This window comes from Dermacentor variabilis, chromosome 7 (assembly GCF_050947875.1).
Source record: "Dermacentor variabilis isolate Ectoservices chromosome 7, ASM5094787v1, whole genome shotgun sequence".
Lineage (NCBI taxonomy): Eukaryota > Metazoa > Arthropoda > Arachnida > Ixodida > Ixodidae > Dermacentor > Dermacentor variabilis.
The window spans coordinates 48,107,746-48,178,648 of NC_134574.1; the positions used below are offsets into that span (position 1 = coordinate 48,107,746).

The window sequence follows — 70,903 nt, forward strand, 5'->3', positions numbered from 1 at the left end:
TACCTCGGTAATAAGCACGTAGAACAGCTAAATACGTGTTTCGCTCACGTCCGTGCTTATTTACTGCTTTGGCATGGAACATGGCTGTGCTGGCGCAGCCCGTGTAGATTGGTGTGCTCATCACTGCTGTAAAAGCCGACACGTCTGTTTCCATAACGTGGAATTGTTCTATAACAGCGAGAGAAGCGCATACCATGGGTGCCCCCGATCCCCGATATGATACTTTGACAATGCGCGCTTATTGTAAATATAAAGGAATGACAGAATTTGGAGTCACTACCTATCCACTAACTAATTGAATGAAATTGGTTCGTGTTGCAGCATTTCACAATTTTCGAAAGTTCCTAAATGGAAACCGCATTCCACAAAACTAACAGAAACGTTAACAAACCAGACCAGAGGAGCGCGACTCCTATCTGTATAGTAAGCTCCGCTAAGCGCTATGCAATTCCCCTGAAGTTTTCTTTCGCGAACGCGCACGGGGCGTGACCCTTATCGTACCGTTTGCTTTGTCACTTGAAGCAGTTTATTCTTGACGCTTCTTGTGGAGTCTACTTTATTCATACTGTTTAGCAGACCACTAACGAAAACTTTTAAGAAATCCGGCAGAGACATTTAAAACTGCTTGCGTGTGGGGATGCGAAATCATGATATCGTTTCTAGACCTCGGAACGTCAGCAACACGTTCATTCTATGCACTCAAGGCGTGGCGCCGCCTCGTCTTCATTGGCTGTATCGTGAGGTGCCCAATGAGACACGCACTAAGCCACACGTTTAGTCATCCAGACGGCTTCGACGGGAAGTTTGCGGTTACGCACGCACTAGACACACACATATAGTCAGTTAGAACTCTGGAGTCGCCGTGTCGTCGGGGAAACGTGCTCGTCTCGCACCACGGAGGACCGGGTTCAACACCTACCCCGACCGCAATGTGGCAAATTTACTTTTCAAGGTCACTGATTTACTTTGTTTACAGGTACCTCCGGGAGAAATTTGCCGTCAATTCGAACATTTATGGGCGTGTTTTTACCCTTTGTGCCTTCGCCCATTTTCGGTACTGTCTTTAGGTCACGCCGGTCGAAGAATTTTAGCTCAATGGGGCGTATAATTCCTAAGAATTAAAATGAAGAGCGCAAGTTGCAGTGTGTTAAATGATGTAGTGGTTCTGCGTACGTTTGTAGATATTTTCAGTCGCTGGTCCTTGGTGCGCAGTTATTTTTCGTGTGCATCCTTGAAATCAAGCTAAATGAGTGCTGAGTCATCCACTGGCGTGACCACTAAGATCTCCAGCACCACTCCGAGCACTGAATTCCCGGCTTCAGCTTTAATACTCCTCTTATGCCGCGCACTTAAACACAGTGACTGGAACTGGAGGGCGACGGCAAGAGTTTCATGCCCGTACGTGCATTACAAGGCACATTAGTACCACGCAGCAGTCTTTGCACGGGTGACATCGCTAGCAAGAGTTGAACAGCATCATAAGGACACCATGACTGGCTCTTGGTGTCTCAGGAGTTTCTGCAAGTGGTAGCGCATGATACTATAGCATGGAGTGAATCGAGCGGAACGGAGAGCAATAAACGCCATTTAAATGAAGAAAACGTATTCAATGTAACTACATTAATAAAAAACTTTGCCAAACTGAAAGGGGAGATATCAGGTGCAAGTACGTAGGCGCATAATCTACGTCATTTAACTACAAAAATGACAGCAAAGAGCGGATACCAGTTGTGTCTCGCCGAATAAAAGACAGCAGAAGCTTTTGTGCAGTAAATTCAAACCAAGCGTTACCAGGAATTGTTTCAGCTCTAAAATACAAAAGCTACATTGTTATGAATTAGAATAGGTGGAAGTTTCTCAGTCAGCGTCACTTGCCTGATGCTTGCAAAACGCTTACGGCTACTTTCTGGCTTCGCTGGCTAGAAGGTGAAGCCCTTGAGTCCCAAGTCCTATACAAGAAACGTTCGGAAAATAAACTGTATTCCTCTTGCCTGCATAAACTATCAACTGCCTGAATTCTTAAGAGGGAGTCATGACAGTTCCGCAGGAGCCAAGATATTATCGATCAAGAAGACGGAACTGTTAAATCTCCCCCACTGCACTCGAAAATACTTTCTTTTAGGTATGAACGCCGTTTGCAGGTAAGATTTACTTGGACTTTGCGGCCCATCGCGTAGACTGATGTTCTGTTCCGGCTTTACGCTGCTACAACTGCCAGAGTTTGTGACAAATAGCAAATAACTACTGTGCTGCACGTCGATGCAAAATTCGCTCTGATTATCATCATCATTCGGAGCGTAATTTTGTTCAACAATTCAACTTCTCGAACTTTAGTGCCAATGACACAGCTTCGTTTGCAGGGCGTCCGCCAAACAGAGCAGCCACGAAGATTCCCAAGTGTGAACTCTTTCAGAGCAGGCCACTTCGTCATACCACGCGATCCTTTAATCCGAAGACAGTACGTGCAGCATACAGCAAGCCGCCACCATCCTTAAATACGAACACACCACAGGCTTTGGGCGCGAATACATAACAATCGGTGTTTCAGGCGTCTCTCACCATATTTCGTGAAGGCAGTGAAAAAAAAGTGATGAAATACCAGTTTTCACAGAAATACTTTAGCTCTATACAGTCGACATGCTGTTGTGCCAACGCTCTACGTGCTTCATGAAAAAGTCCGGAGATTCTTACTGCGTAAATATTATAGGCACCTAAATTTGTAGACGTTTTTCCCGGAAAACACAATAGCAGCCCTTTTTGTTACCAAGGGACGCGCTAGGTATAAATAAACTCCTCAAGGAACAGTTCATGCCACAGTTTGATTCGTTTAATGAAGAACATGTTCTAGGTGTGTATTGGTGCACTTCTTGTATGATATCGCAATACATGCGAAGGAACTAGATTTTAGAATAAGGTGATAGTGGTGCCAAATATTGATGTTTAAATATGCGGTAACGCGTCAAATTGGTAACCAAAATGAAATATCATCTATATGTATTTATAAATCCAGACACCCGATATTATGTAACCACATAACGAGTTCAACCCTAGATTCACTTCGCTCTGGTAAAACCAGAAAGCCTGTTCGACGGATATTTGAAGTTCTAGGTGGTGTGGCGGAAAATAGCCACGACCGTATATCGCCATTTTTGCAAGCACGGATTGTGCTGCAGCAAGTGTTCGCAAGAAACCCGAAATCTGAACTCTGTGTTCGTGCTTCATTCTTTCTAAGGCACCCCTGTCTATTGCACTGATTTTAAAACAAACATGAATGAGTTCGCAGCGGTGAACGGGCGGTCATAGTCACAATAAAGTATTATCAATGTTCTAAATAATCATTCCAAAACAACGATTTGTCGCCAGCATTAGATATGCTATTAATATGCGCCCGTGGATGAGGTATTTCCAAACTCGAGCCTTGGTTAAGATGAAAGTGTTCAAAAGAAAAATGATATGGAGCCGTCAGAAACCTCTGCGATTCCAGCGAACAACCATTCAGAGAAGGGAAGTTTAGAGTAAGTCATATTTTGTTTGCGACCACTTTTTTCGTCTCTGTCGAACCGTGCATTTGTAAATGTTATAGGAAACAAAAAAAGATAGAGCATACCATGGTGTGATTGAACATAAGTTTACCAAAACTAATAGTCTTATTGCAAGACAGTCCAAAGAAAAATAAAAACCGAATGTGCAGCGGGGCGCAATAGTCAATGACGTTCTCGATGACGTTTTAAGGATCTTCACGACGCTCGCTTCTTTTGTACTAATATTCAAACCAACACGATAGTGCTGCTTAACACATAATACCCGGTCGTTCGCTAGCGGCACAGCTTGCGTGAAACTCAGGTGTTAGCTTTTTCCATGGCTACGGTTCGTATGTTGCGCATGTCTCATGAGGCTACAGCTGCCGTCCAATTGTTTCCAACGATTGTGCGTTATACAATACTGTGAGCACAACATGAAAAATGCTTAACGTTCAGCATGAGCGGATCGGAGAACAATTTCTTGAGCATATACAGCAAAGTAGCCTGTCACAGGACCACTGCGAAAGCTTTCAGTGCTCCATTATTCGGCCAACAAAATTCACTCTTTATGCGGAACAGAAAAAAATAATAAAACCCTTTAGTACTGCAGATGCTCCATAACTGAGCACGTGGCCCCTCAGTAGGTGAACTGCTCTGCTTCTTCGCGAAACATGAAGTCCTTTTTGACGTGCGTCCTAGTGATTTTAACAGCGACCGAGGGCTTTTCTTCCACAGATAACACCGGCTGGAGAATTCATGATCCCTTCAGTAATCCTAAGTTCATGCAGCTAGCGCATTACGCTTTGACTCGTCAGCCGAACGCAGGCGGTATTCCTGGCGTAGCAGTTCGACTACATCAAGTAGCGACAAAGGTAAGTTGCAGTCGTTTGGTGCAAATCATATCCATGGCGTTTGTTGTTTATCATGGTTGTTAGTTTTCACCGGCGTTTGTCCACGCAGTTATATGGCACGCCGAGTCGTTCTAACGAAATGCGGAACATTATAATTTCGACACCCGTCCAAGTATGCTTACTGTTCCTTGTACCACGTACTGCTCTATACAACGCAATTTTGAACCGTTAACGGGGTAAATGCCTTAAATAAGTTGGAGGTAATCGTCTCAGGGCTGCTTATTTCTGACACATGCACTATAGCCCATATATAAAACTCAGAACAATGTGCATGACGTCAAGAGCAACAGTAATACGCCTTAAGAACGATTGCCAAATCTTGAAAACATGAGACTTGACGTACTCAGCATAATAAAAAAAATCTTTATCTATTTTCTTCATCAGCTCTTTAGACAAGATACAATAGCTAAGCATGCGTATTCAACATGCGGTGCGGTACTTCAAGCAGGTTCATTTGGATAAATTGTACTAAAGTAATAAAACTCACAAGTTCTTGCTAGTAAGTGCAACTATTTCGTCTGAAGTGTAGCCATTTTTTTTTCTCAGTGCCTAAGGGTACAGTGGGTACGTTATTAAATGTACCATGTAATTGACAATAGAAAAGCGCGCGAATAACTACCGTCATCGTAACCGCAAATGAGTAGTTTCTAAAGGGAATTCCCCTTCTCCAACAGATCAGAAAGTTTAAATTAGTACTGTAAAATCGGCTTTTATCTCGACCTGAACAATTAATGCCTTATGCAATGTACAGTCTTCAGATCTACCTCTCAAAAACATTGCTGGAAAATATACCTGTTTCAAACTTCACTTCTTTAATACTACGGAGGGTAAAGAACCGGAGAAGGACGAATGGCAATTGTCGATGACAAGAATTTGTACCAGTGATAGGTATCCTTGTGCTGTATTAGAAACATTTCTTAAAGGCTCATCGGTGCAACAAATATTAAAAAAGATGTTTAAAATGCCCTTGCATGAACAGTTCTATACATCAGGTCTGGTGGACATGTTGTGATATCGATATAGAAACATGTTTTGATGTTTATCACGCTTCAAGAAAGAGTCTGCACGATCACACTACGGAATTTAACCAATAATCATTAATGCCACTTAATTTCATTGAGGTGAAAAATGCAAATCGTTATACTAACCGCAATCCGGCTCCAGAAAAAGCATCTTAACAACCCTACTATGAAGTGACAATGTCCTGACACCACCAGCTATAATGAAATTGCGTGACACGTGCCTTGCAATAGCATTTTAGGGCGTCACTGGTTGAAAGCTTAAAATCATCTTTGCCAACGTTCCATCTTTCCTTTTGCGCCATCGTGTTCATCGTACAACGTTTGCCGATAGTACTTTGTAAATGATCCTCAGATATAACCGACCCCTCGTAGCCCTGCCAGGTCCCGGTCGTGGGATTGGTTCTAGTTGTATGGGTATGCTATCAGTTGGGAGCGGTACCCTGCACCGCTGCTCTGTCGCCAATTTTTGTCGTTTTATTGCTTCTATGCGCTGTCCATCCTAATGCCACTCTGTTAAAGGAGCCGTCTCTGCATTTATTTTGAACGGAACTACACGCAGTGCTCTAACGGATGAGGGTAATGTTTCCTGTGTAACAGATAAGCTATCGAGAACGTCGTAGATTTCGCTGTAAAAGTCTAGTGCTGTCGAAGTAATTGATATCTGAGCTGCAGGAATTCTATAAATGTGCTAATTTTATTAACAATGACTATTAAGCACCTTCCGTATATACAGTTACTTTAAATTCTTTGACAAATGCTTGTCATTATGTTGAAAGTGCTGAAGATAGAAAGTCTGTGCGGCGTTTGTCAGGAAACAGATGCATTTCAGATTCGAGAACGTGGAAGATGCGAGCTTATGCTCTACTAACGAAGCCCTGATCGAATCGCGAAAGTGAAAAGGAACAATTGATGGAAACATACCAGCGGAGAGTACAATTCCAACCATGACAACTCTCGAATTGAAACTTGACGCACTTGGTCTGTCCGGGAGCGCGCCTCCTTGGCAGAATTTACAATGGGCTGTACTTGTGTGCGAAAAATAACGAGCCCTCTATCAGGAACAGCTACTGATTAAATAATATATTTGGCGGTAGCCTATAAGGCTCTGCGACAGAAACCCTGCTGCTGTGGGCGGCTCTTGCGGACACCTCTCAGTACATTATTCAATACCCTCAGTGGGCCCTGAGAGCCGCGTATTTATATTCACGATCATCTTCAACTACAGCAGCAGCAGCAACCTCTTTATGTCCACTACAGCACGGACGTCTCCTCCAGCGACCTCAAATGACCTATGTCGCGTGTCGCTGACAGCATATATATATATATATATATATATATATATATATATATATATATATATATATATGCTAGCAGAGCCGGATGCTCATAGTACCAGAGCCGCAAATTGTATCAAAACGCCTAAGAAGTGTCAGTAACGATTTCATTTTTCGATGTTTGTAGCGCAGCACGAACAAAATTGGGGAACCGCTTCGCATAACCTCCGAAAATTTTGCGCGGCCTGAGGCTTCCCGCCGCGCGGGGATCATTCTCGTAGACACCGTGCTGGGACTTATGTCATGGACTCCAACCGTAAGATATTCGCGTCATCTGCTTGGGTGCTATTATAATGCTGGCGAAAATAGACACAATGCCACCGGGCCTGTTTGCAAAGATAGTTTCAGTAGTAAGTACAGCGGATATATTAGTAATTTAACCAAAGGGATCAATGTAGCAAGCTTGGTGTCTTCTTCAGGAGAGTTTGACGACAGCGTAAGATTTGTTTATGATTTTACATTACGGGGCGTAGTTTATATCTATTCGCTGAGATGAAAGAAATATTTGCGTGATTTTGCTTGTGTAATTACAAGCTAGACACATTGGGGACGTAGGGTTCCGTTTGTTAGTCATAAGGCCGTATAATGTTTTCGGACAACAAGCTGTCACATGGACGTACATAAGTTGAGCTGCATGTAAAGTAATTATTCGCCTTGTCGACCTAACTGCTTAACCAGCTGTCATGGAATAGAAAAAGAACGTACCCAGCGTTCGTCTCAAAGAGCAATTACAAGCATGAACGCTTCAAAGTTCACGCCACTTTAATAAGGTTTACATGTCAACATCAACGCTCCGACTCATGCTGAATACGGCCTCCAATGTTTAAAATTGTGGCGCTGAAAATCTGTGATTCATGCCTACCTTACTACGAACAGAAATTTCGGATAAATCGGTTGAAGTCAATGTTAAAGGCTTCAATCACCTTGCTTATTCTACTAACGAAACCAATGAACCAGTCAAAGAAAGTGCTCCAATGCCGCCCTCCTGAGAGAAAGACAACATGTATCAGCGATCGACAACTTCCAAAGCGGGGTTGCACAATATTGGCATAAATATTGGGCACCTCACTCCTGTGCGATTGCTTGAGGCTGACTGTTAGGTTTTGATACCGTATGAAGGCGAAGCACTGAGCGCGTTAGCTTCTCTGTCAGCCTTGAAGCACAAAATGAAGTACTTTCTTTTATGTCATTGCTTCTTAAACTGAAAGCGATGAAACTTATCACATTGAGACTAAGTCAGCTGCGCAAATAATCTAAAGACTGTCCACCTAAAAATCGTGCCTTTCCACGGATATATAAGCAAGTGGGTTTGATTTTAGAGGCAGTTTGAGGTAATATTAGACAATAATCGGAAGCTAAGTGTCCGTGACAGGTTTTGATAATTGAGGAGGTACTTGCAAGCAGAAGCAGCATGAGCTTTTGATAATCTGTAGACAATCAAAGCATCTGACAAAAACGCGACTCAAATTCCGTAAAGCTGATTTTTGGATTGCTTTCGCATCGAGCAGCAGCCCCTTTACAGACTACGCTCTATACCAGCTGCTCAGTCCTCTGGAGACCTCTTTAGTTTGCCGCGCTTTTATGACGCCCTTCCGAGTTACATGATAGACCTAGAAGCTTTGAACGTTATAACGACCTCAAGCACGTCAATTGGGAAGCAGATATTGCTGTGTTCTGCTGATACTGGCGTTCCCTATCATCGCCAACAATTAAACGGGATCACAAGCACATCCACTGCCGATTAAGTATAGCAGCTGACACTATGCTCCAAACGTTCATGTACTTTATCCTTTTCATTTACGGATGCTAAGAAAGCATTCAGCTTACATTCAATAGAGAACAAAAGCATGTCGGTATGTCTGCTTTCTGTAGCCAACATGTACATTGTCGAGACCTAACATCAGCGGTCAAACTCTTTCGAAACATCGAACGTCAGCCTTTTCAATTCTGCTACATTCGTATAAAGTAAGATACCACACTTCTGAAGGATTATCAGATAAAGGATTCGTTGTAGCGAGGTCCCCTGACTTTGCTGCACTATTCATGGTTGGGAAATCGTTCAGTGGTATATCGTCGACGCCTCACTTGTCGTTCCTACGAAAAAGACATGCATATTCTGTTATTATTCAGGCAGCTACCGACGGGTCTTCGTCATCTTTCAACACCAAAAAGCGTAGTAGGCTGCTGTATTGGTGCCCCAGAAGGACAAGAGCGGACGACAAATGTAAAGCTGTCATTGGATGTCGATTTTGCGAACTGGAAGATATGTACATCCCTAATAATAAGATGAAACTTCTCGAAGAGCCCTCTGCTTGAAGATACCGAATCGTTTACTGCAAAGGTCATTGCTCGTTACAAAGTGACTGTTGCATGGAAACGAGATCGCAATGACTCCTTGGAGGACAACCACAGCGAATCCCTGTGCAAACATTATTCTTCATAGTGACGGCTTTTGAAGAAACCGAACTTTCTGCAGAGAAACAAGAAAACTATGCAGATCCCACGCACTGTAGGAATCGATGTAAGCGAAGCTTTTTGTTCTGGATGCTTTGATCGACGATAACTAGCGGTGATGTTGACAGCTAAAGCTTAATTTTTTTCAACATTTAGTCTAAAACGAGAGTGGTGAGTTGATGTGAAAAGTTACATTGCATGCACCACTGCTGTATGTAGTACACAGCGCACACAGTGTTTGCTTGAGACGTTGTTGTGCGCGATATTTCATAACCTCTGAGAAGGTTGATCATTGTAATTACCTCACGCGGCAGATGCTATCATGGCAAAAGTATTAAACTTAATTTGGATTATGGGGCTGCACGGGCCAAAACCATAACCGGACTATGAGGCCCGCCGTAATGGCGGATTGCGAATTACTTTTTACACCGTGATGTTCTTTATCGTGTCCCCAAATGTAAGTGAACGTGCGTATTTTATTTCGCCCGCGTCGCAATGCGGCTGCCGCGGTTGAGATCAAATTCGAGACCCCTATCAATGCCATAGCCGCAAAGCTACCGCGGCGGGTACAGAAATGTTGACTTGTTTGTCGACCGCTTCCGTAGTGTCGCCTGGACCCAACGGTGCGTTTTAATTAATGCGGCTCTGCTTCGGCACGCGCTACGTATTTTGTCCCCTTGACATATTTGCATGGCATTTATTTTTTAGGAATAGCAACAACATACTGTACCCTACCTTGAACTTCAGCTTATCCAGCTTCCCCGCACCCGCTGTCGTATAATAGCAGGATTTCCTTGCCTTATCACTTCACCTTTCCCCCGCACCCTTGTATGGGGACTCCCTCTTCTCCTCATTCCTCTCTACAGTTCTATCTATGCCCCCTCTGGACTCGCACGTTAGTAGGAAGGGAAGCGCTGCAAATTCTGCAGTGCTACTGAGGGGAGTCATGGATAAATCTGTCAAGAGGCTAATATGGCTACCCCAGGGAACTACAGAGAGCATGGTCATACGTGCCAACCTGAAGACTTGGAAATTCGTAAAACTATCGCGGCGGGGGAGGGGGGGATTGTGCGCGGCAGCACATTTTTTAAGAGATTTAACTTTTGCAACAAGCTTACTCCGTTTTCACAATCGCAAGTGAAATCCACGTCTTTCAGAGTAAAGAGCGAAAACTCCACTCGGACACAATTTGTTTGCTCAATGATTTTGCTGTTGTTGACTTTGCCTGCTCAAGAAACTTCTTCGTGTAGGTTTGCTCAAAGCAACTACCACTCTGCTGCCCCTTGACCATCATCAGATTTTCGAGTGTTTTCTCACACATAGATGAGCGAACCTCCGTTGGAGTTTCGTTCACAGTGCTGAATATTCTCTCACATTCACCATTGCTGTGGGGAATGGAGAGAATACCCAGCATAACTATTGAAATCCTTTTAAAATTGAGCGATCCGTTGACGCTTCGAACGCTTCCTAATTGCGACCACTGAACATGGCACTTTAGCCCCTTCAATATGTCGGCGAGAACCTGATATGCTTGCAAGTTGGCAAACTCGACTTGAAGTGCGTGTATTGCTTCTTTTGATTCGCCGCTCTGCTGGGGTAGGGTATCGGAACGTCATAATTAAATGGTGTACGCTGTTGAATTAAGCAGTTTCCAGAGCTTTTACTTGAGCAATTTTAGCCATCTTGAGAGAGAAGTCTTCTAGCGGGACCTTGTGGTGAGTGTAATCGCATGCTGCCGTTAAGTACGTGCGTACAGCAGAGAACTGCTCTCTCTCAATGCCGCTCAGTGTCTCAACCACAGAGTAGATTTTGCTGCCGATGACTATGTCTTCGTCACCTTTCTGGTTCTCTCCTCCTCAATAGCCAGGTTCCAGCAATGAATGACATGGCTTCACAACACATGGGCGCACAAATCTAATCAGGAGGTCCTCGAAAAGGCATTTCAAGAGGCCCCTCAGTACATATATCTCAGGAGCCTGTGCCTGAAGAAGGCAGTTTGCCTTCTCAAAAAGCGGTATAACATTTTGGAGAAAAAGAGCAAGCACTGTTTAGCTCCGATGACAATAAATGAAACCGGCGACCTTCAAGGGTCACGTGGCTGGCTTCCACAGAATCCTTGGTATGAAGTTTCAGTTTTTTTCATTGAAGTCCAGAATGAGCTCCTTTCCTCTTCAGCGAGAGTTCATCACCGTCTGTACTTTTTTCCCGAGGTCTGCTGCAATCTTGTGAAGATGTGTAGCAGACATTGGGGTCAGTGCAGGCTTCTTAGGGGTTCGTGAGGAAATCTTCGGAATTTTGTATGGGTCCAAAAACAAGCTATGCTTGTTGCACCGTTTTTTTTTTCAGATAAAAAAAGCTGAGTAGTTGTTGCCACTGGTCGAGCAGCCTCTTCAAACTCTTTCCCAACGACAACCAACATGTCGGCGAATGCTTTAGCATCTTTCTGACCTCGGCGTCATACATTTTTGGAACTCTCTAAGTCGATCTTTCCGTTTCGAGCTTTTCTCTAGGTAAAATAAAACGTCAACGAAAGCCTCATCAACCTTTACAGGACGACATGAAGCTCCTTTTTGGGCTGCCAAGTTGATTAGATAGCATCGGGAAGCAATCCTCATTAAACCTGGTTGAGCCTACCTTCCTACAGTAGACAAACTGCTTTTCTTGCCGATAATGACATTAGCATTATCTGAACACATAGCCAACAAGTTTCCTTCAGGAAAATTCCGAGATTTCAGCTTGTGCAGAACCAGATTTCCAATTTTGTGACCCGTCGCTTCCCTTTGGATTGTTCCGATGCAAAGAAGGTGACTTTCGACTGTACTCGTTTCTTTAACGAACTATATCGTAACAATAAGGTAAAGCTGCCTATCCCTATTGTTACTGCCATACACAGTGGTCGAAAATATTTGCTGTTTTTGGGCATCGGAAGGAGTCTCCGCATTGGCGGCCATTTCCCGAACTATTGACGTCGTCTTTGTTCGTCCACAGGCGAGCGTTTCGCTTCTTTGCTCTTGGGGAACATCTTCCGGAAAAGCGGTCCGGCATGATAGCTGACACTCAGCGGGATGTTGTGTTCCACTAAAAAGGCCCTGAAGAGGCATTCTGCATGCATCACACCGGGGTCGTTATCGCTGCATTCAAAACTTGCTAGGCTTGGCTGGCTGACCGTGGCTAACACGCATCCCTGATGCTTTTTCGAAGCGATGTGGATCTTGATGTCAGACTTGCCGCCATGCAAGATCTCCACATCACCTGCAGACGTGGTGCAGAATCCGAACTTCTCCCTCTTGTCTACGGCTCAAAGCACGGAAATCATGCCGAGTACGATTTCAAAAACACTTGGAATTATTGACTTCGGGCTCGTCATTGCACTGTTTGCCGCTACAGAGCGGAGTCGCACTGCATCCGACGCGGCACCTGGTAGCACAAAAGGCGAGGCCTACACTGCAGTGACTGAAGCTTACTGAAGTAAAAACCCGTGTGCCCGCGCGAAGGGCAGCAGCATGGCAATAGGTTTGCGGAGGCGCTAGAGGCGCTATCACCATTATCGAGCTTTGGATAGGGATTTGTGGCCCCCTGAGTAGACTGCAAGCTTGCAGCTGGAAATCATGATATCATGCATACGTATTGCCCTCTCGTGGCGGCGCAAGGTACCAGGGTGTAGTTTTACTACATTTTCACGTTTTATTTTGTAGATAAAATGTGTTCCGTAAAATTTCAAGCAAGTGTCGTCACATCGTAAGACTACTCTAAACTCGTACATTTTACGGAAAATTCGGAATAGTTGGCACGTACTGCATTGTGCACATTCGACGCGGTGGGGTCAAAACGAGTTTCTCGCCTCGTCTTTCCCCTCTGACTCGCCCCTATCATCTACACACTCTCTCAACGACCCCCCGACGCGGTGTGCCAGACAGCAGCAGCCACAGCAGCAGCAGTGGGAAAGTCAAGCAATCAATGAAGTTTTATTTTCGCCGCAGACAATACACTGTTACAGCGAAAATAGGGGGCCAGAGGAAAAAGTTGCGCCTGTGCAGCTTGACTAAGCTCTAGCTAACCGTAGAGCAGCAGTGACACGATGATTTGTTATATCGATTCAGTTATATAAGCATATCAGCAAATAAAGAAACGATCAGACAATCCCATCACAAATGGCAGTTACAAGAACAATTACACAGCATACAAACTTGAATGAACAATTAGACACATAAGCGATTCGAATCCAATCACACAAAGAGGTCAAATAAGCTTTTGTTAGTAGGGGCCAGAACGTCAGCATTTTTCTGGTCTAGCTCGTTTCGCGTAGAGTCCAGGGGGTAGTAAAATCATTCTTTCCCATAATGGGTGCTGGAGAAGCGAACGTATTATGGCGGTTGATACCTGAAAGGGTGGGAAATTGTACTTTCCTGAGATTTGATAATTCTTGGAATAGTACCACCCTACCTATGGTGGCGTTTTAATTCGTTCTTAATAATTTGTATTTGTACATATTGTGGATTTTCATAACTGTCTTTGTGCAAGAGTGGTTCATTGTGTTCTAAGAACAAGGAATTTTCTATTGATCGAAGTGTTTTTTTCTGAATTATGAACAGTTTCTGTAACTCGAAGGAAGAGGCAAAGAAAGCGACGCTTAAAACATCCTGATTCACCCGTAATCGAGGATAGATGTAAGAATGAAATGGATACCGGCAAAGCAAATTGGTTGGAGACTACGCTAGTCACTATCTCAAAATAGATGGCGTGCATGTTCACAACGGGACACCGTGCTACACCACACAGCACTGCACCGCACCACGCCATACTTTGCACTCGTCCATATGAACGCAAGAAATTCCTGTGGCAGACAGAACCTCATTGCAAGTCTCCAATCGGTCAAACAGCGATTCGTGGTGCCCCCGACGCGCCGCGGAACTCACGGACCGCTGGAGTTAAAAAGACCTCTTAGTGCCAAAAGATGACAATGAAGTGTATATTGCCGTTAATATGCCTTTTAAACGACGAAGCTGGAAGTGAGAAATAAAACTTCAGCGTACGTGAAGTTACAGAGTAAGGAATATGGTGAACAAGCATTAGGAAGAATTTAGAAGCAATAATTTTTGTAGCTTCCTTGGCAAGTAATTAGCGTATCTGACGCGGTATTCTCTGGTTGACCCGATGATCTATTTTTGTTCCCGCAACTTGCCCTTAAGTTCTCGTTAGAGCGCCCGGATGTTTTCTTTTGAGTGCCCGTATAACGGCTCGGGCTTTTTGCTCAAGGTCACTTGAAGGTCGCGGAACACGCGAGATAAAATCACTTCATGCTTAAAAGGCAATATATATAACTTGGACAAGCCTAAGTTGTTCCTGAGAATGAGAGACGGAGGCAGCCTAGCTATGTATACTGAAGAGGGATGTGATAACGACGGAACATTGAGTTATTAGCGCCTTCTTTTCTCTTTTCTGTTTTCATTGACTACAAGCACCAAGTGTCCCTGACAATGAAATGAAATAAATGACAATGACTTGAGGCGGCCCTGGCCTGAGCGAACTAAAGTTCATTGTTGCTGTCAGTAACTATTTATCATCCGAATAAAATATTCTCAGACGAACAGATGATCGCAATTAGTTGAAATTACTATTTATATGTGAATGCTTTGCGTTAGGCTCTAACTGCGAAGACCAAGCCTTGTACCATCAACTATCGAGCTAACACAATTATATCTCAGTCTGGATTGACTTAAAGGAAACAGTCGATGCCATTTGTTTCCCCGCAAGAATGTTTATTAAAGCAGAGAAATTGCTAGCAACCCTTCTGAACCAGCCTGGGGCCATATTCTGTAGCGGTTTGCTTTGGAACCGTTTCGGTCTGGCTGATGCCATTGGTCGGCGCTTCGTTGTCGTCATCCCTGGTGGGCAGGACGACAAATTTTGTTGATGTCACACAGGTTGTCAATCATCTGGAAAGGAACCGGTTCCCTGCTGCGAGAGCAACCGCGGAGAAGTGGTTCGCTCGAGGGTCGCACGCGGTGGTGAGCATGATGTCGAGGGTTGCTAGGGCAACCGTGGCTGCCGGCTAGTCTCGCGCCAGCTGACGAGCCGGCACCTAGACGAGACAGAGACGGCAACGGCGGCTCCTTTGCTTGTGCTGCTGGCGAGCGCCGAAAGACAACGACGCGAAGAGAGGCAACGGCGTGACCCGTTCGGCATGGCCAAAGAAGAGTTCCGAAAGCATTTTAGGCGCTTCAAAGACATAGTGGGACGTCTTTGCGATAAGCTGGAAGAACATGTCGGACCTCAAAGGTTTCGTGGCGTCGACACTACGATGACAGTGCTGTGCGCGCTGCGGTTATTTGCCACCGGGAGCTTTCAACAGTGCGTCGAAAATGAAGAAGCGATTGCACTGTCGCAGCCTTCGGTCAGCTGGATCATTACAACCGCCGCCAAGGCCATTGCGGTCGTGGGCAAAGAAAAAGGATGGGTTAGATTCCCATCCACGGCCCAACAGAAAGCCGCCGTCAGCTGCTGGCGCAACACATACGACACCTTTGCTAGGTAGGGGTGCTCCTCGGCAAATGAAACGAGTTTTTCACGCTGCCTCGCTGAAACATGAGGACCCAGTGGCCCGCCCTTGTGCGACGTCATCGTTTCGGTTTCGGTGCGCGAACAAGTCCCAAACGTAAACAAAGCGAGGCAAGTTGTTTGCATAACGTATGGCACATCACCTAGCGACTAAATAAGAAAATAACACAAATAAAATTACAACTCCCAGTAGCCGTCTGCGCCGCAAGCTCACATTTATTACTGAAAATTATATTAGCAAGTGTTCTATACAAACCAAAGTTTTTTTTATCAAACCAGCAACAGCCTTCAGTTGCTATACCGTCCCCCAAGTACAAACAAAAATTATGACGTGATCTTCCGACAGACAGCCGCTCGTTGATTGGTTCCCCTCACGCCGCCCCGTTCTACTCTTTCTCCGAGTGACGTAATCCAGACGTAACAGCCAGACCGAAATGGATCCAAAGCGAACCGCTACAGAATACGACCCAAGGATGCAATACCACTGCCTTAAAACCAGGAAGCATTTCGCATAGCACTAACCTAAGGAGAAATCTTCGGCGAGAATATTTATTCTGTGCCATGAGCTTTGAATAAACACGGATCGCTTCAGGAATTTATCCGTTGCAATGAAGAAATAAGACCCCATTGCCAATTGTTATTTTTTCCACGCTAAAAGAACATCTATTATCCTGTTGTATAAGCACTAAAAATTCTGCGATGGAGTTCATTTCCAAAGCTGCTCACAGGAAATTTCCAAAAAAACAGTGCACGAGAGGAACCAGTTTTAAGGGAAAGATTCTGGATCCTGAAGGCACCGCGATATGTGAAGAACAGGATCTTCTTCTCCGCAGTATGCCGAAGGTGCAAAGGCGTCATCTCATTTGACAGATAATGCACCATTTCGCACTGACAGGCTTTGGCAATCAAGCCCTTAATGTCATTGGTCTAGAATTCGCCGGATACTTATTACTCATGACAAACCAAAACTACGGATTTATTTTTAACCTGCGCTGCAATAAGAACTGTTTATCTCAGGCAAATTAGAAAGTGGACAGCTGACTAGTTAAGGCAGGCCCTCAAGTGGCTTATGGCAAAACCATGAGCGTCCAGCTCAGTCACGTACCCAGTTTTTATTTTTTAAGGGGGGGGGGTACCTTTACTGGTACCAATGTGAATAATGTTCACCATTCATCATAAAGATGCGTAAACCCGCGAATGATCAATGAAATCTAGCGTATATCACAGGTACGCTGTGAGATACACCACATACAGGAACCGCATCAAATGTACTTGAGTAGGAAGAACACTGCCAAGAAGAAGTAAACAAGCCAAAGGGCAAAACAAAGATTTCTAGTAGTCCGTTCTTAATTAGCTCTGGAAGAAGTATGGAGAAATATATATTTTTAGAACAATCACAACTTTTTTGTATCCCTCGTTTACTGCTCTGCCATTCAAGTGCCAATACCGACTAGTGCTGTTATTTGGTAAATTGTGTAATGATGCGTCGCCACCTGTCCCGTACAACCACGTAATCGCGGTACACTGCTGTTTTAGACGTACTGCACCCACCGCGGAAGGTTAGAAAATCACCCACATTTGCACAGCAGAGACGTGGCTACACCAGGCGGTTGGACTCATAAGTGTAGAAGCGTCATTCAAAACACAAGGAATTATTTTCCGCTTTCGGTGGCATTTTCTCTACTTCCTTTTTAAATAAAAAGATGTTGATCCATAAATATATTCCCGAACAAAAACAGTTCAATTGGTTACTTTTCGCTTTTCCTTCGTATTTGGCTGTTGCTTTGGCTCTCTTCCTTAGTAGATTGCTTAATTTCTCCACCTCCTTGGGACCCTGGTTCCTAGTTGCCAATTTCGCACAAAAAGTGCTGTACAATGAGAGAAAAACCGGACGAAGTAACGGGTGACATTCATATTGCTTATGGGTTTAAGGGTTACTGCAGGGTTTGACGACGGACGTTGTTTCGCATCATTTTATTTTCCACCTTATCTAGCCCATATCGCGTGTATAGGGGTCCGAGGATCTGCCAGCGTCGCGGAGAGCCGTCACTCAAGAAAATAATGAAGCAAAACGAAACGTTAAGCGCAATTGGCGTTTTCCTGGGCCGCAACTCGTTCCACGGGCATACAGAGCAGCTAAATGCGAACTGAATCCTTTTCCTGGTCCCTGGATCAGCCTAAACAAAGAAGGTCGAACTAACGAAGCAACAGCGATGCGCGTGACCGTTGAATAGATAGTGACAACTGAACGCATCTAGAGTTAATCGCGCGTGCACCGAATCGATGGGAAAGCTGGCCTTCCCATCCCAGGAGATGCCGAGAACTGCAACCATCCAAAAAGGAGTGAAAAAGGCAGCAAGATGTTAACCGCCGAATAGCTGTCAAGTCTAGAGACTAATTTGGTGCCACTTTCGGAATGTGTGTGAGTAGTGGTGGCGTGAGCGGGGAGAAGGTTTTTCCGCTTAATTAAGGAGGTGGGGGGCAGAAATGCTCGCCCTCTCCCCTGGGTACGTGCCGGTCCAGCATCATTTATTCGGCCAAAGTCTTACGTTCAAGCTCCCCCACAAAGAACTTTAGCTACTGCAAAAGCTTTGTTGTTTACATGAACAAAGGAACTTTTCTCCTGAGGATGGCCTCACCTGTGTGTTTAAGGTTCATGCGGTACTGTGGTGTTTCAGTGGAAGCTGGGGACTGTGTAAAAGAAGCCTTCGGTAGCACTTGAGGAAACGCGTCTGTAGCTTCACTGCAAGTCGATAAAGTACTGCGTGAAATCGAAGTCATAATTGCCTGGATGCCACTCACCCTCGTTCATAGCACATGTATCAATAAACCATTCGTAAACACAAGCCCACGTTTAATTCAACAGAAGGCTTACTACGATGTCCACCTGTAACATCAAGACTGCTGCTTCCTTGTCCGATGGGAACAACCAGTAATGGTAGTAGACAGCGACTTTACAAAATGCATTATGCGCCAGAAGAGAAGAAATTTGTCCTTCAGCTTACGTCATTTCGTGACATCACACCTAGAAAGACTGAACACCCGAAACGAGGGGACGTTCTGATCGTCGAAGGCAATACCAAGTAAGGAGGACTTTAGAGAAAAGCGGTTGCAAAAAAAAAAGTTTACTTCTGACCTTTGAACATTCTTCCCTGCCAAGTTCGATTACTTGACAAAACGTTATTCGCCTCCAGTGCAGAAAATTATCTATCTGGAAGTCATAAACTGTTCCGGGGGTAATGTCGTGGGAAAAAAAGAAGAGTAACCTAATGCTGATCTCGTCGATGAGCAATTAAGAGCAAGAAAGCTTATCGATTCCGGCTGCAGTTTGCCATGGCTGTGGTATCCTTTATATTATAAAGCGGCAAACTTATGCGTAAATGTATTCCCTAATTTGTAACACGAGACCTTCATTTCGCTCAATAGCTTGCTCTGGAAAACTCAATTATGTGGCGTAAACAAATACGTTCTTTTTTTTCAGGGGACTGCCCTGCAAGGCATCAGTTACCTTCTCAGCTTTGACCTTGTGCCGCTAACCTGCTCATCTCACCAGGTACGCCGATTCACGTAATCAAAAATCTCAAGTTTTTCCTGTTTGTACCTGCCCCTTAAAGCTAAAATAGGGAAGAAAGTTTTAACGTATTATATACAATGAGGATAAATACCGTTATGTTCGGTACCTTCCATGTTTCAGCAGTGAAGTCAAATCATTGGCTTCCTTGTTAAGCACAATCAGGCGGGAACAGCGTTAATGGCATGGACACACGGGAAGATACACAGAAAGTGCAATGCAACGCCAAAGTGCAGCATACTGTTTTCCATGTGCCTTCGCCCATCTCTGTGTGTTTCGCTCTGTGCCCGCCCTATTAGTTCACAGCTTAAATTTGCTCTGAGAACTGTGTTGAAATATAGCGTCTTCTCATGGACAAAAAAAACACTTGCGATGACTGCAGCTATAATTATCTGGACAAGAAACACCTCCGAGTGTTAATATCATCGTCAGTCAAAATTTAGACGACGCTGCGGAACAAGGCCTCTCTGAGGACACTATCGCCACCCGCTGCCCCATACATACACAATCAGCTCGCATCCATCGCCTCAATTAGAGGTTTGAAAGTTTTCACATCAACATTAACCTTAATTTTTATCATCCTTCAGTATGTAAGCTGAATGTTCGCAGCGGCTGTGCTAAAGCATATGGGTTGTAAAAATCCATACATAAGGATACTGCCTATGACATGACTTCCGGTACTCCACTTCTCTCGCTATCGCCCACCTATCGCCTATCACCTATCACCTATCGCCCACCTATCGTCCTTTATTAGCCGCATCCCACTATTTCAATGCTATACCTATCATTTTAGGTTCACCGGAACGTTCTTGAATACATTGCTTACATTGAGAACTGCTTGCCATCCTGCATTCGTAAGAGAAATTTGTACTCTCTAAATACATTGTTTATCTGTTGTTCCAGAAGGTCACATTAGGCCATACAAGCATTTAGAAAGTCTTCCAAATATGTGGTGTCCTTTCTTAATCGTGCGATGGGTGTCTCCCCATTACGGTTGCATTACAAGAAAATATGGCACATCAGTGTAAAATACTCCCGATAATTTTCCACTTTCATGTGGTTTCTAATTGGCAATGCAAATTAGAATTTAAATTTCCAAGAAGAGTTCCATATTTTGTTTTCTCAAATTGTCTTGTGTATCATATCTGACCTGCAAGTTGCTGATGCGATTCTCGCACATCTTCAAATTTCAATATTACCATAGTTCTCAACAGTATAAAACATGTTACACTGCCTATGCAAGTAACATAAAAATTTACTTAATATACGTAATTCCGCAGATGTGCTTCTAATATTACCAAGGTCGCTTTAGACAGTAACCTGTTTGTATTCTATTGCACATATCTTGCCGTTCCCGTAGGTGGTGTTCTTACTGCTTTCAAGCTTTCCATGTGCTTTGTGCTACCTGAACCTTTCGCATGCATGTTACTTACTCTTCACTGCACTCCTCCTATTGCCTCTTTCAGCTAACTCAGCCTGATTTGCAGGGCACAAGGTATTCTTTGTGCGGCGGTTTTCTTTATTTCATGGACTTCTGGTGCTTCTATAAATAGCTTGACCATCTTGCTTAGTTGTACGTCGCCCTGACTTCATTTGCAATATATGACGATATATTAAATATGAGCCTTATCATTTTTACAGGTGCCAAGTTATGGCAATGGCACGACAGCTGCCATGTACTCTTCAGTCTTTTGCATCATGGGGGAGGTAAGGAAAGCCTTCTCGAAAAGCAAAGATTTTCTTCCCCTAATATGTTAGCCAAATGCGAAGGTCAACACTACATTAAATTATGGGGTTTTACGTGCCAAAACCACTTTCTGATTATGAGGCACGCCGTAGTGGGGGACTACGGAAATTTCGACCGCCTGGGGTTCTTTAACGTGCACCTAAATCTAAATACACGGGTGTTTTCGTATTTCGCCCCCATCGAAGTGCGGCCGCCCTGGCCGGGATTCGATCCCGTGAACTCGTGCTCAGCAGCCTAACGCCATAGCCGCTGAGCAACCACGGTGAGCATGAAGGTCAACACTCACGTTTAGAGTAAGCATATTGACCTACCCAGACAGCCTATTTAATGCATATGTCCTTCAATTTCGCGGCAAGGTTTGTAGTTTTTCTTCGCATTGCATGAGCGATATGACAAGGTAGCTGGTACTTCAGTGAATAAAGCTTTTTGTGTGCTTTAAGAATAAATTCAGCCAGGCGGTTTAACGTTAAGAGGAAGCTTTACATATTGACACGTCGAGTTTTTTTTTTTTTTTTCGTGTGGGCGCTTTTCGCTGTCTAACAAATGGTATCGCTTTGCGCGGGATGCACCCGCATTTATCGAAAGTTTCTCGAATGTTATCAATGGTTCTGTTGCCACCGAAGCTGGTGTAATCTGATTGCATGTGCGACGCGAACTGTGTGGAACTTTCTGGAAGTCACGCGGGCACCATCAGTTACCCTGGGACCTTAGAGGACACGTGTATAAATGTAGATGCGCTTGACCGGCAGATCAGATTTCGACGATCGCTGACTGTGTTCGCCGTAACCCTCGTGCTTTAAGCGTCGCTTGTCTTTGTTGCCACAGGTTCCCCCAATAAAATATTAGTTTCGCCAAGCACAGTACTCCTACTGTGCTCTTTACCGGCAATACTACGTGTCAATACAAATATATAAGAATAAAAAAAAATTTCACCTCGCTTAATATCGCACCAATTTTTATTAGCCTTGTAGCGTAAACTAAAGGTAGGTAAAAAGAAACTGGCATAGAAAATGAAGTTCGTTCTTATCTGTGCGTGTAATTTTTGACTCTGCCAAAAGTTTCTGCATGCAGTGGAGTAGATGGTATCAACACGAAATTTCTTAAGGGAACTATTACTTATTCATCTATAATTCTGAGCGAAATCTTTGCTCAGTCACTTCAAACCACCAGCCTTCCGAATGATTGAAAGGCAGGGATTGTGATTCCCGTACATAAGTCTGGCAGTCGGTACTCCCCACTTAATTACAGACCTATATCCCTAACCAGCGGTGCCTGCAAATTAATGGAGCACATAATTTACTCACACCTGGTTTCATTTCTACAGTCAAACTTATTTTTCACCCCCTACCAACATGAATTTAGGAAACACTATTCCTGCGAAACACAGCTTTTGTCATTCACTAATGATTTATTCAAGGCGATGGATGCTAACGTTATTATTGACTGCATTTTTTAGACTTCGCCAAAGCATTCGATACTGTTTCACACGAATTACTTTTAACTAAATTACGTAACCTCAACATTGATCCTAACGTGCTTGCTTGGATCAAGTGTTTTTTGTCTAACCGTTCCCAATTTGTTTATGCTAACGAATACTTCTCTTCCACTGGTCGAGTAACCTCCGGTGTACTGCAAGGCTTGGTTCTAGGACCATTATTATTTTTAATTTATATTGATGACCTCCCAGACCAAATTAAATCATTAATTGCGTCATTCGCCGTTGACTGTGTTCTCTATCGTGTCATTTCTAACTCTGGCGACTGCGATACTCTTCAATCAGACATTGGCATAGTAACATCATGGTGTGCTAGATCCCAAATGAAGCTCAATTCTAATAAATGTAAGGTGATGCGTGTGTCCCGTGTTGTAAGAAATACCACTCTTCCTACGTACAATATTAACAACATGCCTGTAGAAAATGTATCATAATATAAATATCTTGGTATCTACATTACGCACAATCTTACATGGAACATTCATATATATTAAATTTACGGTAACGCTAATCGCATGCTTGGGTTTTTACGGCGTAATTTTTCATCGGCAACTGCAGCTGTCAAGTTATTTCTGTACGAATCCTTAGTGAGGCCTAAACTTGAATATGCATGCTCCACTTTCGACCCTTCTACTCTAAAGCTAAAAAACACCATCGAATCCACTCAAAACCGAGCTGCTCGTTTTATTCTTTCGAATTATTCTCGTCATGCAAGTGTCTCATCAATGAAACTAACCCTTGACTTGCCTAACCTAGAGTTACGTCTTAAATACTTTCGCCTATGCCTTTTTCACAAGATTTATTACTCTAACGAAACACTTAAGGATCAACTAATCTCCCCGCCATCATACATATCGTCACGCACGGATCATCGTTTTAAGGTTGAAGTTCCAACTTGTCGCACCAACGTTTATTTTGATTCCTTTATACCAAGAACGACGAATGACTGAAACCGTCTCCCTGCCTCCATCACTGCCATTTCTGACGCCATAAACTTCAAGAATATTGTTAACGAATAGGTTTGTAATAATCACCACTCCTCTCTGTAATGCCTCAGGGCCTTGAGAGTACGACAATAAATAAATAAAAACTAAATAAATAAATTTTTATGTAAAATGTGGTTATTGATATTTTTGTATTTTACTATAAGGTTAACAACTGTAACTCAACAAAAGAAAACTATTAAAGACCTACTAAACTATGCTTAATGATACACCTAAGCTCAGAAATTTGCCAGGATGAATGACTTCAACTGGAGCATCTTAAGCATTGCAGGAAGCTCAAATGAGTTGCAAACTCAAAAATCAAATTCAACTGTTCTAACAGAATGTGCATAGAGAATTGCGTTTTGTGGGTTCGGTGCATGCTCACGAAATTCTGAACTTCAAGTTTTGAGCTTGCTATAAATTACCCAATATTTCAACTTGTTTGTAAAATATTTTAGACCATACATAAAAGAATTCGACTCTTTTGAGCCCGAAGAATCTATGCTCTTTGTAAAATGCTAAACAAGCCATTCAAGTAAGCCCAGAGGCTGTCTTGTGAAATAATTTCTCTGATTTGCATGCGCTTGAATTTGCAGTTCGTATTTGACACCGAGCTTAAGGTAACTAGGAATCTGTCTTCTGACTTCTTTAAAAAGATAATTTCTCGAATTTAATTTTGACAGATTCTTAGTACCAGCTTGCGAATCTAAAGCAAGATGCGAAAACTTTTTTTGCTACGCGGTCTCCTTGTAATATATAATAATCACACAAATACATCGTACGACCAAGGTGTCATGACGTATATAACACATTGCACTCGTCCGCCAGAGGTATTTTCAAGGGAGCAGCATTTCCAGCCCTTCAAAAGAATATGGCCGCTGTTTTGCACCGTGCGTTAAATAAACCGAACAGCTGGAGTGAAAAAGGATTGTCTAGCACACTTGCGGCATTGCGCATGGGCACTCACAGCTGCTCGGAAAACAGTTCGCGAAGTGTGCCGGCTAACCGTTGTGCTCGAGCTTTGAGAACACAAGAGAGCGTTTGCGTTCCTCACACGGTTTAAAAAAGAATAAAAAAATGCTTCTGCCTAAGGAACACTAGGAGGCTTAGTTTCAGTGTTGGCGAATCGTGCTTCGTAGCACGGTCGGTGAAGCACTAAGGAATGTCGTTGTCAGCCTACCGCGTTAGCCCATCGGGTTCTTCGCCCACCCGCATTGTGCACTGTGTATAGATTATGTAGAAAGGAAATGCGTATATACTAACCAATGCATCGCTGGTTGGGAACAAGGGTAACTGCGGCTCGGCGCCTCTCTTTTCTACATATGGACGTATTTGCCACGATAGAAAACTATTGCAACAAGAGGGAGGTCACTCTTTCAGCACAAAGGGTACCGGTTTATGACTCGGTTGTTATCCCACTTTCAGTGTGTAGTGGGAAGGCTACACCTACCATGATAGCTTTGTACAGCTTTACCGTCGTGTTCAATGAGACTCGCGAACTTTGAATAAAGCGCCTGCTTTGTTCTTTATCTATTAGGTGTGAGGTTAGAAAACGCTTTCACGCCCCATTTCCACTCAAGATCAGCCAACGTAGCCGACATTTCTTGTTCCTCTTACAGCGCTAGAGCGATATGTGGCAGCTTCTCTTGTTCTTTCTCTGCTAGTCGCATGAAAGGAGTAAACAAAATTTTTATTTTTTCTGTAAAAATTGGAAGCAGAGGAGAATTCATGTTTTGGAATGTGCTGCAACAAGAAAAGCGTTCCAGACAGCATCCGTAACTCAAAAAGAATCATTAAAACGACCGGCATCTAAGGAGCATGCTATTGCAGAGAAAGAACAACAGATAAGCATAAACTTATTGACCTTGGTTTACACTGTCGAACCGGGTTATAACGAAGCCGCATCGGCCACAAAAACAGTTTCGAAGCATTTAATGGTCGTTATAGGCACCCAAAGACGTATTAGCGAAAAATAATATCGCAATAACATTTATTCAGAATAAACCCAGGCGGGGGTGCATTCAACGGGCCAGCAAGAGGCCTCTTGCTGGTTATAATCGCCGGTCCGCATACTTCTAAACCTATAGTAGGCACTGCAGCAAAGATAAATGTTTATTTTACCGCGAGCAACCCACATCCTCGTATGGTTCAATGATAAGACCTAAATAAACGTGTCTATAACCCGCAGTTAAAGCTGCGCGGAACAAAGCTCAGATATTTATGATAATGGCTTTGTAGGGGGGTGCGAATAATCATTTCTGAGACCGAATCGAACGCGAATAGAATAGCTTTCGAATAGTTTTCGAATAATGAATAGTCGCTACCGCGATTACAAATAACGATTGTCTCATCCTAGAATTCTTAAATATAGCAAGTTTCTGTCATTACGTAGCGCATTACGAAGCGTTCTTTATTGAAAGGACAAATGGAGCATTAGTAGCAAACAAAGAGGTAGTTTCTTCGCACACACATGACTCTTCAGAGAAAACGAATGATATTGCCTCTAAAATATTGCTGCGCCGTGATATGGCCTACTCAACTCTGCAAATTCTCATGTGTTATGTCTATGCCAAGCCCGCGGGTTATACATTTATCGTACTTTTGCTCCAGTGTTATGCTTAATTGGGTGCACTTGACGTTTTCAAATATTCCAAAAGTATTGGAAAAAATATACACATTTTAGAATATTGCTTGCTGGATTCGAAGACCGAATCGAAAAGTACTGTATTCGATTCGTTATTTGAAAGTTTCGAACATTCGCACACCCCTGCACTTTCGACAGTTTCGTCGATGCAGTACTCTTCCACGTCGTACTTTCGGCATGAGACTTTGTTTCCCACCTCTTCGGCAGCAATCATTGTCTTCTGCTACACTGTTGGGCGCTGCTGTCGAGCGCAGCTCTCCTGGTCGGGCTTATGGCTCGTCGGCACCACGCGCACTATTCGCCAACTGCTACTAACCCAACCAAAATGCAAAATGTCGCTCTAAAAAGAAGAGGACAGTGGGCGCCCATGAAAGAGAAGGGAAGGAGCATCAACATAGGGTGATAGGGTGCGATAAAGTAGATAAAACTTTAGATGACGGAAAACTTTGATTTAAGGTGTGGCTTCACTTCAGTGCAGATGGCGCTGCCGTGAAGCCAAACTACAAGATGTGATTTGCATATAGTTACCCCATCAAGAAAACAAAAACCCTTTACGGGGTTTTGCGTGCCAGAACCATGATCAGATTAGAGGTACATGCCGTAGTGGTGGTCTCCGAATTGTTGCGACCACCTGGGCTTCTTTAACGTACACCCAACGCACGGTACACATTACATTTCGCCCCCATAGAAATGCATCCGCGGCGACCGAGATTTGATCCCGCGGCCTCGTGCTTAGCAGCGCAATGCCAAAGCGGTAAAGCAACCACGGCAGGTCAATAATTTGCACCTCAACTAAATTATTATAATTTTTGGTGAGCCTACACGCCCACAAATACGGCACATATGAGCGCTCTGCTTTGACCCGAATACGAATCCAAGCGATTGGTGTTATCAGGCCGGATTAATAGCCTGTCCGACCAACTGCGGTCAAAGCAGCGAAGCCGCCGGCAAGAACACACACGAATGTCCAATGCGGGTGATTCCAAGTTACAATTGCGCAGGTGAGCCGCTAGCAGATTTTACGCACGTGGGGATTGGGGGGGGGGGGGGTGCACGTGGATCTGTGCTCCTCTACTACGGCCGTCAATCCAACCTGTGCGTTTGACTTCCTGATCCACAGCCGGTAATAATTAGAAGCACTCGTGAACGCGCACTGAAGGCGAGCAAGCTACAATGGTTTTTTAACAGTCACTCTGTCACACTGCTTTGTCGTCTAGGCCTAACAAGCGCCCGTTTCTTGTAGAGTCGGCAAAAAATTTGACCTTTTATGCAAGTCGGGATGGTTGCAACAATGTTCAACACCGTCGTATTTGCGGCTGCGTGCGCATGGTTTTCGCGCGAACATTCGTATGGCGTCCGAAATATCGGCTAACGTTATTCTAGCGCGAAGGGTAGGTGACGGTGTCTCAGCCAAACCCGATGACTGCGCAAGCCCGAAATATAGGTGGGCGACATTTTGATATTTCATTTACCAGTATACACGCCTTGAGGCAACTGCGAAGAAAACATTTCATTCGCGTTAACCGACACCAATTTGGATACCACATTTTCGATTCCGGTAAAGCCGTAGCATATTTCATTTAAATAAAGTATGGTCAGCCAGCTTTTGTATTTTGTTCCTGATATCGAGCTTTGCATGCATTATATTTAAGGAGGCATATTTTGCATCACAAGAGCATACGCCTCGAGACAAAACTCTTCTGGTTTGTTTGTGCCATTTAAAGGAAAGCAGGGTATTGAACATGCGGGCCCGCCATAGAGAGTGGTCAATATTACTGAATAGTCGTCATGTGGTACACGAAGACGCTGCGTGCAAGCTCTTGTTAGCGCGATCGTGCTTGGCACACGGCAATCAGGCGAGCTAATTCTCTCCAGCAGCAACAGAAGTGAGACAAGTGCTCGAGGCTTCCTGAAGCTCTGCGCAACTAAAACAAACTTACTTAATCACGTGGGTGGTCATGTGACTATTTGCTTTCGCTCTTGTAAAAATAGGCCGTGCCTCCAGGCAAAAAAAAATTATAAATGTTATAAGTTGTACGCTTAGCGTCCTGAACCTACGCGAAGGGAATTACAGTGTATCGAATCGAAAAAAAAAATATTGGCATGGTTCGGGTTCAACGCGTTCTAAAATGTTTTCAATCCAGTTCTGGTACGGAGGCATAAGAACATATAACGGTGCGTGAACCATTCGCAACACTTGTCTTGTTCACAAATCAATTCGGGACAGTCGATTTTATGCTGCCCCAGGACTCATATGCTGCATAGTACTATCAACTTGTCCACATCGCGCATGTGCAAGTTTTGTCAAGAGGAGGCAGAAGTTGAGTAATTACACAGATATGGGATAGTCATTGCGTACTTATTAAAACAGAGGTAACTATTGAAAAACCCTGCATTATCGTAAGGTCTGCGTGGATATCACACTTCTTTCTTGTAGAGCAGCAGAATAACTGAATTTTTCTATTGCTTCAGGTTTTTGCTACCGGAATGTTGGTGCGAAAACTGTGGCATGTGAGCTCTGGCGTCAAAGACAACGCGAATTCACTTTGTAATGCAGAAATATCCACTTCAGTCTTCTAGTTTGTAGCAAGGAATGAAGCCAGCAGTTGACATTTCGCTTTGAGTTCTGTTTTTACAAGAAGCAGGTGAGGACATTGATGCTTTTGCACGCTTAACAAAGGTTTGTGCTGAACAATACGACACCCTATCTTGAGCATCCTCACGTGGCAAGTGATCTTGCTCTGACTAAGGACGGACAAAGAAGTCTAACAACCTGTGCACTGTGCTCCTCACACAAAAAAATTCTGCGACACGACGAACGTTGTACCCACCTTGGCTAAGCCCCAACCGCGCGTTCAACCATCGCAAGCAAGAAAAGCAGATTTCGCGTTCCATTAGCGACCATAGTTAGTGCTTACTGAAAGGTGACAGCATTCATTAGCGACTGCTGTGTTTCGGTTACAATAAGTAATACAATCAACTCTGATATCTCTCCGTCAGGACATCGTATTTCCCGCTATCCTTGTTTATCCAGTGTATCTAAATTTAGTAACAAGTTGACGTGACGACCGTATCGGGAGCGTCGCCGGAAATGTTGATTCCGTGGAGCACCTAACAATGTTTTCGGACGTGGTACACACCAGCCATGGCCGACTTCAGAAGGGCAAGCGTCTCTGATGTTGAGGACGTAGTTACCACCAACATATTCATCGTCTATGCCTCTTCGTGCGCACAACACAACTTGCGAGTTGTAATAATCTGCTAGCACACTGTGCCGATTGAAGTATTTGTGACCCGATCAATCGTGCAAACTATTGAGCACCCATTTTTGACTTATATGCTTCAATTCTAGCGTGCTGAACCTGTAGCAGTTACCATTTCATTCCGTTGAGGTTCGGGTGGGTTTCAGAAACGTTCCAATATATCGGTTATGATTCGGGTTTAGTTCCGCCCTAAATTTACTTCGGCTATAGTTATTGGTTCGGGTCCTGTTCATCACCACGGTTATAAGGGACGTCGTGGAGGTAGGTTCCGGACTGTTCTGACAACCTCGCGTTTTTAATTAAGCATCCCTGACAAAAGGTCGCATTTAAGCATTATAATATGTAATATATTTCTGTGTACTGCTGTAATATGGAAACATGGAGGAAAGGTAAATGGAACCATTACTACAAGCGAAGACGCGGCGCTCGACCAGCCCTTGCATTTCACCACCATTGCAATGCCACCGCCGCAGGCGGGAATAGAGACAGCCACCTCCTGCTCAACTGCGCATGGTTTTGTTACTTGCAATATTCCGGTTACTTGCAATATTCCGGCAATCAGATTGTCGACCAAGTTGTATAACCTTCAGTGAAACTGTGAAAAAACAATATTTAGGTTACTTACCACGAGAAAGGAAAAATCAAACTTTGATTTTTCTCGTGTATTCACCTAAGACTGCGAGCACCTAACCGGACGCGTCGGTTTTATAGCACTTAGTTTTTCATTTTGGGAGATCAGAACTGGCGCACAAAGGTGTTTTTTAATACACAGTCGGTACCCACCAAGTGTATGGAGTGTCAGCTGCGTGGTTATAATTGCACTTGTCGAGCATGCGGGAAAGCTTACAGAAATCGTACACCCAAGAAACCTAAATCATCGTCTGCAATCAAAGCAGTTTTTAAGCTTTATGAACGTTCGTAGGGTCGACAAAATAACATAAAACGATGCTGTGCACCGCATTTCTCACGAGGTGTACTCTAAATTTCTTAAAAAGTTGGAGAACTTAGATATTTTATTGATCTTCTCTGAAGAAGCGTTCACATTCAGACATTCATTTGAAAAATTGTACAGTAATTAGACGAGTAATTACGCAAATTCCAGTGGTTAACTTAGTAAACAAAGTAGTCATGCGAGTGGTCCCAATCGAATATTGTAAGGGCTTCAACCAAACATCTCATAGCCATTTCCACAACCTAAAAAAAGAAAAGTTGTTGCTCCTAATGTTACACTGTAAGCATTTCCGACAGATTTAGCCCAGAATAGTGAAACGGAACATCTAAAGCACGCAACTTTCACCCCCTTAGCGGACGTTCAGTTATGAGTCTCGTGAAGTGCCACCGGGCGAGCATAAAACTGTACAGGTGGCTATTTCATAACGGTGGTATCTGGATACTCGGCTGATGATGTGGCAGGAACGGTCCTGTTACTAATTACTACGTGTCCTCTAAGAACATAACAGTGACACTTGACGGCTGTTGAGTCTCGATTTTGTGTGTGAAGCTGGACGAAATTATGCAACTCGGAAAAATAAGCAGCGTCATTATTATCTGTATATAGAAACGGCTACGAGCTCCCTTGATGGAGTGCTTCAAAATTTTCCTTGAGACCATGGCTCAGTTGTTAAGGAAGTTAAACAATTCAATTTAAATAATAACTTGCCCGAACGTCATTTACACATCTGTGCCTCTGGGGTGAAACTAATTCAGTGGAAATCATTTCAATATTCCAGTGTTCCAAACATTAAGGCGTTTCATGAAAACCGCGGCAGGTGTAAAGTGCCAGGCTGTACGTTAATACTTTTTACAGATACTCCCATGCGTAGATGGCTATAAGTTTTATTAAATATAATTATTGAATGCTGCTTTCTTTCAGTCTAACGGCGGGGCAGTATAGCTTATAACGTTGGGATGCGGAATCAGTAAACTGTTGGCAATTCTTTTCATATACATAGTTGCAGCACTGTGTAACGCAAGGAGTGATACTCCGGGACGTCATACAAGTGGCTGTCGCTGCATAAGATGATGCGTTTGCCACGAAAATGAGACGTTGTTATCTAAACTCAATTTTAATCACCTTATGGCATTTATAAACAGTCTTTCTTATAAAAAAAACTAAAAACATGGACAAGCTGTCTTATATTTATGAATTGGAACAGCTTGTTTCTGTCAGGAACGCAATACAAGAGTCCCGACCAACCAGAATTCATACAGCAATACCTTCTGCTAACAGAATATGCTGACTATCAAAGACTAAAGTTTCCATAGGTTATGTTACTTTCCGTCTTGAGTTGGAGCGCTGGGATCGATTTTCTTGAATTACCAGTATTTTAGCACTGAATAATAAACATTAAATTAGCAAAAAATACCTAATAGGGAAATATTTGTAATACCTTTTCCTCGCAGCTAACCATGATCACCACAATCGTCTCTTTTTTTTCTTTTCAGTCGATGAACTCTTGTTCAGCGCTGGTGTACGAGGAGCCGTCGGCTAACGCTATTCACGTTCTAGGAATAGAGTGCCTTCACTGAAACCACCGTCCACTTCTCAACGGAAAGCAGCGCCGAAGCAAATAAATATTTTAAGTGTACAAAAATGATCTTGAAGCTCAAGATTGTGCACTGCCTTTTGTAAACTGAGTAGTTCGTAATATGACTGAGGTACCTTGTATATTCAAAATTGCACAAATTTGGTCGTTTAGGAAAAGCGTTCGTTCCAGCACTTAAATCTTATCAGAACCTAATTACAGAAGGAGTGGAGCTCATAAAATCAATTCTGTTAGAGCATATGATGTGCGCTTTAAAAACGTTGCAGAAACAATAGCAGATGATTCTCAAAATGAAGGATAGCTCTCTTGTGCAACAAGTCATCCGAGAACCACGAAAGCTTTTTTGGCATATCAGCAGACACATGAAGTGGCAGTCTCGTTGTCCGGCAAAATGCAATGCCGGAGAGATAGTATATTTTGCAATCCCGGCATCGCAATTGATGCTTCGCAGCAACTCCCAGTATCACAAGTGCCCCGCTCCAACTTATTTGTATTGTCTTTCCGTGATGTGGTTACGACCGACTCAAAATTATGCACGGTGTCGCTAGTATTTGGCGCACATCACCCTTGCCTTTTACTCTCCTATCGCGTGACATCGCCCATGCGTGCGCCAACTAACCAGCTGTCTTGCTTTCCTGGGGCATTGACCAAGAAAGGACAGACAGCAATATCCCATATGCAGTGCCGAATTCGTGTGTTCGGGCACACAGCGAATGGTCCGTGCTTAGCGACCTATTTTCGCTCAGCAAAGTAGCAGCCATCACCAAGATAGTGCTGCAAGTAAATTATACTCCCGGTTTAAATGACATTACCATATTACAGCCATGGTGTTTACGGGGAGACTGCGCCGTCCTTGTCGGACTTCGCTAAAAAAGTGGCCACATGACCTAGCGGCAATAGAAAAGAAGAGTTCAACAGGAGAAAAGGGGTTGGAGCGCTCTCATTCCCCCTGTGCGAACGCTATCTTATGCGTGTATCTTATACGGTCGTCACGTGGCGCATTTTAAGCGATCGAACCAGACCGGCATCAAATTTATCGACGATTGATTCCACGCTGCCGTATGTTATGCTGTCGGTTTGCGCCCAATGAACATTGCCCAGCCAGTGAAACGCGATACTGGGAGCGCGTGGATACCGGCGGCTCTTGCGGGAGTAAGAAGTGCTGGCAACCACGTCAATTTGCAAAACAATTCCAGCGCCCCCAACTCAAGTGGGGGCCGTTGCGCCCAATATGCGGAGCTTAGGATTAGTGGTTGCGCACTTTCCATCCCAGCTGCAACTATGGGAAAACCACGAGTAGCGCGTACTCCTGAGGAAGAAGCTGCCTACCGCGAGCGCCAGCGTAAAAAAGGGTTGGAGCAACTTGCCCACGAAAAAGCACGCCAAAACACACACAGAAATCACATGCACAAAAAAACGAAGAAACAAACACTGTGAGAACCGCAAAGAAAAGCACTCATAAAGCACGCTCTCCACGTGAAGCACGCAGTGAAAATGAGTTGAAAGAATCGTGAAACAAAATATTTACACTATAGACTGCGTGTGAAGTTTGAATGACTTGGTGTAACACTCTGTGTAATTAACACAGATTCACTATTCGACCATCTTCACGGACTGGAAAAGGCGGTTATTTTTTGGAAACTTCATGGAGTTAGTGGTAGACAGAGGCATTGATCTTGGGCACGCTATCTTTCTGCTGTTATTTTGGTCATGATACTCTACAAATCGGGGCAGTTGAATAAGTATTTATAGCGCGAATTCACACTACACTCTATAAATGTTAACACCCTTAAGGGTGTTAAAACACCCATAAGGGTATTCAAGTAATGTACACCCTTAAGGTTGTAAATGACTGGTCCCATGGGTGACACCCTTTTTGGGTGTATTGATACACCCCAGGCAACGGGGTGTAAATTAACACCCCACAAAGGGAAGGGTGTTATTATGACGTCACCTTGCCTATCGGTGTAAAACAAACAACAGCCTTTCTATATGGGCGTAACACAGACACCACCCTTTTAATTTGGGTGTAGCATGGACAACACCCTTCCAATAGGGTGTTATCCCTGCAAGTATTTTAGCGTTCACTACAGCCATGTAATGGACAGACTAGCTGTTGTGAATGCTGCCTAGTCTTAGCTATGGTACTACCTTGTTCAGTATGAGCCAGAATCTGTGAGACGTCGTCATATTGCGCTTCTGGTCCGTCATGTAGTAGCATATATAAAGTGCGACCTTTTCAGGCAAAAAATTTAAGTTTCACGATCGCAGCAATGCACACACCCTATGCTTTTCGTAATCTTCCTCTGCAATGATAGTACACTGCCGGCAGGATGCAGAGCGCAATAACAACGCGCGCTGCGCTAAGGACACAGGATATCCCGCACCTTGGAGCACCAGTACTTATTACTCCATGGAAACAGCACACAGCCAAAAACATGATGTTACATGTATTTCAGAAATAATTAAAACCTCCACGTCTCTTGGTGAAAAGTTTTTGCACCAACACCAGCTCGACCAGGAGGGAAAGACACCACAGCTCGTTGTAGCTCATATTAAATGCGATAGAGCGCAAGCAATGCATGGATTGGCAACGGTAACATGTGCAGTTCTACAGAAGCATACGTTTGCCTGTCAATTAGATTTTTGCCCTTTTAAGCACATATTTTATACCTCTATTCATCGAAGTTGTCATTTATCTCCACGGGATGCTTCTACTAGTACCTTCACATATATGGCTTAAAGGTAGCACTAAAAGCCAAACAAAGTGCAACAGAGCGCTTCCACTTAGAATAACGTTTCAGTATTTACACACAAAACTGCATGTGTAGTTGTGCATACTGTTCAATATATAAGCATGCACTATTTCCTGAAATTTGTGTATGCTTCATTTACTGCCAGTGACCTGCTTATACGCAATAATTTAGTTTATTTTTCACCATGTGCTTCCACTGAATATCCCACAGGCATTCTAAGTTAAGCTACCAGAACAAGAATCAGCTAGTCTAAGGTTACCTGATTGAACAAAATCATTGTAAAATTTGTGACGAAATGTTAGAAAAGAATTTATTATTACATTAAAGAGAAATGGTTACATAATAATGTTTGCACATTTTAAAAGTAAAAAGGAAGATAAGGAGTAAAACCATACCAATACAGACATAAGGAACGAATAATGGCACAGGCTTGTTCAATTAAATTTCAAGCAGAAAAGTTTTTTCAATAACCTCACTACGAACTATCATATTTTCATTCGAAAAGCACTGCATCTTATTACAAAGTACAAAAATAACCGGCCACATAAGAAAGAACAAGTCTGAGTGTGTCTATGCGAACACAAGGATAGGAAGTTGGGCGAGTTGGTACGGTAACATCATTTTGGATTGTAGCGTGAAGTGGCACGGACAGACTAGAAGCAGACAGCATGAGCGCTAACTCTCAACTAAATTTTTATTGAAACGAAGAACACATAAAGATGGGTGATTGCAAAAGAACCGCAGCATAAGAACATGACAAGGTATGAAGACATCAGTTAAACATATCAGGACGTACGGAAGTCAAAAAAGTAAACAACAAAAAGACACTTCAGATTAACACACGTGTTGTGAAGATACTGAAATTCGCATTCTACCAGAGACGAAGATGCCTGGCTAACGCAAGTCTCTCCTAATCTTTTTATGTGGAATGCCTCGATTATTTCCTGTGGGTTTGGCATTTGTGTCTTGAAAGAATTTTGTGTCTTCAAACAAAGGTTTAAAACCGCAATTGAAACGATGTGACGCTAGATGAGAAGAATTGAGGTTGTTAAGTAAATGTTTGCGTTCTTCTGGTCGAATATTATTGCACCTGCCGCTCCGTCCAATGCCAGTCTTCCCGCACTTGAAAAGAATCTGATAAACTATACCAGTGTTACAAGGCACAAAAAAGGACATGTCTAATGCCGCAATCATCTTTTCTTTTTTGCCACCCTGTTCCAGTTTCGTATTCATCATAGGGCACATGATAGACAACTTGCGGGGCCGAGAGAACTTTATGCACGTCATATCTATTGGCCACGTTCCCTAAACCATGGGATAATCTATGTACATAGGGCACCACAGCAAACCTTTTTTTTTTGTTTCTTAGCGGGGCTTTTTATTCATTTTAAAAGCTTTTCGCAGATTAGTGATAATAAATGCACAGGATAATTAGCCTTCTCGAGTCTGTTTGTTGTGAAAAACTTTGTTTCATATTGTGTGGACATGACTAGCTTACTCAGCTCTTAAGTTTGCCATTACTAAGTCATGTGTCGGTCAGGTCTGTGTCGCCAGTTACCTACAGAACTGCCTAGCTTCACTAGTTTTTTCAGACCCCTTTTGCCTACGTAATTCTCAGGCACTAGTTCAGTATTTGAGAGAGGAAAATCCTGGTGACTGTACAGCTTTTAGTATGGATATCGAAGACCTGTATTATTCCTTGCCGCATGACGGGTAGCTTAATTCCGTAAATGAGCGCATTAAAGAACAAGTGCAAGAGTCGGCTTTTATTGACTGATGCGGTGTTTCCACGGGAGCTTTTCTAGAAATTCTTTCTATGTACTTGAAGTCAACGCTGATTGGGTGAAGAGATGGAGTTTTTCTGCAGAAATCAGGCATTTGTATTGGCTCAAAGGTTGCCCCTATTCTTAGCAACATTTACCTGAGTAAGGTTGACAACTGCTTAGAGAAAGCCTTAGGTGATAGCGTTATCAAGATATTTCGTTACGTTGATGATTACCTGATTTTCTGCAATAGGAAAGAATTTGATTCCGCGGCTACCTTAGTGAGTGAGCAAATTAAACTTTGTGGGGGAGGACTAAAGTTTACCAAGGAATCTCCTCAGCGTCGCGTAATTCAGTTTCTTGACATTTCGTTGATCTTCGAAAAAAAATCATGTTTGTTGGCAGTACTTCCCAAGATCTTCGAAGCCGTTGCTAAACTTTCAATCCAAGTATTCTAAATTAGTAAAAAACGGAATTGCCATGTCGTGCCTCAAGTCTTCCCTCACAAGATCTTGCATGCACAAAATGAGCGCCAGTTTTAATGCGCAGGTCCGGCGCCTATTAGAAGCAGGTTATCCTAGTGTAGCGGTGGCCACTGTGGCCGAGCGCCTAAAGAAGTCGGTTTCGAGAGGGACGGACGTGATTACAGAAAGCAGTAATAGCAAAAAAGGAGTAGTGGCTATTCCGTATATTCATTCAGTGTCGCACAGGCTTAAGAAAGTTGCTAGTAGATATGATGTTAATGTTGCTTTCACTGCTCCCAATAAGCTAGGTAAGATATGCGCTGCCGTACAGAATAAAAAGGAGCGGGTAAAAGACAAAAAACGAACAGATATATGTCCAGTGAAGCACAATAAGAACAACAGTTTTACTCACTGTCATATGGGTGTGGGTTATAAAATTCCCCTCAGCTGTGGCCAGTTCTACGTAGGGCAAACGGGACGGTGTATCAATCAGGGGCTAATGGAACATAAAAGGTCGTTAACCGGTGGATCGCCTTCAAATCTTTCGCTTTCGCTACATTGCCAAAATTGTAACTGCACGCCAGAGCTAAATGAATGCGCGATATTGTACAGGCACAAGAATGAAGATACGCGTCTTATGGTAGAGGCATGGCATATCTACAATGGTGGAAGTGCGTGCGTGATTCAGCCTTCGATTACTTTACATAAGGAAGAGATTAAGTGCCTTAACAGTTATCTCTCACGTAGACCGGCACCTGTACCCGATTGACACGTGGTGTTACCGTTCCTGAGCATGCGCAGATGAGTTTTGTGTCTTCTTTCTTTTTTCGCCTCCGTGCTACCTTCAGTTGATAGTTGGCGTTCATGTTGTCTACTTCTCTACTCTTGTGTCCTGTCTGCACGCCTCACTTCTATTTTGCATAATATATAATCTCCACTTGATTAACCTGCACTTTCTCAACTAGTTCAGGAGGTGTTAGAAGTGCTTCTTAAAATCCTATTTATTAGACTGATCATATCTCTGTACACAAAGGCTACTCATTAGGTCCCATGCTATATCATCATCTTAACAAAAACTTCACTTAGTAATACACATGCTGTGATAAGATTTGAGACCACATTGAGATGCTGTACAAGGTGAATTTATTATTTTTAAAATGAAGCTCCTGTTCTTGCAAACGAGAAGAAAGGATACTGAGGGTCAAAATTTTCTTAAACGCAGCTGGAAGATGCTAGAGAACGCCCGTGGAAACTTATTTGTAATTTTCAATTTAAATGTAGAAATGATAAAGGGAAATTAAAATTGTCAAAAAAAAACAACCAGCCATGGGGGGAGAACGAACCTACAGCCTTTGCATTAGGCACGCGATTCACTAACCACTGTGCTACCAAGGCACCATTCAACCGTCCACAATGGCCCCTCAGATTGTCGACTCTCGAACGCGGCCGTAGTACCACAGTGGTTAGTATATCACTTGCGTAATGTGAACGTTATGGGTCCGTTCCCCACCCACAGGTGGATGTCTCTTCATCCACTTTCATTTCCCTTGAATTTATCGTTTCTATACTTCATATAAAAAACTTAAAACATGTTCCTGTATGCTTTACTTGGCCTCATTATCTGCTGGCTTCTTCCAGTTGTTACTTCCAACACTTATACATATTCTCATCTGGTAAGTAAACAGCTTTTGCATGATGCTGGAATGCAATATAAAACATTATTGCAGGGCCGTGTTATGTAGATTGCCGTACATTGCCCAGGCAAGGTGTAATAATGTCAATCTGAAAAAAAAATCCCACTTTAGACAGAAATGCTGTGTACTGCTGTGTGCAACAGGGTTTAAAGAAAGCAACTTTTCCAGAAATAAAGCCATCAAACAACGAGGAAATATGAAAACTAGATGAAAATTTGAGCAGTTGCATGTTAAAAATTTAGCACAGCAACAGATGGAGACATAAGGAAGGAAGCGCGAGGATGGTTTATTTTGGACACACTAGGCAATATACTTGGAAGATGCATATGAGCTTACACATGGAGAAATATTGTTTATGTAGCAGCTAAACTACGAACAGGCCTAGACCACACTGATACAAGGTGTCGAGCATGTAAATCTATACATGCCCTTAAGTCAAAGAAACATGGCTCTTTCTCATGATTCGCTACACATGGCTGGCTCACACAACTTAGCCGCTTCTATATATGCCTTGTAAGTACCAGGTGGTCTATGTGAGTTGTGCAAGCTTTAAATATGTACAAGTGCCACGTAGCTGGACAGAACCAAGTTAATGTCGCTTGCCATCACTTTGAGCAAGTGAAACCAATTTTTGCGTTTTTCCAAATTAGGTAATTAGTTAACAATTACTTAACTGCTCAATTATATTCAAAGCAAAAGTGTCAGTGCGAAAATTGTAGAGCATCCTAAAAAATTCCCAATCCAGCTTTCTACTCCTCAATCGGTGCAATACAATTTTTCTTTCAAGCTTGAAAGAAGCCTGTGAATGCATGCAAGTAGTGCCGTGCAACTAACCACTCGTGCACCTGAACACCATTTGGCTCCTCCTTTCATGCTTGAAAAAAACTTTTTCAAAAGAATATTTTAGAAATTGATTAATTATTATTGACTATGTTTTAGGCAAAACGCATGAAATAGTGTGGCTGCCACCTCCATTTTCAGTGACAAGAATTGACTCCATTTTCATGTCCAAATCCAGCTATACATGATGCGTTTTGAGCTGGTTCTGTAATTTAGGTTGGTTTTGACTACTTGAAGCTTCGTACTCTAATAATGGAGTCTACAGTCTAAAAAGAAATTGGTACATAAGCGGTCGCTGTCAGTACTCCATACTCCTTTAACTTAGTGCAAAGTGCTTGTGAGCCAATAAGTTGGTAGTTCTAAGTAGTATTTCCCATCCTGACCTGGTGTTATAGTCCAGTTACTATGAGCCATGCTGCTCAGTCATGCTGGTCACAGCTTCAATCTAGGTCATGGCAGCTACCCTCCAATGGAGGTAAAATGCAATAACGCTTATGGGCACTTAGATTCAGGGGTACATTAAAGAAGGCCAGGTTCCCAAAACTTCAGGTTGTGACTTTGGGATGTAAAAGCACTTAATTTAATTTTAAAATCTAAAGGTGCGTTATTAGGAGCAGGACATCATCTTGAGCATTTACTTCACTGCCATGGCACCGAGAAACTCAGAGTAAATAAAAACAATTTCTTAGACAATGTCTATATCTTGCAAACAATTACAAACACTTCTCTGCATGCACCTCTGTTGCTGTTATATTTAGTTCCGTATGCCAAGGCGGGTTAGGACGTTAGAACATCTTTCAAACCTGTTTTTTTAGCGCGTTAAAGTTGTTGGTTACTTTGCATCTCTGTGTGTGTCGAACGCACATTTCAGTGCATCAATTTCTTCAGAAAGTGCACTCCTCTTTATTTATTTGTGCATGCAAAAAGGCTTCAGAAGAACTGCTTTCTGAAGATCTGTATAACAAGCAAAAACAATTCTGTGTAGGCTGCACAAAGAGAAAGGATTGGATTGTAAATACGTTATTTAGTTCTTAAATAAAGAGGCACCTGTCAGTATTCTGTTCCAAAGTAAAAATTGCCCCTACCTGACTCTGTTTCATTTTCCGATGTTGATGGTCCATTCGGGGGCACTCAACTGATAGGCTGCACTTTGGCCATGTCGGGTGTGCTGTCACCAGGCCCAAGGGCGATCGACATCCTCACCAAAAGTCGAGTCAAAACTCTATCAAAGAAACATCTCATCATTTTGCTATCAGTTTTGTCATCTTGCGTGTTTCACACACGGCCGTCAGTGAAATATTTCGTCACTTGGATACTGAAAAAAAAAATCAAGCATTTTCTGGCAGTAAATGGAGAACATTAAAGAGCAAATACAGTTGTGAGATTGGATTGATCAAGTATAGCAGAAATGGAAATAAATCAGTAGTACTGTGTCTGTTGGCTTTGAATGCAAGAAACGTAAAAACAGGAACTTGCAGCCACGCCACCTTGAATTTCCCGCGTTTGCTACACCTCACGACAAGTTTGGCATCGTCCGGTACTCGGGGATAGTAATCGCTTAAACTTAAGATGAACGAGCGTCGGCATAAATTAACAGGATACTTAACCGGGCAATATTTGCACATAAAACAACTCTCGTAGCGAAGCTACTGTCAAATACCCGATGACGCATCTGCGGGCGATGCGGTTTGGGCGAAAATTTCAAGAAGGAATGCGAGTTTCACTTGTTACACGCCTACTAAGCTAAGATAGAATTTGCGTTTCCTACTAAGCTGTACTGGATATTTACAGCTCCGAATAAAACGCTGGAAATTATGTTACGTCACATTGCATACGTATGAAAGTGAGGAAATTGCTTTTATTGTATTCTGCCCAGGCGGCATGTAGCAGCTACCACTCTCATGCAACAAAAACATGAAAGTGGTACTCGCGGCACGGAAAACAAACACATACAGCGCCAACGTTGCGCCTCTTGGAGTTAGAACTAAGCACGATGAAGCCAGTTTTCTAGCCTTCATAACGCCACGAACACGACCAAACATCGAGCGAAACAACTGTCTGCTCTCGAAAGTTATTAGCGCTTCCATTTACATACCTATCGCTGCCACAAGCAAACGTCCATAGGCTAGCTGTCCACAAGCCGCAGATTAGACTGACAGCAACCTATTACGGTAACGTAAAACAATTTCCACGCTGACTTAGCAGCCGCGGTGTGCGCTAACTGCCACAATTCTCGTTTGCCGCTATAAATTCACACCATGATGACGGGCACTGCATCTTTCACATGAAATATTGCACGCTTTGCTCCGGAGCTCAATAGGAGGGCGAAACGCATTTGCACGTACCTGAAATCCGCATGGCGGACACCCGTCGTCGCTTCCGAGAACGGGGCAAACAGCCATACACCCGTATGGCGCCTTGACTTGGACGTGAGGCACTTCTATCAAATATTTCACATGCGACATGTTTCACACCGATTGCTCGAACACGAGAAAATGCCGCAGGTCGCAATGCGACGCCGTGCACCCGTACATCTACCGATGAACTGCATGCGCGGACTTGCAGAAAAACAAAACTGTGCCAAAGCGGCAGGCGCGAAAGCATGGCGGCTCTCGCACAGAACACCTATACAGAGAAGGGAAACACCTTAGAGAAGGGAAACTGTACCACACCTATACTAACTTACAGAAGGGAAACTGTACCTTCCACAGTGCTACGGAAATAAGCGTAGCGGTGGCGTCGTGAACTATAGTATGTGACCACAGGTGGCGCTGTACAAGAGGAAACAGAAACGGGGTTATGCACAGTATGGTCGCGTTACCTACTGGGTTCTGGCTGCTGCGCATCGATCGTGCTCCCGCCACTTAGGTTGCTGTGTGGCAAACGTAGCGCCTACATATGTACACTCTAAGAAAAAAGAGAGTAAAAAGTGAGTCACGGGAACTTGACTCTCTTTTTTCTTACGAAGACCCATTTTCGCGCGGGTAGAGTCACAAAACAAGAGTCAACATTTGTGTATGGGTCGTTTGACTCTTAATAGCACGCGAAGAGTCGTCGTGGAAGATCCCGACGCCTCTGATATTCGAGATGAGTCTGGCGAGAGAAATATTAAAATGCAGGAGAAAAAATACCAGATAATTTCTGTTTTAGGCGGGCCCTCGGGTTCCTGTCCTGGTTGTAATGCGGTGTATCATTCTTTCGTCCTTGTCATGTTCTGCAATTACATCGAACTCCAAATATCGATTTTCCTTGAACATGTTTGTTAATATCTCACACGCTTAAGTGATAGCTGGCTTCTATACTAAGCAAGACCCGGATTTGTCACACTGGATTCTGACTATAAGTAAATCTAAAAAGAAGCACTAGCTACTAAAGAGAGCACTGCAACGAGATAAGTTCAGTAGGCGCACTTAACAGTGTCGATTGCAAATGTAATTGTGCTACGTAAAATTACATTTTGAGGATTTAGGTTCCAAAATCAAGATCTTGTTATGAGGCGCACGGTAATGGAAAACTGCACATTTATTTTCAGCAGCTCGGGTTATTTAATGAGCACGGAATGCACAGTATACGCGCGTTTTCGCATGCTGCCCCCATTGGAATGCAACTGCTGCGGCTTGATTGGACCCGTGACCTCCAGCTCAGCAGCGCAACACCAAAGCCACTGGGCTACTGCAGTGCGTTGCGTCCCGCGACCAGAAACAACCATTAGCGTACGCAGCACTGCTTTTGAACCCCCTAGAAATGTAAAAACAAAAATGTAGCAGTTTTCCCCCAATGCTGCGTGAACCAGTGCACGAACAACTGCACGAACCAAGCTTCGTAGTTTCATCGCCTGAATAAAGTGCAGTAAACAATCGCTTACTCCGTAAATTAGCAAGCACGGGGTCACGCGCGCACGTGCAAACATGAACAGATCTCACTCAATGACCGCGACCACTCGCTGTCACAGCGTCGGCGTGATGAAGGGCGCGAACAGAGCGGACAGAACGCTTCTGCTGCCTCGTCCTTCAAAGCGTCTCCGAAACTTGAAATGCGTTATAAAAGCGCTCTCCCTCTCCCCCCCCCCCCCCCCTTGCTTTGCCCCATGGAAATTATCTCAAAGACAGAGCGAGAGTGGCGCCAGACCGGGCTGTCGCAACGGCCAGAGGAGATGCGTGCTAAACCACAACAGCCAGAGGAGAAGCGTGCTAAACCAACGCCTCCTTTCCCGGGCTTGCGCGCGTTTTATCACGTGACCACGTATAGATACTCGGGGGCACCCATCCAGGCCCTATACATCTCGGCTCACTCTCGTACACTTCCTTTAACGCGCACAGCCAACGGCGCAAGATAGGATCTTATCGCACTTGACTTTATACGTAGGCTCACGGCAACACCGACAGATATATTTCGGCGGATGTGTCCATATAATTGCTATCGCAAAATTCGCAATAAATAGAAAATTTTATTAAGGATCAACCACGCTGCTTCTCCATGTCGTGAGAGAGCGGTGAACGGTAGCTCTAGAAAATGCGTTGCTAAATCTCCGCCAAATGACTACGCTCACATTTGGTGACAGCGGCACACAGTCGCAAGAACATGTGGAGGAAATACCGGAGTTCTGGCAGCTTCAGGTGCACTAGATCATTCACTAACATGGGCGGCTTTGTAGTTCTACCTCACATCAGAGCAAACTGCGCTCGACAAATCAAGGCCAGCCGTTATAGCTAAGCAAATTAAGGACACTTAAGCCGCGTCTTCACACTGCGAGCATGCTCCGACAGCCCACTGATAGATATTTCAAACACAACCACGCTCGGACGAGCAAATTTTGCTTCTGCCAAGTGAACGTAGCGGGTATTTCAAGACTGTAGTGTAGTGTCGCCCCCTGTCAGATCTCGGTGTCATCGTACATGTATGTTTTGTAGTTGTTTAGCTAGATGGCGCACCCCCCTTCTGTCATGTGACAAACTTGTAGGTGTCATCTGGCGTGTGAAGCCTTTATTAGCAATAAACGGCGAGTCTTCGTTCCGGTTTTCATCGGGAGCAGTTTGCTCCGGGTCTCCTTCCTGCGCCGGCGCTGGCCGCGCGTTCGCCCGGTCGGGGCCCCCCGCTTGCCTGCCGCTGCCGACACAACATCTTTTGGCGACGAGGATGGGATTCCCGCAGCGGTTCCGACCGAAGCCCCGGGAAACCAACTAGCTTCGTAAGTGAAGCGTCATTTACGTGTCGGCACGGCCTGCAGACGCCGCCGACGCACTTGGCGTCGCGAGGCTTCCGAGCCTAGGCCTACTCGCCCCCTTGTTCTTCTGTGCCCCATTCCTGCTGCGAGCTCCGGCTTGTTTTCTGCACTGTCTCCTGCGCGCTACCGGGCATGGCGTCTTTTACGGCGAACCTTCCCGTTTTTCTTGAAGTGCCCGGCCCACCGTTAATTCCATGGTATCGCAGGAAAAAAATTTTTCAGGCCCACCTCGAAGCGGCCGGCGGTGGCGACTGGACGGACGCGCGACGAGCGTCCGCGCTCGTCAGCGCTCTCGGGCGTGAGGGACAACGGAAGTAGTTTGCAGACGAGGAGCAGGAAGCAGCAAGGCAGTTAACCAGCGCAGCGTCAGCTTCAAGCGAAGCAGCAAGGCAGTCGACCGGCGCAGCGTCAACGTCAAGTGATGCGGTCCCGCCAGCGTCAGTTTCCGAGACTCTTGCAGCGGCTTGACCGGCTGTTCGCCGCGTCAACAAATGTCCTGGCGGAACGGCACGAATTCACCAGCCGAAAGCAGTTCGAGGGAGAAGGATTCCTGGAATTCGTGACCGCATTGAAGGAGAAGACGGTACAGTGCAACTTCGGCACAAGCTATGACGAGCGCGTCCGAGACCAAATCATACATGGGGTAGCGAACGTCAGCGTTCGCGAAAAGTTGCTGGCTCATGGCGAAACCCTGTCCCTGGACAAGGCAGAAGAAATTGGACGCTCGTTAGCAGCCCTGCATCGAGCGAACCGCGCATTCGGCTCCGAAAATGTACGAAGAATCGAGGCATCTCAACTTGGCGTTCCGTCGACGGGCCAAGATGGCCGACGTAGTCCGGGAGGCCGCCAAGATGGCCGACGTAGTCCGAGAAGCCGCCAAGAGGGCCGACATTTCGCACATGGTTCCTCCGGGAACCGTGGTGCATGCGACCGGTGTGGCAGCACGAAACATATTGCAACGTACAAGAATTGTCCAGCAAGGAACCGGCGGTGCAACGCCTGCCACACGTTGGGCCATTTTGCATCAGTATGCCGGAAAACCCGTACTGTTCAACACGTCTCTTCCGCAGAGACGCTGTCTTCAACTTCCGCAAGGCAGCCGTCCGCGTCTGTCTTGACGGTAAGCGCTTTTGAAACTAAAAAAGATTTGGAAGTTCCGGTCGTAGTGAACGGCGTCTCCATGCGACTGCCGGTGGATACGGGAGCGTCTGTGTCATGCATGACGGCCGAAGATTTTAGAAATAACTTTGGTCGACAGCACAGGCTGTCACAACCAACAGTGGACTTGAGAAATTTCTCCAAGCAACGCATCAACATTCAAGGCCTGTTTCAAGCCACTGTCCAGTTTTTCCAAAGGTCGTGCTCAGTCACGTTCCACGTAACGACTACAGGAACATCACTGCTGGGTTTAGACGCCATGCAACGCTTGGGCATACAGATCGACGGTACGTCGCTGACATGTCGTCTACCATCGCTTCCTTCAGTACAGAGCCCCACAGGTGTGCCTCCGGGTTTTGATCACCTCTTCAGTGACGAGTTGGGTCTCGTCAACAACTGTGTGCACCGAATTCATCGGCAGCAAGATGCGAAACCAGTATCTTCAAAGTTGCGCAGACTACCCCTGGCTCTCCGTGACCAGGTACCAAATGAATTGCGACGTCTCGAGGACTGCGACGTCATCGAGTGTGTCGAGGATTCTGAGTGGGTGTCTCCACTAGTGGTGGTGCGCAAGAAGGATGGAACCATGCGACTCTGTGTAGATCTACGGGAACAGGACAGTCTTGTGCCTCACGTTCAAGAAAGGGTCTTGCAGAAACAGTGGCAGACTAAACAGTACGTGGACAAACGTAGAGGTGCTCAGGCAACTCGTATCAGGGTGGGAGACACCGTCAGAATAAGATTTAAGAGGAAAGGATTTTTTAAGTACAGTGAACCTCGTAAAGTCAAGGCCCAGGTAGGACCATCTACTTTTCTACTCAGTGATGGGAAGACGTGGCATGTGTCTAAGTTAACCCTAGTGATAAAGGATTCAGCAGGTAGTACATTGTGTACAAGTGACAAAGATTTTTTGTACTCATATTCAAACTTGGATAGTCATTCCGATGACTTGTCTGTAGTGACAGCGTCTTCTCAGAGTCATAAGCTTCAATTGAGTAGTCAGTCTGACTGTATCACTTCCGAGTTTACACAGTCAGCAGTCGTTTCTGATTCCATGGGGGAATCGGTAGCATCCCAGGACTTGGTGGGCCTTCGAGAGGAGCTTCCTGGGCAACCCTCTCCAGCGTTGAGCGACAACCACATTCAATTGTCCAACCAGGGGGAGGGAAATAGTGGGACGACTGGGTCCTTAAAGTCGACCGATACGAGTCGCAACCCCCAAAGTTCTTCTGAGGTACGCACGCGTCCTCGTCGTGACAGAAACGGCCTCCGTGGCTCGATGATTTTTCTGTAGTGTAGAGCGTATTGCAGTCTTCGAAATGCCACGGCTAGGGGCCTCGCTGTGACATTTAGGAGACAGTCCACATGTTTCAATAACACAGGTATAAAGTGCTCCTTGTTGCGGTGCAGTGAGGTTTGTGCCGTGTTCCTTGTCAGACTTTGTTTGAGTGACTGCCTGTGTTATGGTGCCCAAGACTGGTGCGCGTGTATGTGAACTTGGGCGGGGACGGATTGAATTTGTTGTGGACTTAAGTGCGTGCTTTGTGTGCGACTGGTGCGCATGTGTGAACGTGGGGGAGGAACGAACTGAAATCGCCTTTGGACTTAAGTGCGCATCTTGTGTGTGCGTTTCACTGTATGTTTACTTTTTTTCCAGGGGGGGATGATGTAGTGTAGTGTCGCCCCCTGTCAGATCTCGGTGTCATCGTACATGTATGTTTTGTAGTTGTTTAGCTAGATGGCGCACCCCCCTTCTGTCATGTGACAAACTTGGAGGTGTCATCTGGCGTGTGAAGCCTTTATTAGCAATAAACGGAGAGTCTTCGTTCCGGTTTTCATCGGGAGCAGTTTGCTCCGTGTCTCCTTCCTGCGCCGGCGCTGGCCGCGCGTTCGCCCGGTCGGGGCCCCCCGCTTGCCTGCCGCTGCCGACACAATAAAGACGCGTGTTAAATTCATGGCTGTTTCATTCGTGAACATTACTTAAGTGACGTAAAATTATCAGCGAGCAAAACAGTTTTTATCTCAACGCGAGGGAACAAAACCGAAACTAGCGCAACTGTTTTGCTCAGTTGTGCAGATACAAAATGATCCAGAGCCGAAGCCGTCAATAGCATGACGCCATTTTACAGTTGCGCTGCATCACGCGCGAGTACGTTGTCGTTGAGTGGTTCTGAAATCGCTGTGTTAGGGGCGACTGCAACCAGGCGTTGCGGCAAGTTACGGTGGGAGCTTCTGTCCGTGCTGTGTGATTACGACGAGGGGGACCGCCCCCAGCAGCAGCGTGTCGCCGATGTCGTCTTTGCCGACATCGAGCAAGTGCAGCTCGCCGGACCGTCACAAGCGCCCGAAGTGCTGCGGTTTGCACTGCATCTTTCATTGTGATATGGGAGATCGCAACGCACAGAGACGACCAGATGCATACGAACGACTACCAGTGGGCAGTGACCTGTGCCATATTTCTCTTAACGTCTCAGGTAAGCATATCAGCATTTGTTCCGAGTTTACAAACGGCGCGTACTTGGCCCTTCCGGTATGGCTACATTTTGCTCCACGTTTCTCTTGGCAGTTTACAGACGTTTCTTAGGCATGCATGCTCGTATGTATGCGAAAATACTACTGGCAGACGGAAGCCTCAGTAGAGCATCTGAAATTATTGCAAAGCTGTACTGCCCGGAGATATACCCTTCTTAACGACTCTAGTGACGAGTGGCCTGTCGCATCGAAAAATTCGTAGAATATCAAGTACTTCTTAACTTGAAGTGTAGGTACAATACAAGCACTAGTGTTACTTTCGCTGGCGAAGACAGGTAGTCGAAAAGACAGCTTCTGTATTCTGAAGATATACTAGCGCTTTAGGTGTATTACGGCGAACAATAAAAGCGCTACAACGCTGTATGGCTGTGTCAGGCGATGTGGCAGCACAGATATATTAAGAGCGGTAAAGCGGCTGCATGCACAAGCGAACAGACACAAGGCTTTAAAAGCGCTGAAACAGAACAAATTTTATGTGCATTTGGCTGTAAGTAGAAAACACATTAGCTCACAATCTAAGGCTATATATAATGTATTATTTTTACGTAATCTTTATTTTCACGGTTGTAAATATTTAAAAGCATGAACTTGCTGCAACATTTATATAGTAAATCCTACTAGGCTTACAAAACCTGGCTGTGTTATGTGGTGACATTGTAATATTGCTACTGGATTTTTTTTATATTGAGTCCGGCGTTTTATGAAAACAAGGATCCTTTTATTTGTAGTTTTATGTTAATGCGTATATTTGCCAAGCAGAAATGAGTTCATTGCAAAGTTGTACCTTCCAGTGAGCTGCATATGAACCCAAGTTTATCCTGTCTTGGCTATAGTAATGCGCATACAAAAATTTTAAGTATATACAGCTGTAGTTAGCTTAGTCGCTGCCCCATATTTTGTAAAAGTAGAAGGCCATTTATTATTTTGCTGCTTCCATGCAGAAATACCTTTTTTTCTTGTACCAAGAAATTCCGACAGTATTGAATGAAATGAAGTGTGGTGTATTTTTCTACTAACTTAATAAAGGAAATTTCGTCTGCCATGTATCAGAGATCAGTTTACCTTCTTGTACTAAACAATGCGTTATGTCCTCGGCTACTGCTGTTGTCCTGTGTATCTGTATAATTTTGATATGTATTTTATTTTAGGTATTCAAGAAATGGCAACAGCCAGAAGTCGCCATCTTATCCAGCACGTTATGCGTGAGACAAATTGTAGCAGGCAATTTTGCATATCTCATTAGCATATGGTGCTATCTGTTGTAATTTTTGTGTCCTCTTTCCTGTCTTTATGCATTTTAGTATTATTGTGCAAAGGGTAATAGTTTTACATTGAGACAGAGTAATCGCCCAATGGCTGGAGAAGACAACACACGCAAGCCTCCTTTGTCCGTATCTCTATATTGCGCAGTTACTCTGTCGTTATCTACCAACAAGGCCAAATTCCTTATCAGCTACATTTACTAGTGATCTGTTATTACAATTTCATTGACATAACATTGAAAGTACAGAGGTACACAGGAAGACAGAGATTTGACATGATGAAGAGCCGTAGAACAAGGAGCATCGCTGGAGCCAATGTTTCGACAAAGGAGATTTTTCTCAAAACGTTGGCTCCAGTGAATTTTCTTGTTCTATCACTATTTACGGTTAAAAGAAAGCAGTATTGCTCTTGCTCAAGTATTATGCATTATGGAATAGAAATTAGCAGGGGGAAATATCAGGAATGTCAAAATTCTTGTATATTCCAACGCTAGAGCGAAAGCCAGAAAAACAAGATGTAGAGAACCACATTATTGTTTTTCACTGCCCAGTTTGGCCAGCTTCATTCCGAGCTTGCACTTTGTTGCATTAACAACCACTGGAATTCGTTAATTTAATTAGCTTGGTGATTTACCTGTGTTAAGAGATCTTGAACTTCTATTAATGCAGATTACATAATGCATGTAAAGAAATTTACAATGACATTTTAAGGTGGCAGGCTTGCAGTTGACTAGCAGATCACTTGATGGTATGAGCTCAGGTTTCAACCGAGCTTCCATGCACAAATCAGTTGCACATTTTTTTTTCATTGTTTAGTTGCACATTTTTGTTGTCATTGTTTGGATTTTCATAAACCTAAAGGGACACTACAGTGAAAAATGATTTCTTCTGCATCAGTAAATTACCGTTCTGCAACACCAAAAACACCACTCTTACAACGATAAGACGTTTGGCAAGGCACGAAAAGCGCTGGAACGAAATACGGGTGGCGACGCCTACTTAAATTCCCGCACCTGGGGGCTGTGATGTCTTGGATTTTGATGGCATCTTCTAGGGCCTACTAATTATATATAGCGGTGCAGGTTGACTACATTGTGTTCTAAAGGAACCAAATAATAAACGTGGGCAGTTTCGGGAACCTTTATTCAGCCAACACAGCCCAAATGCAAAAACATACTTTAGAATCCCTGACGTCTGCTGACGTACCGGCACTAAGGCTTCGGTGCGTAATTCGAATGCTGATACTTGGACCTTCATTTTCTCATCAAATAATCAAACTATTCTTTTTGAAATGACTGCCTGCAGGGTTCTCAAACAATGCTTCATTAGTCTAAACTGATTTATTGTTTCACTTTAGTGTACCTTTAAGTACCGTTTCTTTTTTGTCGGGGTTCTATTTGAGTGGCAGGACCTAACTGTTTGCCTTTATTTGTATTGGTAGCCATGTTACACAGACAGCTCAATTTTTATTGTAAATCGTGACGTGGTAGAACTAAGAACATTTGTGCAAATTTGTTGCAGGTACACTCTGGCGGCTCCTACCCCTGCGTCCTACCACCACCCTGTCCTGACTACGTCCACTAGGGAGTTGGGAGCCTTTGGCGGCTTCTGTCACTGCATCCTGCCACCACCATGTCCCGACCACATCCACTAGGGAGTTGGCTCCCTTAGTGATGATGCCAAGCAGGCTGACAGCAGACAGAAATATTCAGGTAAATACCTGTAATTAAGCGGCGTCTTTTTGAGTGAAGTGCCTTGTAACCACTCAGCAATGAAAGAAGTAACTTCGAAGCAATTTAGACTCCCTTCTGTCTGTGCAGGGATGCTCAAGTCTATGCATTTTGTCTTAGCTTCCAAGAGGCTGTGTGTATTAGACGAAACGCGATGCAAATTTTGAAACTACAAGAGATCAATTGTAAAATTGTTTTCTTGCGTAACACAAAAACTACTTTGATAAAGCTTTACCACTTTAAAAACAATACAGTGTACTCTCATACATGGTATTTGGCATAAATTTACTAGGGCTGCCTCAATGGTAAGTAGGCCGATAAACGTACACCAAAACTGACTTCTTTTCCAAGTTCAACCTCCTCTCTCTGCTCTGCTGCATAATGTATCTTTCTGAAACCAGTTCTTGCACACAGCACAAGTCCTAAACACATGGATTACATAAATTTACAGCTTTTGCTGTAGGTCACTTTTGTGAAAATAAAGTTAATAAGCCATTTGGTCCATTTTTAATCGGCCATAATAAAGTGAGCACTGGCTAATAAGCAGCTAAGTTTTTGGTGTAAGGCCTCTCTTCATTGTCGGTAAAAATTTGTCCCTCTTAATGAAGGAACCAATTTTTTTGGCTATGCCATTATATGATGCATAGTTTGGTGCGTTACACAAAATGTGACATAGTGTTTACGCCAGTAAAATTTTTTTTGCTTTATGTATTGCGTGAAACTGCGATTTGTTCTATATTGAAGGGCCCCCAGTTTTCAAAAAGAAATTCCAAGTGTTCATGTGCCAGGTTGGAACAGCTGGCATGGAATAGCCTACTGACACAAATAGGGAGGGTCGTGTACACTTGACTTTATGTTAAGATACTATTATTGATCTAGAAAAGACAAAATGAAGGATTCCATCCTACAAGCAGCTCTTCACATTCATTTACACTTTTGCACATTTATATACCTTGAGTCTGGTGACTTGTGTCTGTTTTCATCATCTGTTATGTGCAGATGGTAAACTTCAGATTTGCCGTATGGTGCAGAATATTTTGGTGCTTATATATTTGGATCTGTGTTTTTCAGGTTGCCTTGAAATTTTACCCAAGCCATGCCACATACTCGGGCCAGGCTTCTAGCGAACTACGTATAACCAGGCTCAACGCATCAGTGTCGATTGAGTCCGGAGCTCAAGGAAACCTGCTGTGCAACCAGCGCGCAACACTTGGTGACCCCTCTACGTGTTCCATCTATTTCACAGCTGTACCTCAGTTTCCATCTATCCAAACAGCATCACCAGCTGTTTCTTTTCTTATCGATCACTTATCGAACCATGGATGAATGTTGGGGTGGAGTGATTTGAACAGACATTCTATTTGTCTCCAAATTTTTTGCAAATATTTCTATTATTATAATTCATGTGTCTTTAGTACCTAGTTTTTAATATAGTTCCTTTCTCTTAGAGTTCTCACCATCAACTCCTGCTATTATAATGTATACCTGTCTTTATGCCCCGTTTCTCATAGTTCTTTTGTACTCGTGGATGTAATTGATAGGTTCTTAATTCTTGTTGTACACAAGGCTAAACTGAAAACTTACGGTATTTTTTCTTCCTTTGATAACCTACAGCACTGCAATGTGTTCAAGAAATTTAACATAACACGGGCTCTGGTGCAGGATAAATTTAAGAGCAATATAGAGTACTTATTTCAAGCACCCATTATTTTTGAAAAACTCAAGGATATAAGAGCACAAGAAAGAAAATATTAAACTAGAGAAACATGGGTTTCCCTCATATGTCTGGTAATAATGTAACTTTTTTTCGCTGCAAATATACCAGTGGTACTCACATACAAGGTTTCAGACATAAAAGCTATGATACCCTTGGCATTTCTCAGTGCTTATTTGCCACACTGACGAATGTCAAAGGCAGCATAGGTTTCATGCACACATTGGTTGTATTACACCTTTTGAGTATTGCATGTCTCAAACACACAGGTTTACAGCAGTGCTTTACATAGCAGATCTATTTCCTAATTTTCAGAATTTGTTAATGCAAGATTAACGCTACAGATCATGTATAAATAATTTTGCAGACTATATGTCCATGGATGCATGCTTCTTCTGATGACGAAGCAGTGCCATGTTGTCGGGGGATGAATGTCTTTATTTCAGATTTAAACATTGGCTTCCAGGTCTGGATTAGTCTCCTACACTGAGTATTCTAGGTCAGAGCCCATTTACTAGAGGAAAGTGAATTAAACTAGGAATTGTAAACACCAAAAGATCTTGTTTGGGACAATAATGTGACAATCAGCAAGGTTCTTTGTGCATTCATTTCGAAATTTGTGAGATTATATTTTGACTGGTTTCACTAACGCGAGAACAAATATTTGTTTGTTCTCACACTAGAGTTGGCTGCCCCCATTGCCACACAACCCCTTTACAGGCTAAAAATTCAGTGTATTAATAGGCTGTTTTTTGGTTTTGCGCACTCAGTGTTAAGGGATCCAAACGGTGACATACAACAGAATGCAGAAAAATGACTAAGGAATACAAGCAGGGCGTGGGGCTTTCTAGGCAGATGCGTGCATGTGCTATTTATAAAACTCCCTATGCTATGCCGGAAGGCATTTTCTAACCCTTTTGTAGAAACACTAACACCCACTTATTAAGGGGAAGTGCTTCTCGAAACAACTTTTTTTAATTATTTGTACTAGAGGTTTGAATATACTGCCATTCATAGGGAGTGTTATGTAGATTTGAATTGTCATTGGTTTTTGTATAGCTGGTGTTTCTTAGTTATGTCCTACATAGTGGCAAAATATTTTTACGCGCACTTTCTTGTAAATATTTCCCAATTATTTTTTCACGCTACAATTTTTGGTAATAATGGTATTCATTGCAGAAAGGACTAGTACATGGCATTTAATAAAAAAGTATTGGTCTGTAGATTTTCTGTCTTCAGCATTTGTTCTGTTCCACAGCTGTTTCTTGAAATCTGAAATGATGTACCCATCTCTTTGTTAGCGATAAACAGGGAAATCTGTCAGTATGTTTTGTATAAAATGGAGCTGATCAACGCAATAGTTAGGCTATTTGCTAATTATAAATTACAATAATAGTACAGGGCCATAAAAACAGATTGATGCTGAATAACAGCTGTGCCACACAGTGTGCATGTGTTCAGAAGCGCCAAATGCCCCAGAGAGAAAGCAAGAGTAACTCATTGTTTGTCATCTTGTACAAGCAGATTATGCACCAGATGTAATTTATGCTCAGTAAATACATAAATCAGTCATGTGAGGTGTCTCACCTCAGGTTGCAAGTTCGAACTTCTTGTAATCTTACTTGTTTTTGTTTCCTTTGTGAGCATGAGTGACTTAGTTGCCTTGGCACATATTGTCAAAACTGTTTATTCACTGGGAATCGCAAAATTTCAATGACACATAATATTCCCAGTTAATGATATGGTAGACTTCGAGCTTAATTCTCTTATCTTTCATATGTTTATCTACCAAATAGTTTTATCATTCATTGAAACATATCCATGCAATGCACAGTGGGAACCCAAATTATAGATATCTGTTCTTGCTTTCTACCCTGCTCTACAACATAATGAAGATACAAAGCAAAACTATAAGTTTGCAATTGTCCCCCATAACCAGAGTTTCGCTTAGAATTTGAAAAACAAAATTGACATCCTGCTATGGTGTGAGAGTTGCTTTGGGCACCAAGTGAACTGCGTAGCACCTGTGCTAGAGTACACAACAAAGCAGAAAATCTCACCAGATTGGAATGGCAGTGGTAAGTTAAGAACAGATGTTTTATTTTGCGCACCATTAATGTGGCTTATCATCTGCTCCTGTTTTGTTTTGTGGGAACGCATACATTGGGAAGAAAATTTTTTGCACCAATCTTACCTTAGCGGGACACCAGAGAAAGGTAGAAATCAAGAACAGGTATTCACACTTTGTTGCCGGCAGTGTATTATCTGGATGTGTTTCACTCTACAAAAGACTACTGTGGTAGATAATCATAAAGACAAAGACAAAAGAATTAAGAGGTATGTGTCAGTCATCCTTCCATGGCCTCCAGTGTTTATAGAAATACTTCTTTCTGTATATATGCCAAGCCGTTGGGAGGCTTTACGTAACTCAGTCATGCTTTCCAAGTTAAAAATCGGAATAAGGACAATCACAAGAACATCATATGAGTGATCTGTAAATGTGGCACCTAATGTAACTTATTTACGTATGTGCTGAGGGTAGATTACAGGCAGTGCATAATCTGCTCTTACAGGATAACTTGTGATGAGTACAAAAAAGCCTTCCTCACATCTTCCTCTTTGTTTCTTTTGGATCTTGGTGCACCATGTGTATTCTTACAGCTGCGTGCATGCAGCTGGGTATAGTTTGTTTGCTATCTTGCTATCTTTGCCATAACAAAATACAGCTACCTGTGCTACATATTTTGTCAGCGTGTTTGCATTATGGCAAGTTTTGTATTAGTGGTTATTGCAATCTGTGAAATTATCTGTGTCAGCTATTATGCTTCGTCTTCGAAAAATATGTTTGTCAACATAAATAAACAATTAGTATAAATGTTGCTGCATTTATTTTTGTAATATTATCTGTTGTGAAGCTTTTATACACTGTTGCATGTTGTATGACAGAATAAAATTGATGCACAAATTTTTAATGTGGTATTTTTCAGATCAATTTTCAACTAACGCTAACACGCACAAGTTGTGGGGGAAAAGTGCCAACAAGAGTACCATAAGGTAAGACAGCTGTTTTTACTGTTAGATTGGATTATCAATTGCCAACCAGTTGTTTTCAGCAAGCGTAGTATAATGCATAGATTATGTAATCTAAGTTGTAATATTGTTTTTATTGCACTTGATTATCTGGGTCTCTTTTGTACATAAGTGCAGCCTTTTTTATTTGTTATGTGTAGCTTACTTGCTTAAAATGTTAAATCGTAAGTTCTAAATAAAAACACGTCTCGAAGAACAGTGAAATAGGTTTAACTTATAAATTTTTGACATTAGAGACTTGTGCAGTGCTGAATTGAACTTCTACACGAGTTACATAATATTTTGGGGTCTCATTATGGTTCTGAGTTGCATTGCAGTGTCAGGCATATGCACCTGCAGGCCACATATTGGATGTTTATTTAAGACTGTTTTGCATGGTTGGCTATTGATTCTAGTTTAATAGTAATGAGAACTGTCTTGCTTTCATGGTGATTCTGTGCTGACTAATACATTTGAATTTTCCAGAAGACGACAAAGGGTCATGAAATGTCAACTTTTTGTTGCTAACCTGCCATGTCCTTTTTGGCAAGTTTGCTATGGGTTCTTATATGTTGTCTTTTTACAGTAATCTTGAGAACTAGCCGTAGTCGTGTACTTACAGCAAAAGTTGGTGACACATTTTGAAAAGCGGCTCGACACTGCCATCCAAGAGTCAAACGACTTACATGGATTAGTTATTTTACCCTATCTGCAAGAGTCCTGCACCACACACTAAGGGTAACCTGACACACACTGCTGGAGTCATCAGACTCATCAAGAATAGTTACCCGAATCCTTCAGCAGTGGTCATGTGACCCCTTATCTTGAGTCGTCTGACTCATGCAGAGTAGTTAACGGACTCCCTCAGCACTAGTCGTGTAACCCTTTTGAGAGGGTTAGGAGACTACTACAAGAGAGTATGCATGACTATTGGGTGTGGAGTCACGTAACCACCTTGTATCGAGCACAGATAGTCTCGGGACTCTCTTCCGAAAGGGAGTTGGGGTGTCTCCCACAAAGTGTGTCGTATACGTGGCGAGTCCAGACTCTCCGAAAAGAGTAAGAGGTACTCCTTTTTTTCTTAGTGTGTATGTAGGCGCTACGTTTGCCTCACAGCAACCAAACTGGCGGGGGCACAATCAAGGTGCAGCAGAATATATGTAGCGCTGAGTCATATCGAGTTAAGGCACACTCTGAACTGACTTTTAAGGGCATCCCGAGCGGTTTTTCGTTTATTACGCCGCCGTTACCCCGAGTTGTGCCGCCGCGCTCCAGTTGGTGCATTTCGTGTAGGGCTACTGACAGAGTGCGGTTTCCAGGTGGCACTATGGCTTCGACTGGAATGAACGGACACACCAAAGATTGAGTAAGCTTGAAAATACTTTATTTGCGTTCTACAAGTACAACAAAAAGCACACTTCTACGGATCCACACAAACACGGTTACATAGTCAAGAACATAGTCAAGAAATGACCCATTAATAAGGGTAGCACAAACGCACAAGAAAGAAGACCTAAGCTACAATACGTACAGTCGGCTGCTAAACATAATAATTTCCCTGTCACCGCGTGTCACTCTTATACGCATCTTTAGAGCCCTACCAGGCCGGGTAATTTGGCGGAAAGAACGCAACAGCTTACGGCCGTCAGCTGCTTCTTCCTTACGGGTGTCATAATTATCCTAATCTCGGTATCAACGTCGTGCAAGTCCGCATACAGGTATCTGTATCTGAACCATATGTGCCAGCTTAATACATATGTGCAGTGAAATTATGATAACCACTGCGTCTTATCAAACATGTACTGGTAACTTTTCCAAAAGCGTATTACAGCTGACAAAACGACATACTGTAAGTGAAGCACAAGAGAACAAAGACAAAAGGAGGATGTAAAACTTTAAGAAGAAGTGAAGAATTAGTAGGCGTACAGCAAACAAGCGATGACGGAGAACACACAATGATCGGGTGTTCTGTGACATCGGTTTGCGTACTTACGGTGTTATGGAGATCAACGGCATAAAAACGTACCTTCAAGCGTATTCCGTCAACCTCCGCCGCATTCATTATGATAATCAACGCCTAAACAAAATGAGGCACTATTTTTTGCCAAGAGTAGACCTCTTTGCGGTAAGTCTGTGTAATGACTCGCAGACGAAACCAGCATGCTTTCGAAAATGTTTTACCGCCACAGTATTCGAACGCCAACTGCCAGGAAACACATCGATACCAATAGGATGTCGGCTGTCGGTGGTTAATCAAGTACAAAAACCTTGACGCTATGACTAAAAAAACAGCTTCAACAATCAAATTTAAAAAAAAATCAACTGCCCATTTGCCTGAGGTAAAAAAACATCCTTAGACACCTCGATTGTTCATGTCAATGGTTTGTGTAAATTAAAGAATTCAGCATGTTCAGCACCCGTAGCAGAGAAAGCACAAATTAAAGTATTCGACCAAATTACAGTAGCTCCACTTGCGCTTACGCTGAAACGCGCCTCGATTAATTTTTCGCCCTCTGGGGCCATTTGTTGAACTTGAGAGTGTGCGGGGCCTGGCTCTCGTTGCGGAGACGAAGCGGACGAAGCAATGAAGCGCGAATGAATGTTGCCAACTGTTGGTTCCGCGTTATGCCGGCGGTGGTGGCTTTAGTGGCGGGTGTTGCGGCTGTCTAATTTTTTATTTCTTTTCCCCAAACAGTATAGCTAAGATCAGATCTTTGTTTGCATTTTTGACTGTGTCGTTTGGTATTATCTTTTTGTCTTTTTATGCTATTAAGCAGCGAATTATGGCCTCCCAGGTTCGCGCGCGCCAGCATCGCGCGCAAATCTCGGAGGCCATAAGACAGCGCGTTAGAAATTGCCGTTCTTGTCGTTGTTAACGTTTCATCATTGTTTCTTCAACTGAGATAGAGGTGTCCCTTTTCCCGGGGTGGGGAGGGGGCGATCAAGATGGCATCGCTCAACGGGGGGCGCGGGAGTAGGTTGGAGTAGGTTGTTATCGCGACATCCGCGAACTCTGCGATTTTTTTTTATAACGTAAGCATTTCTATACTTACCCAACAAGAAAAACCATCCGTCTGTCAGTCCGTACCGCACGATATCTTTCAAAATAGAACCCGCAGCAGCAAGTGAATTTACCTTCGCGCAAGCTCTCGCTTCAACGTGACCGAAGCGGCGAGAACACAGCGCTCACGAAGCTCTCAGCTCATGCCACACTATGCGCTTTTCGCAGATCACTTTCAAGATAGGTGTACGCGCGTCTGTTTTCAAAGCGAAGTGAGCGGTGAGAACACAGCGCGTGAAGTTTTCAGCAGTGGGCACACTCTGTCCACATTGCAGTTCGCTTTCAAGATACGGTTCGCGCGGCCGTGCCACAAGCAGCCGCCGCCGGAGAACGGTTGATAATTGTTTGACGCGGATGAGAAGTGCTAAAGAGCGATAACAGCTCAAAACGAACGGAACGTCACCAGTGCACCTGGTGCCGCCACCTGCAGTACTTCGCTTGCGCCATTCACTTGGCGCCGCCGACCACCGCAGTTCGTGTCGCCGCAGCGCTGTCGCTTATACTCGTCGTATCAAGTCTAATAACATTGATAACAACATGGACTGCGTGTAGATGAGGAAGGATCACAATGCTTACGCATACTCAGACAAATCCCAGAGGAGCTCCTTTGTTATTTTTTTATCGTAAATGTGCAGTCAGCGGTGATCCAGAGTTGACAATGCATGTAAGACGGGTGCCAAGCTTTTCTTTTTATGAGAGTCTTGCCCAGCTCCCAAAGGTCTGCTCAAGCTAAGACTTGCTGATGGCTGTATGTGGTTTTTTTTATTGCCGCATGAGCATCGAACCGCATGAATCCTACTATGTAATGACATTAGAGCAGCATTCACGTCCAAAAGGAAATGGAGCCGGTATATGGCTGCCTAAGGTATGCGGCCCGGTGGCAGCTGCCCTCCCCTACCCCGTTTCCGTTGACAATTTAGGGGGAGGGGTCTAGAGCAATCTTACACCCCCCCTCCCCACAGTGGCGTAGCCAGAAAATTTTTCGTGTGATGGGGGGGGGTCCCAATTGTCCGTGGAGCGGGAAGAAGCGGGCCCATTGCCTTAGCAGCAAAAAATTTACCATTAGTGAGCGTTACAAGTGCCCGGCGTGCCCAACTTGGCAACGCCGCTACTCGCCCCCCCCCCTCGCAATCGATGCAAATCGAGCTATCAGAACGTGCATGACACGCATGCATGGCATAACATGAATGACAAGCCGCGAAGCTGGCATGGATGTCGTCACATCATCATCATCATCAGCTTATTTTGATGTCCATCGCAGGACGAATGTTTCTCCAGCGATCTCCAATACCCTTGTCTTGTGCTAACTGGTTCCACGTGTCTTCAAGCTTCCCAATTCCATCACGTCCACATTATTCTCTGCCGTCCTCGACTGTGCTTCCCTTCCCTTAGCACCCATTCTGCAACTACAATAGACCAGCAGTTCTCTCTCTTACGCATTGCAATGTCTACCCAGCACGACTTCTTCATCTTTATGTCAACCAGAATATCAGCTATCCCCGTTCGCTCTCTAATCCACATCACTGTCTTCCAGTCTATTATCGTCATGCCTAATATTTTTCATTCCATCGTCATTGCGTGGTCCTCAACGAATTCCCAAGCTTCTTTGGTAACTTCCAAGTTTCGGCCCCATACGTTAGTAACGGTAGAAAGCAATGATTAGCAGTAAGCTCTCTTGTGATGATTTAGTAATGCCTGCCGTAAGTTCTCCAGCTAATTTTTATTTTTGTTAATTTCCTTGATCAGAGGCCCCTGCGAGTAATTAACCTCAATAACCGTATTTCTGCGCAGGTACTAGAGGCTGACTGCCGACCATGACATTCGTTCTCTCGCCAGGCTGCGGAACATTACTTTTCTCTCCTGCATACTAACTTTCAATCAGACTCTTACACTTTCTTCGCCAAGGTCCTCCAGCGTTTGTTGCAAATAGTCTGCAGCGTTGCGGAGTATGCCAATGTCATGTACAAACCGTAAGTTGGTGAGTTATTTATCGTTAGCCCTCGCTTCTAACCATTCCCAGTCTAACTGGTTGCACACCTTTAAGTATCCAGTGATAGCATTGCAAATATTTTGCCATTGACCATATGAAGCCTCTTGCAGATATCTGGCTATGCAAAGTCTGCGCGTTAGTTTCATCCATTCGATATCAACTTTCGTGGGAAACTTCATTTTTGACTGCTGTTCGGAGTCTGTGCGCTGCTGCCTAGATGTCCCGATCTAATCATTCCAGCTACCTGATTCAAGCGCACGTAGCGCGTGTTTCATGTATAGCCAATATCACTGCGTTAACTGGCAATGTTGACTTATCATATACTGTAAGCTTGTTCCCTTACTACCTTATAATTAGGGTGTAAATTAGAAAGACTGGGATGTTTCAAGGGTGTTTTCTAGTTGAACACCCTTTTCCGGTAAAAAAGGGTGTTTCAAGGGTGTTTACAAGGGTGAAAAGATTACTACACCCGCATTACACCCATAAGGGTGTGAAAATTTTAAGAGTGTACGTCTACAGCACAGCAGCACTTTACCCCTTCTTTGCAATATTTACTTTAGCTTCTGTTTTTATCGGTGTACAGCAAACATTGACCGAATCCTGAAATTGAGGCATTGCGGCCATATTATTTAAACCTCTGCTTTAATGCACATCCAAAATGTGCACCCTTTGATTGATTTGCTTTTGTAGTGCTTTGAAAATACTTAAAGCAGCGATCATTAAAAAAAGACCACTGAGGCAATACTTCGCACATTGTGCTCGCTTCCTGTTTCACCCATGTTCTGTGTTCCTTATCTTTATGGTAACAGTGCGAGACAACGTTATTGTGTAGTTTGGGCATAGTTTCGTGAGGTTACAAATCTAACGTAGGAGAAGGTTTATTAATAACATTTGCGTTCCATCATTCCATTGCTGTATACCGATTTCTTTGAGAGAGCCTCACAGTTTGTGTAATATTTCTTTGTTTAGACATGCACAGTTGGATGTAAAGGAGGCTGATTGCAGATTTATTTCTGTATTAGAACATGGCCATCTGTACATTCCTCCAATACGGAAGACGACAAGCGTTAAACTATACACTCAGAAATATGTACCCAAGTCCATCAAGGAAAGTGGCGAGTAAATCACAACTGAATATGAGAGGAGCTAGGAATATATACAAATGTATGCGGCCATTTTCACGCGAAGCTTGTATTGCCTCACTCGCATCGGCGTCGGTGTTTTCGTACAAAAAATGACAAGTCGTGCGAAAATAGAAATTGCTTGTCGGGCTGTGGTTTTGAAGCACCGGCATACTGTTTACGAGACCGACACGGGAAGAGATTCAACCACTGCCGCTTTATTTTATTGATTACCTTGATTAGAACATCACGCAAACGCGTACAAACGAGTCACTTGGTGCAGCAAAATAATATTAGAATATATGGAGAGACATTACTCATTTAAAAGGCCCTCAAAGAGGATATCACAGAAACCAAACTATGAAGCTCCTGGAACTCATATGGCATTTCAATTACGTGCTTAAGGGCATCAGGCGTGTACTTAAGACTTTCATTTAGGCGTTCCCTCTCAGACCATTCATCTATGCGAGTATTCCTGACATCCATACGCGTTTTCCACACGCTGCTCATAAAGAAAAGCATTATCGAGTCAGCCGCCACTCCCCAGTGTGTGCACAGAGTAAGAACCGAACAGCGAAAGGGCTTGTCGGCAGTTATTTCTTCAGCGGTCGTTTGAGAACATTTCACAAGTAAACGGAGTCATGGCAATCCAAGAATATGTCCTAAATAGTTTTAGGTTGCTTACGTATGATGCTGTTAACAGACCACGGAACAAACAAGCCGTTGTTTTGTAGCCATGATTTCACAGGGAGAGTGCCAGAATACAATTGAAGAAAGAAGGTTTTCGCTGAAGATGTAACGGGCATTTTTTAATGCGTTTGAGCACATTGCGTTCAGGTCCTAAGGTATACATCGTGCAATATACAGGAAGCGGCAAGAAAACGTCAACCGGATCACAATATAGTTTCTTACGCATCACAGAAGAGAAAGATTCATTCGAGCAATGTGCTTTCAGTAAAGACAAGGACATAAAAACCTCCCTGAGAAAACCCATTGGTGTTGGAGTTTGTTGATTTGTTGACGAAGCAACTCACTCAGGAAACAAGAACTTAATCTTACTCGAATAACATTTCGCAGAAATATATCACTTTGGTGCCTTAAGAAAAAGAACCTACTAGCAATCTGTTTCAAAAATAAATGTGTTAGCCCTAGTCACCCACACTTCACCGAATGAAACAAGTTACACCGGCTAGTTCTTTCCCAAGTGTATCCCACTATATATACCGCAAACACTCTGTGAAATTTCTGCACCGAAATCCCTGCCATGCATAACAATTGTAGTGCGTAATGCACTTTTGTAGCTAAAAACAAATTGCTAACACTAGCTCTTGGAAACATCGAAAAATTATGTCCGCCCCACTTTTCTGTCTGATCTTTAACTCTTTTTACTTTTTTGATCCAATACTATGCACTATCACGATAATGTTTCAATGGCACGCCAAAACATTTTGCAGGTGTAATGCTCGAGTTCACGTTGCAAAAATACTCGGGTGCCGGTGGCGAGCTACCGTGCCATAAACCTAGGCACTTAGTCTAGCTGACAACACTTATAGTTGAGGTGCAACAAGAAACAACATCTTTCATAGTTTTATCCACGCTGTATCAGTTGCGGTGCAACAAGAAACAACCTCTTTCATAGTTTTATCCACGCTGTATCACAGCGTGGATAAAATCAAGTGATAGAGAAATGTGCAGAAGATAACCAACCCTTATATATAGCTTTCATTGATTACGAGAAAGCGTTTGATTCAGTCGAAACCTCAACAGTCAAGGAGGCATTACGGAATCAGGGTGTAGATGAGCCATATGTAAAGATACTGGAAGATATCTATAGCGGCTCCACATCCACCGTAGTCCTCCACAAAGAAAGCAACAAAATCCCTATAAAGAAAGGCGTCAGACAGGGAGATACGATATCTCAAATGCTATTCACGGCATGTTTACAGGAGGTATTCAGAGGCCTGGAGTGGGAAGAATTGGGATAAAAGTTGATGGAGAATACCTTAGCAACTTGCGATTCGCTGATGATATTGCCTTGCTTAGTAACTCAGGAGACCAATTGCAATGCATGCTCACTGACCTGGAGAGGCAAACAGAAGGGTGGGTCTGAAAATTAATCTGCAGAAAACTAAAGTATTGTTTTACAGGCTCGGAAGAGAACAGTAGTTTACGATAGGTAGCGAAGCACTGGAAGGGGTAAGGGAATACATCTACTTAGGGCAGGTAGTGACCACGGATCCGGATCATGAGACTGAAATAACCAGAAGAATAAGAATGGGCTGGGGTGCGTTTCGCAGGCATTCTCAAATCATGAACAGCAGTTTGCCACTATCCCTCAAAAGGAAAGTGTATAACAGCTGTGTGTTACCAGTACTCACATATCGGGCAGAAACCTGGAGGCTTACGAAAAGGGTTCTGCTGAAATTGAGGACGACGCAACGAGCTATGGAAAGAAGAATGATGGGTGTGACGTTAAGGGATAAGAAAAGAGCAGATTGGGTGAGGCAACAAACGCGGGTAAACGACATCTTAGTTGAAATCAAGAAAAAGAAATGGACATGGGCCGGACATGTAATGAGGAGGGAAGATAACCGATGGTCACTAAGGGTTACGGACTGGATTCCAAGGGAAGGGATGCGTAGCAGGGGGCGGCAGAAAGTCAGGTGGGCGGATGACATTAGGACGTTTGCAGGGACAACATGGCCACAATTAGTACATGACCGGGGTAGTTGGAGAAGTATGGGAGAGGCCTTTGCCCTGCAGTGGGCGCAACTAGGCTGATGATGATGATGATGATGATCACAGCGAAAAATTACCACACCATCTGCATAACCCAAAGCTCTAGTCTCGATGCCTCCATAGATTAACCCACGTATAGATCGGCTTTTAAATATTTTCAAACAAAACGGCTCTATACACAAGGCAAATAAAACAGGCGACAAACAGCATCCTTGGTTTAGTGATTCCGCTTTTATACAGGCGCCTAATTTCCTCTTAATTACTGACTTTGCAGTGTTATTTTTGTACACCATCCTTACTCCATCTGCTATCACTGCACTGGCTTTAACATGTTCCAAAAGCAAGAATATGACATTATTGATGACTCTATCAAAATCCCATTCAAGGTCAATTTGTATCATGGCGACTGTGTCCTCCCTTTCATCTTAACATTCCAGTGTGGCCCTTGCAGTATGTATATTAGGAAAGATTGACTTGTCTTTGATACCGCATGTCTGATGGGGCCCATAACTGTTATTATAACACTCATCAACTGTCGCACCAGTATACCAGTGTAAACTTAATAGTCTGTATTTGTCAAGCTTATTGGTCTGTAGACTTCAACCGCCAAAAAATTTGCACGGTCCTTCTATTTAGAAATTAAAATTGCGTGCGACGTCCGAAAAGAAGGAGGCGCTTCCTTGTTTTCATACATCTCCCTTATAACGCGATGTAATGCTACTGGTAATAATAATAATAATATTTGGGGTTTTACGTGCCAAAACCACTTTCTGATTATGAGGCACGCCGTAGTGGAGGACTCCGGAAATTTTGACCACCTGGGGTTCTTTAACGTGCACCTAAATCTAAGCACACGGGTGTTTTCGCATTTCGCCCCCATCGAAATGCGGCCGCCGTGGCCGGGATTCGATCCCGCGACCTCGTGCTCAGCAGCCCAACACCATAGCCACTGAGCAACCACGGCGGGTGTAATGCTACTGGTATTCTACATATAAAGCTCCTATAGAAAGCCCTTCCAAGACCATCAATCCCCGGTCACTTGCCGGAGCTAAGTTCGTCAATCGCATCCTCAACTTCTGAGAGGCTTATTGGTCTGTCAAGCCCTTCACAGACCTCGTCCGATAAGGATACTATTAAAAGCAAGAAGCCAATTTTGAAACTTTCAATATCCCTTGCCTTTTTTCTCCATCAAACTTTGATGACAAGGTTCAAATGCGTGCTCAATCATTTCAACATCGTTAGTCACTTCCCCTTAAAACGTTATTTCTGGTATTTCTTTGGAAAGAGCGTGTGCTTTGTCGTCGCTTATTGCTCGCTTTGTAGGCGTCTCTCGCATCCAAAAACTCTCTGCCCTTGTCCTTCATACCGAACCCGTGTACTTTTCTTTGTCCGCGACTTCAAGCTTAGACTTTTATTTCTTTCGAAAATAATCGAGGCGAATAGCTGTCTGCGCATAGGATGTAGTTTAACATTAGGTGTTATTCCTTTTCACGCTGTTTTTGCATGACAGATTACTCATGCTGTTTCAATTGGCGTGAATTTAACGTCTATTTTGAAGAGTTCCCATTCTGCAATGAAGAACACTGACGCAATTGTGCTCAGCAAATTTTCGAGCTTTTCTTGCACGTACCTTTGAAAACCATCATCTTGCAAAAGGTTATCGTTTAGATTCCATAAGTCCCAGCTGAATTTTGATGTTTTTAGTTTCCTTCCCATGCATAACATAGCCAGGCAATGATCGCTATATCTAACTTGTAACACTTGATACCTTGAATATAAAGGTGGATAGATTAACGGAGCATAAATTATTTATTTATTTATTTCAAGTACCTGCAGCGCCCGAAGGCATTATTGCAGGGGGGAATATACAGTGTACATAAGCTCGACAAAATACAGAACTGGTCAACCAAAAAATAACACAACAATAGAAAAATTCAAGCCACTATATGCTCAGCAGAAATGCTCTGAATGATGCTTCAGTGTGACAATCAGCAATTTCCTGCGGTAGCTGATTCCACTGTGATATTGTGTGTGGAAAAAATGAATGCTTGAAGACGTTTGTTCTACGAATAAGTTCTCTTATTTTTAAATAGTGGTCACTTCTTTGAGACAAGAAATGAGGAGGTAAAAGGTAAGTTTCTCTATCTATTTTAACCAGGCCGAAATAAGTTTTAAAAAGCATTTCGAACCGTCATGTTTTGTCTGCGTGTGCTTAATAATTCCCACCCCAAGTTATCCTTAAGTGCTGTAATACTAGAAGTAAAGTCATAGTTATTACAGACAAAACGGGCTGCGCGGTTTTGTACATGCTCGAGCATATTAGACAGAGTTTTGGTTTGCGGGTCCCAGGCCATACAAGCATACTCTAATATGGGTCTTACGTTCGAAAAATAAAGTAGTTCTTTAATTTTGGGAGGAGCTAGCCGGAAGTTGCGTTTAACAAAATTTAGCATGTTACAGGCTTTCGCTGTAACATATTCAGCGTGCTTAGTCCAAGTTAAATTTGATGACAAATAAACACCAAGATACTTATACTGAGTTACTCGCAATAGCTGGACATTGTCTAATGTATAATGAAATAGATGTGGATTTTGTTTACGTGTAAAGGACACGTACTGACACTTACTGGGGTTTAAAGACATTTGCCACCTAACACACCAGCGTTTTATACAGTCCAAATTGCGTTGCAAATACTCGTGGTCAGTGGCAGACCTAATGCAGTGATAAATCACACAATCATCCGCATACAGACGCACTTTGCATGAGACAACCTGAGGAATGTCATTGATGTAGGCCAAAAACAGCAATGGCCTTAAAACAGATTCCTGGGGAACTCCCGATGTAACATCAACATAATCAGATTGTGAGCCATTAACTACAACACGTTGCATGCGTTCTTGTAGATAACATTTAATCCAATCAAGCAATGAAGGAGAGATACCGAGGGATGATAGCTTATACAACAGTAAAATATGGGGAACAGAATCAAATGCCTTTCTAAAATCTAGAAACATACAGCCAGTCTGTATACCAAGATCGAATGAATGAAAAAGATCGTGGCTGAATTCTAGGAGCTGAATTCTAAGAACGACCAGACCTAAAACCATGCTGATATTTGCTAAAAAAATATTGTTTTCTAGATGTTTTATTAGGGAACTGTATACAATGTGCTACAGTATTTGCTACGCATACTAGTTAGAAAAATTGGCCTGTAGTTGGAGACAATATTTTTTGGGCCACTTTTATGGATTGGTACCACGTTTGCAACTTTCCACTCCTTAGGTAAACAAGAAGTACTTAACGATTTCTCAAAAATAATAACCAGATAGTGGGCGATTGTGTCAGAACAAGCCTTTAACACATAAGAAGGTATACCACCAGGACCACTTGCAGAAGAAATATTTATATTGCCAAGTAACTTAAGTATACCACCATGTGTCACGACCAGTTCCGGCATAGGTTCAAACTCATTGTCGGGAATAGGCGGTAATTCATTCTGGCAGGGAGTTGTGAAAGATGATTGGAAATAAAAATCGAAGCATGAAGCTTTATCGACATCATTAGTGAGAAGTACACTACCGTTTTTTAAGTTCGGGATGCCAACTGATTCTTTGCTAATCGTTTTTAAACACTTCGACATTTCTTTCGGGTTATTTTGTAACTTTGGGCCCAATGCTAAGAAGTATTTTTCCTTAGCAACCTTGTTTTTTACTTTTATATCTTTTCCAAGGGTTTTTAGCAATACAAATACAGAAGGGCTACGCTGCATTCTATAAGCATTCAGAAGGCGATGTCTCTTTTCGCGACGAAACTCTCAATTTCCGGCGGCTGCTCACCAGGTCGTGGACGAGGTGCATTCGGCGAGGCTCCATAGAGCCCCACATGACGATAAGGACACATTCTGTAGATGTGTCCGGCTTCGCCACAATGAAAACAAAGGGGCTTGTAGTCTGTGGTGCGCGAGACGTCGCTCTTCCTAGTCCTTGCTTCGGCGATGTGCGGTGGGCTGCGAGGCGGCCTGAAGCTTACGTCCATTTGTTGAGTGGGGTGTACCATGCTTCACGCACTTGAGGTTGGCGGACGGCGTACTGCTTCAGCGTAACTCGTTTCGGCGTGCGGTCACTGCTGTGGTGCCTCGTACTGTCCAGGAATATGGACGGCCTGTCGGACCTCGGCGCGCGCCATTTCCGCAACGGAAAGCTGTCCCACAGTGAGTGTGGTCATCTGCATCTTCTGCAGTTCCTCCTTGACAACCGCTCTGATGCGTTCTCGCAAGGAGCCAACGTCGTTACCGAGGGTAACGGCAGGGAGCTCCCTTGAAATCATATCGTCGCGGCTGTTTTGCCTTGCCCGTTGTTGAAGGGCCTTTTCCATAGTAGTGGCTTCGTCATGGACCTCCGCAAGTGTCGTTGGCAGATTTCGAATGAGGCCAGCAAAGATTTCCTCTTTCACGGCGCGCATCAGATGGCGCACCTTCTTTGTTTCAGTCATAGAAGGGTCCGCACGTCTGAAAAGCCGATCCATGTCTTCTACGTACGCCGTCACTCGCCTTAAATTCACTCGCCTTAAATTCTTGCTTCCAACGCTAACTCCGCCCTCTCCTTCCTGTCCGCCCTGGCGAAGGCGTTGAGGAACTGCCTACAAAATTCTTTCCATGACGTCAGTGTCGCCTCGTAGTTCTCAAACCATGTTTTCGCGGAATGCTCAAGAGCGAAGTACACGTAGCGTTGCTTACGCTTCTGGTTCCAGTCGTTGAGGCGTATGCTCCGGAGATCTGAACATGACCGTACCCCGCACCTCTACCAGAGATGTCACCCAGCTATTACAACTAAAACAGTTTACCACCAACAGATTGGCAAAAAAACGTCTGCCTTTAGCGGTGGCTGGTCGTTGGAGAGCGCGCGCGCAACCACGAACTTCGTCGTTCTCGCCTTAAGGGTCCTGTGTCATCACGTGCAAACTTATTTCGCGTCAATATTACCAACTGCATTGAAACGTCAATTCATTTGAAGCACTGTCCTTGCTTGGAAGAAACTGTTAGCACTTACTTGAAATCTAAAAATTTCGCTTTCCTGGACCTGTTAAATTCAGGATATCGCTGTTATGCGTCCGGAGAGCAGGTCCGCTAATAAAATGAGAATAGCGACATGAAAGCATAAATTCTGTCCTTCTGTAAAAAAAGCTGCAAAGGAAAATAAAGAAAAGCACACTGTCACCATTCCTATATACTCTGAAGAAGCTACCGCATTCAAATAGATAGCCTGTTTATACTTCATGGTGTGAAAGAACCCCCTTCTCGGCTAAGATATTACACCATAAAGTACAATATGCCACTGTAATTACGGTATGAGACCGAACTCCTTGACGTTTATCTCATCGGTAACCCGAGCAACGGCGTCTAGTTCTGCTCAGATACAGACACTGCAGCACTTGACTCGATGTATTCAACGACTGTTGTTATCGCTCGTCTGCCCGAGTGCTCAGCAGGTGCCTTCGAGCTTTGGAACATTATCAGTATGAGGACACTAGAGTGGGTCGCCCTATTTCGTGTTGGTTCGTCGGTGCTCACTTAATAAAGTGAGGCGGTGCGCTTCTAAAAGCGAGTTTCATCATAAAGACACGGTGGAAGGAAACATTTCTTCCATTTAACGCGCAATGAAACAACTTTAAATGTGTGTTCATTTAGACTGCTACTACTTAGCTGGGGAATAATTAGAGCATATTTTTGTTTCTA

General features: G+C 43.6%; 1 protein-coding gene across 1 annotated transcript; it reads left to right on the top strand.

The window, feature by feature from the left end:
* Positions 1-4,118: 4,118 nt before the first annotated feature.
* On the top strand, positions 4,119-32,103 carry LOC142589026 (mialostatin-like). The gene is made up of 4 exons (XM_075700820.1): positions 4,119-4,393; positions 19,282-19,353; positions 21,013-21,078; positions 31,952-32,103. The coding sequence occupies exons 1-4, from the start codon at positions 4,193-4,195 to the stop codon at positions 32,033-32,035; spliced, it is 423 nt and encodes a 140-aa protein (XP_075556935.1). The 5' UTR covers positions 4,119-4,192; the 3' UTR covers positions 32,036-32,103.
* The last annotated feature ends 38,800 nt before the right edge of the window (positions 32,104-70,903 follow it).

What these genes read in the sequence shown, in the direction of transcription:
- LOC142589026 (XM_075700820.1), top strand. Translation starts at nt 4,193, where the DNA reads ATGAAGTCCTTTTTGACGTGCGTCCTAGTGATTTTAACAGCGACCGAG. An exon ending in TACATCAAGTAGCGACAAAG is followed by an intron (nt 4,394 to 19,281) that starts GTAAGTTGCAGT and finishes CTTTTTTTTCAG; the next exon opens with GGGACTGCCCTGCAAGGCAT. An exon ending in TAACCTGCTCATCTCACCAG is followed by an intron (nt 19,354 to 21,012) that starts GTACGCCGATTC and finishes TCATTTTTACAG; the next exon opens with GTGCCAAGTTATGGCAATGG.